Here is a 72,089-nt window from a genome sequence, read left to right as displayed (position 1 = left end):
ATGCGATTTGATGTGCTGGGGCGATGCGATGTGCTTGGGCAATGCGTTTTGATGCTATGTGGTGGGGCAAAGTGATTTGATGTGCTGATGTGATTCGATGTTTTGGGGGTGATGCAATGTGCTTTGGGCGATTCGATATGCTGGGGCGATTCGATGTGCTGGGAGATGCAATGTGCTGGGGGAGATGCGATTCGATTTGCTGGGGCGATGCGATGTACTGGGGCGATGCGATTCGATGTGATGATGCAATTCGAAGTGTTGGGGGTGATGCAATGTGCTGGGGTGATGTGATTCGATGTTCTGGGGGAGATGCGATTCGATGTGCTGGGGCGATTCAATGCGATGTGCTTGGGTGATGTGATTCAATGCGATGTGTTGGGGGCGGTGCGATTCGATGTTCTGATGCGATTTGATGTGTTGGGGTGATGCAATGTGCTTTGGGCGATGCAATGTGCTGGGGGCGATTTGATGTGCTGGGGAGATGTGATTCGATGTTCTGGGGAGATGTGATTCGATGTGTTTTGGGCATTTCGATGCGCTGGGGGTGATGCAATGTGCTGGGGGAGATGCAATGTGATGGGGGAGATGCGATTCGATTTGCTGGGGTGATGAGATGTGCTGGGGTGATGCGATTCGATGTACTGATACAATTCGAAGTGTTGGGGGTGATGCAATGTGCTGGGGGTGATGCGATTCGATGTTCTGGGGGAGATGCGATGCGATGTGCTTGGGTGTTGCGATTTGATGTTCTGGGAGAGATGCGATTCAATGTGCTGGGGCGATTCAATGCGATGTGCTTGGGTGATGCGATTTGATGCGATCTGTTGGGGGCGACGCGATTCGATGTTCTGATGCGATTTGATGTGTCGGGGGTGATGCAATGTGCTTTGGGCGATGCGATGAGAAGTGTTGGGGGAGATTCGATTCGATGTGCTGGGGGCGTTGTGATGCAATGTGCTGGGGCGATGCGATTTTACGGGGAGGGGGGGCGATGCGATGTGCTGGGGGAATATTTTTAATCCGATTATCTATGTAACATAGAGAAAGTTGTTTGTGCAAATAGTTGTAAATAAGCAGTTTTTTTAAATACTCCCACCATCCCATCTAAGGCCCCATTCACACATGCGGACATTATGTGCGTATTTCATCCATCCGTTTGCGGATGAAGTACGGACATACATGCATTCCTATGGGATAGCGGGTGTCGGCGGATGAACATCCGCAAACACCCAATATCGTCCGCCTCCGCAATTGTTCGATTCTGCAGACGGAGGAAAATCCTATTTTTCTATCCGTCTGCAGAGCGGATCGGATGAACACGGACAGACGATCCCCCATAGAGGAGAGCGGAGAGCTGACAGGGCGGTCCATGCACAGTGTACTGGGACCGCCCTGCTATCCTCCGGCTCAGCGGGGACAACAGAGCGATCCCCGCTGAGCAAGCGGATCATCACGGGGCGGATCATTACTGATCCATCCTGTGTGAAAGGGGCCTAACACCAAAACACAAGCACAATTTTTCAAAATTAATATGCACAGTTTGAACTTCATAAAGTTGTCTTCAATACGTCTAGATGCATAAATGAATTGTGTTGCTGTGATTATTATTTTTTTAATAATTTTTTTTTCTCTTTAAATGAAAAGCTGTACAGAAAAAAGTATCAGCTGAGTGTAGATATGTGTGTGTATATATGTACAGAACACAATATATATATAGTGTGTGTGTGTGTTTCTTGAATAATATTCCTTGTACATGCAGTATATTTACTGGTTCCTGGAGGGAGGAGGGGTTTGCATAGATATGGGTGGCAACTTCCTCTAACACTGCCGTTGCCATGGAAACCTGACCTGAACCTTATTACACTGCTTGTGCAGCATCGAGATCTGCAAGGCTGAAATCCAGGAAGAAATACAGTCTGGCTTCAGATGCCCACACTTAAGATGGCTACAGTCTGCTGCTAGTTTATAAACTTTCAAAATGCTGTAATAACCTAAGAAAACGGACCTTAGTTTACAGACCAACTTTACTGAATACATTAGGCTTGTGTATTATAGGGGCATTTTTATTTAAAAAGTGTAATTTTGGCCTGAGCACCACTTTAACCACTTGCTTACTGGGCACTTAAACCCCCCTCCTGCCCAGACCAATTTTCAGCTTTCAGCGCTGATGCACTTTGAATGACAATTGCGCGGTCATACAACACAGTACCCAAATGAAATTGTTATCATTTTTTTCCCACAAATAGAGATTTCTTTTGGTGGTATTTAATTACAGCTGAGAGTTTTATTTTTTGCTAAACAAACAAAAAAAGATGCAAAAAAAAAATCCTGTTTAATAGTTTGTTATAAAATTTTGCAAACAGGTCATTTTTCTCCTTCATTGAAGTGCACTGATGAGGCGGCACTGGTGGGCACTGATAGGCTGCACTGGTGGGCACTGATAGGCTGCACTGGTGGGCACTGATAGGCTGCACTGGTGGGCAATGATAGGCATAGTTAAGGCGACACTAAGGCCGCGTACACACGCGCGGACTGTTCGCCCAACTTTGTCCGTCCAACAGTTTCGGCAAACAGTCCGCTCAAACTTAGCATGGACGGACATGGCCACACACGACGGACGAACAGTTTGCTGAAACCGTGCGCGATGACGTGAACGGCACGTACGACGGGACGAAAAATACGACGTCCTATACACTGCAATGCAACCTTCCGACGTGGAAATCCTTTCTGAGCATGCGCGAGACTTAGTTGGCCGAACAAGCCTACACACGAGCGAACAGTCCGCTGAAACCTTGTTTCAGCGGACAGTTTTTCGGAATTTCCGTAAGACCTTGTTCGTCCAACTGTCCGCTGAAACTGTCCGCTGAAGCCCCACACACGAGCGGACTGTCCGCCCAAACACTGTTCAGCGGACAAGGTTGGGCGAACAGTCCGCGCGTGTGTACGCGGCCTAATAGGTACAGATAAAGTGGCACCGATAGGCACAGATAAAGTGGCACCGATAGGCACAGATAAGGCAGTACTGATGGGCACAGATAAGGTGGCACTGATGGGCAAAGATGGGCACAGATAAGATGGCACGGATGGGTGGCACTAATAGGTACCACTGATAGATGGGACTGATGGGCACTGATAGGTGGCTATGATAGGTGGCACTGCTTGGCACTGATGGGCGGCACTGATGGACACTGGTAGATGACACTGATGGGCATGGATATGTGGCACTGGGATACAGCACCGTTGTTGAGGCAGATTGTGGGCACTGATGGGTGGCACTGTGGGCACTGATGTGTGGCACTGTGGGCATTGCTGGGTGGCACTATGGGCACTGCTGGGTGGCACTATGGGCACTGCTGGGTGGCACTGATGGAGGGCCCCTTTTTTTATTACAGAGGTGGCACTGGCAGGGGGCAGGTGGGTACTGGTAAGCTGGCCGTGATCGGGACATCAGTGATCGGCTCTTTTTTTTTCTCCTCGCGCTGTTAGCGCGAGGAGGAAAAATAGCCGATTACCGGCTCCGTTGTATCACATGATCAGCTGTCATTGGCTGACAGCTGATCACGTGGTAAGGGGTCGGGATCTACCCCTTGCTCGGATCCGTGATCAGGCGAGTCTTGTAGACTCACCGATCACAGAGCGCGCCGCGTGCGCCCCTCAGGCTGCTCATGCACGGGACGACGTCAATATACGTCGTCCCAGCAAAGGAGGTCCTCGCTGTAGCCGTCATTTGGCTATAGCGCGGGTCTCTACTGGTTAAACTGAGCCGCAGATCTAAACCATTCTGCAGAAACTCCAAAACTACTGAGGTGGACGGAGTGGTGGGTCCCACTGCTTACTTTCTGCAAATGTTTTAAATGTATTCCATATTTTAGAATAGATAAAGTTCGTGGAAGGTTTCCTAGCCTTTAGGAGAGTAGAAATCACCCCCACTGAGAATCCTAATGACTGGATATTCTGCCGCTCAAGATCCAAAGATGTAGATTCAGTTTGTGAGGAGCTGGGTGCACCAATTTCCCCTGTGAGAGAAGCTGCGGGAACACTGGGATCTTGAACGGCGGGGCATACGCTGAGGTTCACTGCCCAAGGGAACCACGGCCTCTTCGGCCAGTACGGCAGAATAGCTATCACTCTGACTGGCTCCATCGATAATCTGATTAAAAACTTTGCGATCATTTTTCTGGTGGCTTCTGCAGACTCATGATCCAACTGAAGTCTGATGGGTGCACTGCCCACTCGTTGCTGTCTGGAAAACAACGTGATAGGTGATCCGCCTGCTGATTCAAACGGCCCGGAAGGTAAACTGCCTTTAAATCCAACAAATTTCTTTCCGCCCATAACATAATGGGCTCTACTTCCTTTAATAATGTGATGCTGTGCGTTCACCCCTGCCGTTATATATATGAAACTGCTGCTCTGTTGTCTAGCCGCACTAGCACTTGTTTCTGCCGTAGATGTTCTTTTAGACTCAGCAGAGCTAAATACACTGCTTGCAGCTCTAAGATGTTGGAGACTACCCCCTCCACAGGGACGTCCCATTTCCCTTGCACTGCCAGGTGATCTCAGTGTGCTCCCCACCCTTTCGAACTTGCGTCGGTGGTAAGAATGGTCCAGGAAGGGCATTGCAGGAGCCGAGGCTTTGAAATTAGGTCTTCCTTTGACCCCCAGAGGAGACTTCTCTTCATAGAAGCTGAAATTGATATTCTCTGACATAGGGACTTCTTCCTCCACTGCGTCTAAAAGCCCCATTGAAAAGTCCTCAGATGCCAATGAGCCCAAGGTAACATTGGAAGGCAAGCCGCCATGGTCCCGATTAAACTCAATCAATTCGAGGCTGATAGGTGGGAGAGAGATCTGACGTGGACCATCTTCTGAACAATCGCCTTCACCTTCTGGGGAGGGAGGCGCACTGTACCAGCCTTGGTGTTGAATAGAGCACCCAGGTAAATCATCACCTGAGTTGGGGTTAGGAGGCTCTTCTCTGTATTTACTAACCATCCAAACTCTCTCAGAGTCCTCAGAAGAATCTCCTTGTGGTCCCGTAGCTGGGCTTGATCGGACGCTAGCAGTAGAATGTCATCCAAAAAGTGAAAGACTCGAAGGTGCCAGGGCTGAAATTAGAACTTTTGAGAATATCCTTGGTGATGTGCATAGGCCAAAAGGCAGGCATTGAAACTGGAGATGTGTTGAGCCTATTGCCACTCTCAAAAATCTTTGGAACTCTGGTAACACGGGAACATGGAAATAAGCATCTTGCGAGTCTACCGATACCATCCAGTCTCCTGGTTGGACCATCTGGATGATCGTCTGCAAAGATTCCATCTTGAACGAGTCGAGCTGTATGAAACGATTTAACCTCTTCAGATCCACCACTGGTCTCCACTCTCCACTCTTCTTGGGGATGAGGAAGAGAGGAGAATAGAATCCCATGAATCTCTCGGAGGGAGGGACCAGTAAAACTGCCTGTTGTACTACAAGAAGGTGAAGATATTTCTGCAGAGCTTCCGCTTTCTGCTGTGAAGTTGGACTTTTTGTTAGAACTAACAAGTCTTGTGGGGGCACATCTTGGAAGGTCCAAAAATTGGTAAAATGGACTGTAGAGACCACACCCACGGATCTTCGCAACGACTGCCCGATACCTCCGCAAACCTCTTCAACCTGGCTGCAGTGGCCTTTTGTCAAAAGGACTTTGTCCCCTCCTGCGTATTGGAGAGGCTTCTCTATTTTCATTTAGAAACGTGGCCTGAGTACTCCTCCAATTCTTTTTGGGGTCTCTGCCTTGTCTAAAGTTGGAGAAATTCCTATTACTGGAAGCTTGGAATTTTGTTGATACCACGCGTGAATGCCTCACCCTTCTATCCTGGGGAAGTAGCCCCAACTTCCCTCCTGTCACTCTCGAGATTGCCTTTTCCAGTCTTTCTCCAAAGAGTGCCTTCCCATCAAAAGGGATTTTGCACCAGTTTTGTTTTGATGCTGCGTCGGCTGCCCATGGCTTTTATAATGTCGTCCTTTGGTACATCTTCTCAGATGACTACTTCAATGTTTTCTGTCCAAACTTTAATGGCATTAGACACCAAGGCTAAAGCCACAGCCAGTCTACATGCTCCTCCAGCCAACTGATAGGCTTTTTTCAAATCCATCTATACGCCTGTCCAGAGGATCTTTAAAAGGAGGCCGAATCCTCCATAGGTAGGGTGATGTTCTTGGTTAAACGCACCACTGCTGCATCAACTACTGAAGGTGTATCCAGGAAGGCTGTATCTGACTTGGCCAGCGGGTACAACTTCTGGAGTCTATTTAGGGAGAAGCGTTTATCCGTCCTCTTCCATTCCCCTTCTATTAAATCCTTTAATTCTTCTAGAAAGGGAAAAAAATGAATTTCATTTTCAGAAATGGAAAAAAGGTTTTTGTCTTTTTAGGAGGCTCTTCCACCTCTTCCCAGCAGATAGTTTGTTTAACCGCCAAGACAAAAGGTTGTACTAATGAAAAATTAAACCCCGAGGGTTCTGATTCATCTGAGGAATCCTCCGACTCGGCACTGTCCCCAGCAGATAAGGGAGGCAAGGTTGAAGAGGTGCCTGCTGGGTCCGCGGATGATTGACCCTGGTTAGTCATTTCTGATGTTTGACCCCTAAGCGTGGAGGGAGTTGTATGAATTAGCTCTGCTAATGAGTCTTTAACCACTTAACAACCGGCCCATAGTCGAATGACGGCTACAAGGCGGTTGTTTAACTCTGGGAGGCCGTCATATGACGTCCTCCCAGAATTCCGCTCTCACGCACCCCCTGGGGCGCGCACTCGAGAGCATCCTTGACTGCCGGGTCCACAGGACCCGGCGCATCACGGATCACGGTAAACGGACGCTCATCGCGGCCGTTTACCACGTGATCGCTCCGTCAAATGACGGAGCGATCACTTGTAAACAAACCGGCGTCATAACATAACATAACGGCGTTCCTCCCTCCCCCTCTCTGTACCGATTGGTACAGCGGAGGGGGAAGAGATCAGTGTCAGCAGCGCTGTGGGCTGCATCTGCAGTGCCCACATCGCTGCTCACTGAAAATTAACTCCATCATACCCTGCCATTACTCTGCAATACTCTGCTGCAATACTCTGCTGCAATACTCTGCTGCAATACCCTGCAACAGCACTCTGCAATACCCTGCAACAACACTCTGCAATGCTCTGCAACACCCGCCAATACCCTGCAACACCCGCCAATACCCTGCAACACCCGCCAATACCCTGCAACATTCTGCAATGCTCTGCAACACCCTGCAACACTCTGCAATGCTCTGCAACACCCACCAATACCCTGCAACACTCTGCAATGCTCTGCAACATCCGCCAATACCCTGCAACACTCTGCAATGCTCTGCAACACCCGCCAATACCCTGCAACACTCTGCAATACCCTGCAACACTCTGCAATACCCTACAACACTCTGCAATACCCTGCAACACTCTGAAATGCTCTGCAACACCCACCAATTCCCTGCAACACTCTGCAATGCTCTGCAACAACCGCCAATACCTTGCAATGCTCTGCAACGCAATACTCTGCAACGCCATACTCTGAGATATCCAGTCATACTCTGAGATACCCAGTCATACTTGGAGATACCCAGTCATACTTGGAGATACCCAGCCATACTCGGAGATACCCAGCCATAGTCGGTGATACCAATAGACATCCCCCCCTCCCGCCGCCCTCTGGTGCTTCTACCGACTCGCCAATACGATCAAAGCCAGAATCTTTTTTTTTTTTTTTTTTTTTTCAGGCTTCCCAGCTTAGAGGTGAGATGCAGGGTCTTATTGACCCCATATCTCACTGTAAAGAGGACCTGTTATGCCATATTCCTATTACAAGTGATGTTTACATTCCTTGTAATAGGAATAAAAGTGATCAAAAAATTTGGGGAAAAAAAGTCAAACTAAAATAAATAAAGTAAAATGAACAATACATTTTTTTTTAAAGCGCCCCATGTGCTCACATGCAGAAGCTAACGCATACGTAAGTCCCGCCCACATATGAAAACGGTGTTCAAACCACACATGTGAGGTATCGCTGCGAACGTTAGAGCGAGAGCAATAATTCTAGCCCTAGACCTCCTCTGTAACTCAAAACATATAACCAGTAAAAAAAATCTAAATCATCGCCTATGGGGATTTTTAAGTAGAGATGTTTGGCGCCATTCCACGAGAGTGACATGTTAGGTATCTATTTACTCAGCGTAACTTCATCTTTCACATTATGCAAAAATTGGGCTAACTTTACTGTGTTTTTTTTTTTATAAGCACAAAACTGTTTTAAAAAAAAAAAAAAGCATTTGAAAAATTGCTGCGCAAATACCGTGCGAGATAAAAAGTTGCAACGACCACCATTGTATTCTCCAGGGTGTTTGCTAAAAAACATATATAATGTTTTGGGATTCTTTGTAATTTTCTAGCAAATAAATGATGATTTTTACATGTAGGAGAGAAATGTCAGAATTGTCCTGGGTGCTCCAGAACGCCTGATGGAGCTCCCTGCATGTTGGGCCTCTGTATGTGGCCACACTGTGTAAAAGTCTCACACATGTGGTATCGCCGTACTCGGGAGTAGGGATGAGCCGAACACCCCCCGGTTCGGTTCGCACCAGAACTTGCGAACGACCCCCGCGTTCGGTACGAACGTTAGAACCCCATTGAAGTCTATGGGACTCGAACGTTCGAATTGGAAAGTGCTAATTTTAACGGCTAATATGCAAGATAGTGTGCTAAAAAGGGTTTGGCGACCTGCCTCCTGCCTCAGGGGACATGGGTCACTGCAAAAAAAAGTTTTAAAAACTACCGTTTTGGCGGGAGCAGTGATTTTAATGACGATTAAAGTGAAAAAAAAAAGTGAAATATTCCTTTAAATATGGTGCCTGGGGGGTGTCTATAGTATGCCTGTGAAGTGCCACGTGTTTCCCGTGTTTAGAACAGTCCCTGCACAAAATGACATTAAACGGAAATAACACCATTTAAAACTGCTTGCGGTTTTAATGTTATATCTGGTTCCTGCAATATGGTTGAAAATCATTCAGAAAAATGGCATGGGTAGCCCTCCCTGCCCATTACCAGCCTATTTGGGTCTTGTACACATATTAAGGGGAACCCCGTACCCATATTAAAAAAAGGAAATGCGTGTGGCCCCCAGGCCCTATATACTCAGAACAGCAGTATACAGGCGGTGCAAACAAGACAGGGACTGTGTAGGTTTGTTGTGTTAAGTTGAATCTGTTTGTCATTTTCAACCGGTACATTTTTAAAGTGTAGCTCCAGTCAAAAAAAATATCTTTAAGCTTTTTGGAAAACATAGGGAAGGGTTATCACCCCTGTATAATTTTGTTTTGTCGTCCATCTTTTTTCATCTCACTTGCTGCTGTCTCCTTGCGTTTGCAAGTAGGAGATGTTTGTAAGTTGGATGTTTGAAAGTAGGGGCCTGCCCTATATTATAGCGGTATGTACTGGGTACAGAGCACGCAGACAGCACGCACTATCTCCTAACACTACTGACTGCAAGCTCTATTATTAACCACTTGTTAGCCCAATGTTTGCATAAAGTGAAAGATGAAGTTATGCGTAAATAGATATCAAACATGTCACTCTTCAAAATTGCACATGCCCGTGGAATGGCGCCAAACGTCGCTACTTAAAAAATCCCCATAGGCGACGCTTTAAATATTTTTTTACTGGTTACATGTTTTGAGTTGCAGAGGAGGTCTAGGACTAGAATTATTGCTCTCGCTCTAACATTCTCGGCGATATGTGTGGCACATGTGTGGCACATGCGAGCACATGGGGACATGGGCGCTTTAATTTTTATTTAATTTTTTTATTGTTCATTTTACTTTATTTTAGTTTGACATTTTTTTTCCCAAAAATATATTTTTGATCACTTTTATTCCTATTACAAGAAATGTAAACATCCCTTGTAATAGGAATATGGGATGACAGGTCCTCTTTACAGTGAAATCTGGGGGGTCAATATGACCCCACATCTCACCTCTAGGCTGGGAAGCCTGAAATAAAAAATTAAAAAAAAGATTCTGGCTTTGATCGTACTGGCGAGTTGGTAGAAGCACCAGAGGGCGGTGAGGGGTGGGGGGCGTCTATGGCTGGGTACTTCAGGGTATCACCGAGTATGGCTGGGTATCTCTGAGTATGGCTGGGTATGGCAATTTATGGCAGGGTATTACAGAGTATTGGCGGGGTATTGGCGGGGTACTACAGAGTAATAGCAGGGTACTACAGAGTATTGGGGGTACTGCAGAGTAATGGCGGGTACTGCAGAGTATTGGGGGGTACTGCAGAGTAATGGGGGTTACTGCAGAGTAATGGGGGGTACTGAAGAGTAATGGCAGGGTACTGCAGAGTAATGGCAGGGTACTGCACTGCAGAGTAATGGCGGGGTACTGCAGAGTAATGGCGGGGTACTGCACTGCAGAGTAATGGCGGGGTACTGCAGAGTAATGGCGGGGTACTGCAGAGTAATGGCGGGGTACTGCACTGCAGAGTAATGGCGGGGTACTGCAGAGTAATGGCGGGGTACTGCACTGCAGAGTAATGGCGGGGTACTGCAGAGTAATGGCAGGGTACTGCACTGCAGAGTAATGGCGGGGTACTGCACTGCAGAGTAATGGCGGGGTACTGCAGAGTAATGGTGGGGTACTGCAGAGTAATGGCAGGGTACTGCAGAGTATGCACTGGTATTGCAGAGTATTGGCAGGGAATTGAGGGGTTAAATTCGGTGAGCAGCGATGTGGGCACTGCAGATGCAGCCCACATCGCTGCTGACACCGATCTCTTTCCCCTCCGCTGTACCGATCGGTACAGAAAGGGGAGGGAGGAACAGGCGTCATAACATGACGCCGGTTTGTTTCCAAGTGATCACTCCGTCATTTGACGGAGCAATCACGTGGTAAACGGCCGCTATGAGCGGCCGTTTACCGTGATGCGCCGGGTCCTATGGACCCGGCGGTCACGGATGCTCTCGAGTGCGCACACCTCGGGGCACGCGAGAGCAGAATTCTGGGAGGCCGTTAATTAACGGCCTCTCTGAGTTAAACAACCGCCCTGAAGCCGTTAATCGGCAATGGGCAGTTGTTAAGTGGTTAAAGCTAGATCACTAGCTATATAGGTGAGGTGAATATAGTGGTGTATACTGCAGTCAGGGCACAGACAACAACCACTACACAGCAGCAAGATAGGAAATCAGCCAAAAACGATTGGTGTGTACTGTGTTGAAGGTACACAGAACACCCACTGCTTCAGATGCAAAGTAACACACTACAGGAGGCCGCCTTAAAGGCGGCCTTATATAGTGTGGGGCGTGCACTACACAGTCTGAGCTATGATTGGCCACAGGCAGGATGCCTGTGGCCAATCATGGCTCTCCTCGCTGCCGGCGCTGCGATTGGCCAAGCATGCGGGGTCACAGTGCATGCTTGGCCAATCATCGGACAGCAATGCACTGCGCCAACGCAGTGCATTGTGGTCCGCGCGCGCGTCACTCGAATTTTGACGCGAACGGCCAAAACGTTCGGAATTCGCCGAACGCACGAACGGCCAATGTTCGAGTTGAACGTACGTTCGACTCGAACACGAAGCTCATCCCTACTCGGGAGTAATAGCAGAATGTGTTTTGGGGTGTAATGTGTGGTATGCATATGCTGTGTGTGAGAAATAAACTGATAATATGACAATTTTGTGAGAAAAAATAAAAAATAAAAAAAATCTTGATTTTGCAAAGAATTGTGGGAAAAAATGGCAACTTAAAAAAAACTCATCATGCCTCTTACTAAATACCTTGGAATGTCTTCTTTCCAAAAAGGGGTCATTTGGGGGGTATTTGTACTTTTCTGGCATGTTAGGGTCTCAAGAATTCAAATAGGCCATCAGTACTTCAGGTGTGATCAATTTTCAGATATTGGCACCATAGCTTGTGGACTCTATAACTTTCACAAAGACCAAATAATATCCACCAATTTGTACTTATTTTTACCAAAGATATGCAGTAGTATAAATTTTGGCCAAAATTTATGAAGAAAAAATTACTAATCTGCTAAATTTTATAACAGAAACAAATAAAAATTCATTTTTTTACAGAATTTTCTGTATTTTTTCTTTTATAGCGCAAAAAAAAAAAACGAGCGGTGATTAAATACCACCAAAAGAAAGCTCTATTTGTGTGGAAAAAAAGGATAAAAAATTCATATAGGTCCAGTGTTGCATGACTGAGTAATTGTCATTCAAAATGTGAGAGCCCCGAAAGCTGAAAATTGGTCTGGTTATTAAGGGTGTTTAAGTGCCCAGTGGTCAAGTGGTTAACCACTCTTTTGATCAACTCTGTAACTTGTTCCACCTCTGCCTTTTAGCGATCCGTGCAGGCTTGAAAACAGTCTTTACAGATCAGTTTATCTGTCATCGGGGGTGCACATCACGCCCTACATTCCCTCTTTACCTGCCTGGGAGGGCTAGCTGACCGATGCCTTTTGGATCTTGCTCTTTCCTTAGAATGATGAGAGCTAGTTGAGCGGCTGTGCGCCGAACTTGGGCGTGTGCGTCCGTTGTGATGACCAGATGTCTGATTAGACGTTCTCTTGTGTATAGGGCTGAAACGAAAGTAATAGTGCAAGGCACTCTTTTAGTCTGGGATAAACACAAAAAAAACGAAAAAAAATAAAAAACATGAGGTACGAACCCTTACCTAAGAAAGGAAGGGTCTTGGTCTAGCAGCGGCTGACTCATAATCGCAGGGCAGGCAAGGGCAGAAAGCGACTGGACAGAATACTAAAGAAAGCACAATAGAATCCCATGAAACCCCCTGGCCATACACCCCCCCTGATTATATATATATCATAGTTGCCAACTGTCCCGAATTTCCCGGGACATTCCCGGGATTAGTACATTTGTCCCGAATTAATTTTGTCCCGGGAAATGTCCCGGGAAATTCGGTTTGTCCCAAGAAATTGAACTTCCCATTTTTTTGCCGCCGGCCGCTAGAGGTCTATGGGAGGACAATGTCTCCGTCGGCTGCCATTTTTAAGAAGACCAGAAGTTGGTCTACACCTGTGGCGCCGCCCACCCCCGCTGCCAGTGTGTGTGTGTATCAGTGTAAAGTGCAGTGGGCGGTGCCACAGTTAAATGTCTCCGCACGGCAACGGCGGCATGTCGGGGGCCAGTCTGTCACTGTGGATGTCAGAGCGGCGGCCAGTCGGATGTCGGGGGCCAGTCATGGTATGTGGATGTCGGGGGCCAGTCTGTGGATGTCGAGGGCCAGTCTGTTAATGTGGGGGCCAGTCTGTGGATGTTAGGGGCCAGTCTGTGGATGTGGGGGCCAGTCTGTGGATGTCGGGGGCCAGTCTGTGGATGTTGGGGGCCAGTGGTATGTTGGGGGCCAGTGGTATGTCAGGGGCCAGTCTGGAGATGTGGGGGCCAGCCTGTGGAGTATGTGGGGGCAGGTCTGTGCAGGATGTGAGGGGCGGTCTGTGGATGTGGGGGGGGGGCGGTCTGTGGATGTCGGGGACTGCATGTGGGAGAGGCCAGAACCCAGACGGAAAACTGCCCAGGGCAGAGGTAAGATACGTCCAAACACTATCCGTTAGGTATGAGGAAAAAAATGAGATGTTGTCATTTTTATAAGCTATTAACTATCCTGAGGGGAGGACTCCGGGGCGGAGCTATCACAGGTATGCTGCCATGGTGGCACCAGGAAAGTTTTATTTGTGGGGAAAAAATAAAAAAATAAAGGAAAAGGACAATATTTGGGCACGACGTCGCTCTTACTGTATGCAAATTTGCATTCGTGGCTTGAAGGTGTTACTTTTTTTTTAGAACGGTTGGCTTTTTAGTGATAACAACCAAGGCGGCTAAAATCCGTTCGAGAGGGGACGTCCAACCCCCCCTCCAGCCGCTCTTCCTGTCCCACTGGTAGACCTGAGCCACCAGTCGGCACGTCCGCCCGCCAAGCTGAGACCTGAACAAAGCCAGATCATTCCATTCAGAAGGAAGAAAGAAATGACTGCAGATCCACAACTTCCGATTGCCTTTTATATTGTTTCACAAAGATAACACCAAAGACACCAAACTATGGTCATGTGGACGCATTTCACACATACATCTTGTGCTCATTCCGGTCATCTGCAACGAGATATTGGTAACATTAAAAAACACAAGGAGGATGATATGGGGCTTTAGGCCTCAATTATTGCATTAACAACCTTTAAAACACAATGCACTCAATTGTAATATTGACAAGCTAGGCATTTTAAAACAATAAAATGCTTTCCAGAAAAGCCTGGCGCCGCAGGGGTTAACAAAACCCCGTAGGCAGAGGGCTGGCATGACTGTGTGAACAGTGCATGTCAGCCCTGCATGATAGGGGCGGGGGATTGGCCGAGGGGAGTAGGGTGGGAGTTACTCAGTGCAGAGAAGTTGATCCCGTCCCCTCCACGAGGCAGCATTCAAGAAAAAAGTTTGTATGGGACAGCAGCATGGCAGCCATAGAGGAGCTGATTGCAAAGGTTAGAGAGGAGGCAGCCACTCGGGGGGAGGCATGGGTGCAGGAGACACTGGGGGTTTTTCTGGGGCAGCCGGGGGGGACATCCACGGATGGAGGGGGGGTGGGGGGCGCCCACGGAGGTCACGGCCCCATCCAGGTTTTCACCTGAACCCCCCAGGAGAGGGAGGGCTGATGCCAGCAGTCCGGGGAGGGCTCCATCGGGCCCCCGGCGAAGAGAGCCACCAGGACTGGAGGGGGGAGACTGAGGAGCCCATCCCCAAGGAGGCTGGGACAGAGGAGCAGGCCGGAAGGGGGATCTACTGGAGCCTCTGGGCCCCATAGGAGAGCAGTAGGAGTGGATGCAGCCCCCCCACCCAGCGTGGAACACGCAGGGTTAGGACCTCAGCGGGGGAGATCTCAGGCTACGGGGGTGGGTCCACCCCCCCCAGGGCTAGCATCGCCAGGTCGGGTGAGGAGGGACGGAGACTGGCGTCGGCGATTGGTGGTCGTTCGGACGGGGCTGAGGTGGTCCGCACCGGCCCTACAAAGGCAAAGCAAAAATCCACTGGCGGGTACGCAGCACGGCGGCAGGCCAGGTCGGCTGTTTTACCCTCGACAGCCAGGGCCGTGTCCCCTGGTGGGCTGTCTGGAGAGGATGCGCTGATGTCCGGTCACAGGTTGGAGGGTAAGGTGTCCGGATCGGAGGAGGAGGTTCCGAGAAGTCCAATCCCTGCTAGGGTGTCCGAGAGATCGTCTGGTGGGATCGCTCCTGTGCAGCCCGGTGAGTACCCTTTAAGTTTACCTATTGGTGGGGGGATTGTTTCGGCGGGTGCCGGTGGTGCTGTGAGTGCGGGTACACAGGAGGTGGTGGAGCAGGGGGGTTTGAGGACAGGTGGGGCTGTCAGGGCAGAGAGTGGGCTGTTGGGTTTTCTGGCTGGGATCAAGGAGCTGGTGGGCAGGTTTGAGCACCAGGAGAGGGCTGCTGCTGGCCCGGCGGCGGCGTGGGTCCCTTCTGGCGGGGTGTCCGGGGGTGTCGCAAAAGGCACGGAAGTGGTGGTCCCGGCAGTGTCTGGGCCCGTGGGGCAGGAGCCGCCAGTGCCCATTAAGGCATCGAGCGGGAGCGAGTCCTCTACTAGACAAGACATTGTGCGTTTGGCGGACTCTTCGAAATGCTAGGTGTATGTCTGCTTTGAAGGGCCGTTGGGAAGGGTGAGTATGTGGAGATATTTTCACTACTACCACTAGAGAAGTTCAACCTGGACAGGGTCAAGCCGGATGATACTAAAAAAGATGACGAGTTGAAGCGGCGGTACAGACTGATACAGAGGACCTTTGCGAATTGGCTGCAGGCATTCGCCATCATGGCGAGTGTGATTGGTGAAAAGAACGCTGAGCATTGCTCGGCTCTTTTCTGTTACATGGACTCGGTTGGGGAAGCTTACCGAGTGTACGGGGGAACCGCGTGGCTGAGATACGATGAACAGTTTTGCCAGCGGAGAGCGGTGCGGCCGTCGCTGAGATGGGACCACAAGGACATTAGTCTGTGGATGCGCCCGATGACGTCGGCGAGGGCACTGGGCCAGTTTTTTCAGGGGGGGGGCAGTGGATCTTCCGCTCCCCGACAATCGGCCAGTAGAAAGAAGGGAACGTGTTGGCAGTTCAACGAGGGATCCTGTAAGTTCGGCGGATCCTGTCGGTACAAGCACGAGTGTTCCGGCTGCGGGGGAACGCACCCGTTGTCACGCTGTTTTAAACAGGGCAGGAACAGATCTGGAGATGCTGTGCAAAAGAGGGAGGACGCCAGTGATGGTGGAAAGGATGTGACCGTTTCTCAGTAGGTATCCGGATAGGAAGGCAGCACGCCTCTTGGAGGAGGGTTTCACAGAGGGGTTTCGGATACCGGGTAGGTTAGAGGTACCGCGGAACCTGAAGTCGGCCTTGCTGCATCCTGACGTGCTTTCTATGAAGCTGCGTAAGGAGGTAGAGTTGGGATGGATGGGAGGCCCTTTTCTGGTAGCACCTTTCCCTGATCTTGTGGTTTCTCCTTTGGGGGTGGTTCCAAAGAAGGAACCGCAGAAATTTTGGCTAATTCACCACTTGTCTTTTCCGAAAGGGGGGTCGGTCAATGATGCCATTGATCCTGAGGAGTGTACAGTTAGCTACACGTCCTTTGATGCGGCGGTGAGATGGGTCCACCGATATGGGCAGGGGGCGCTGATGGCGAAAACAGACATTGAGTCGGCTTTTCGGTTGCTCCCCGTCCATCCCGAAAGTTTTCGGTTGTTGGGGTGTCATTGGGACAACATGTTTTATGTTGACCGTTGCCTCCCCATGGGGTGCTCCATTTCATGCGTGGTGTTTGAAACATTTAGCTCATTTGTGGAATGGGTGGTGCGGGATGTCGCAGGGCTGAACTCTGTTATCCATTATTTGGATGACTTTCTCTGCGTGGGTCCGCCGGATTCCAGAGTGTGCGGGGTGTTGCTGGCGACGCTGGAACACGTAGCGGAACGGTTCGGCATCCCGTTGGCACCCGACAAGACGGAAGGTCGTCGACGCCAACAACATATTATAAAAAGCCTACGGCACCTTGTACTCCCAAGCGGTCTCCCACCCAGGTACTAACCAGACCCAACCCTGCTTAGCATCCGAGATCATACAAGATCGTGTGCATTCAGGGTGATGTGGCCATAGGCAATCTTGCTGGCCAATCTCAACCCTCTTGACAAATGCCAAGATGGTCACCTCGGCAAACAAGCAGAAAAATGAAACAGGTCGTCGACGCCAACAACATATTAAAAAATGCCTACGGCACCTGGTATTCCCAGGAGGTCTCCAATCCAGCTACTAACATGGCCTGACCCTGCTTAGAATCCGAGATCAGATGATATCTAGCGGATTCAGGGTGATGTGGCCTCAGGCGATCTTGCTTGCCACTCTCAACCCTCTTGACAAACGCCAAGATGGTCACCTCGGCAAACAAGCAGAAAAATAAAACAGGTCTTCGACGCCGACTACACATTAAAAAAAGCCTGCGGCACCTGGTATTCCTGGTGCCACCTGGTGATGTGGCACCGGCTCTAGTAGAGCAACCATTTACTATTTACATTGCCTATGAAATCTGCTCTGTTGGGACCACAGAGCATATGCGCAAGGGGAAATCACTGGCAATGCATTCTACACTGCTCCAAGGTGGGCATACTAATGAGCAGCAAATGGGTAGTTAACAGCATTATATACAAACAATGTTACAGTGGGCTTGGGAGGGGGTCCTGTCTAAATCCTGCTCTAGCAAATGGGCAGCAAGTGATATCTATGTGCATTGTGTCTGAACCCTACTCTGTTTTTGCTTGCTACTGGCTACACTATACATGGACATTAATGAATAGTTTTCATTGAAAACTTTCATATGGTTTAAATTATGGACGTTTAAACCTATTTGTGTGGGAATGGCATGTGTCATACTGTCACGTACCTGGTGGACGAGCCTGGAGTGCAGGGAGCGGCCCCTCCTAGCCCCTGGCTCAAGAACCCCTGGAGATGGAGACAGAGATTCGAAAGTTCAGGGGGCACAAGTGCCTGGCAGGTGTTGGTAGGTCCGGACGACAACAGCAACACGGATGGCAGTCGGAAGGAGACAGCAGGAGCAGACTGATGGACTGGCAAGGTGGTGGTTGTCAGTGGAGACAGCAGACACTGGCAGGTCAAGACAGGAACAGCAGGCACAAGCAGATCCGGATGGATCAGTAGGCAGCAGAGTAGTCATGTACAGGCAGGGTCGGCAGCAGGCGAGCAACACAGTACAAGGGCAGAGGCAGAGACGTGGTCAGGCAGGCAGGTAGTCGGTGGCAGGCAGCAGTCAAACGTGGTCAAGAACAAGCCGGGTCACAGGAATCAAACTAGCAGGTAACAGGTAAACAGAATCTCAGAACACGCTGTAGACTGGACAGCGAGGGGAGAGTGGAAACCGAGTCCTTAAGAAGCCTTTAGGGCGCCAAACCGGTCGCACGACGGGTCTGCGTGCCCCCGTAGGAGGTCGTGCGCCCGTTCGTGACCCCGCGCTCGTTTGCCACGTCGCGCACCCGCGTGCGCCCGGTCGTACCGGAACGTAACCGTGTGCGTCCGTTCGCGTTGGCCCGCGCTAAAGGGGAACGACGGGTTCTCAACATGGGACCTCTGTGAGTAGATCTCCTAGGAACGATCGGGATGCCAGGACGGTCGTGACATTGCCCCCCCCAAGGGGCAGCCTCCGGATGCCCAGTTGTGCCATCCTACCCGGGTGGGATCTCTTGAAAGCAGAAATTAGTCTCTTCGCGTGAATATTGGATTCTGGTTCCCAAGAGTTCTCTTCGGGCCCGTACCCCTTCCATTTAACCAGGAATTGGACCTGGTTCCGCCTCTTCCTGCAATCAAGTATGGATTCCACCTCAAATTTGATTTCCCCATCGACCATCACAGGCTCTGGAGGATTAGTAACTCGATCAGAAAAAGAATCTGGAACTGCAGGCTTAAGTAGCGATGCGTGGAAAACAGGGTGAATCCGAAAAGATTCCGGAAGCTTTAGCTCGAATGCCACACTATTCAGTTTTCTTACGATTGGGAAGGGGCCCACAAATTTCGGTCCCAATTTCTTGGATGGGCAGGATAGTTTGAGGTTCAGGGTGGACAGCCAGGCCAGATCCCCGACCTTGAGGTCCAGTTCCCCCCTTCTCTTCTTATCGAATACCTCTTTATTGTATTCTTGCGACTTGGTCAAGGTTTCTTGCAAAAGTTTGTTATTTGTCTCGAAGAAGTTGAGATTCTCCTGCACCGCTGGAACTGGGCACTCGGGGAGGTCGCCAGACAGAAACAGTGGGTGAAAGCCAAAATTCGCAAAAAATGGAGATTGCTTGGTGGCAGAGTGCATTGAATTATTGTAGGCGAATTCGGCCAAAGGAAGAAGCGGAGCCCAGTCGTCTTGGGAGAACGACGAGAAGCAGCGTAGATACTGCTCCAACGTCTGGTTCGTCCTCTCGGTCTGGCCGTTGGTCTGGGGGTGATATGCGGAAGACAAGCGGAGGTCAATTTTCAGCGCACCGCAGAGTGCTCTCCAGAATCTTGAAGTGAATTGCACCCCCCTGTCGGAGGTGATATTAGCGGGGACGCCATGGAGCCTCACGATCTCTCTGATGAAGGTCCTGGCTGTCTCTGTGGCTGAAGGGGTGCCCCTCATGGGTAGGAAGTGGGCCATTTTGGTAAGCCTATCCACCACGACAAAAATCGTAGAGTATTCTTCTGAGGGGGGTAACTCGACGATGAAATCCATGGAGATCATCCTCCATGGTCTGTCAGGAACGGGCAGTGGCTTCAGTAAACCCCAGGCTCTTGACTTACTGTTCTTGTTTCGGATGCAGACGGTACAGGCCTCAACGTATCTCCTGCAGTCATCCTTCATTCGAGGCCACCAGAACGAGCGTCGGAGTAGCTCCAAGGTCTTGTATACCCCGAAATGGCCGGCCAATAGGTGGTCGTGACAAGCGGCCAGAACCTAAGTCCGTGCTTCCTGGGGGATGAAGATCCTGCCTTCGTACCAAAGAAGGTCGTTGCTAGAAGTCAATGGGAAGCCAGGTGGAGGAGTAGTGCCCATGGAGGCCTGCTTAACTTGAGATATTAGATCCCCTTGGAGCAGGAGGAAGCTTCCCGCGGAGAGAATGGTATCTGAAGACGGGGGGTTCTCTGGTTGGCTGAACATGCGCGACAAGGCGTCGGGCTTGACGTTCTTGGATCCTGGACGATAGGTAATATGTAGCGAGAACCTGGAGAAGAAGAGCGCCCATCTGGCCTGACGCGGTTTCAACCTTTTTGCTGATTTGAGGTATTCTAGGTTCTTATGGTCTGTATAAACCAGGATCGGGTGGGTGGCGCCCTCAAGGAGGTAGCGCCATTCCTCGAGTGCTGCCTTTATCGCCAACAGCTCACGATCACCGACATCGTAATTCTTCTCTGCGTCGGACAATTTACGGGAGAAAAAGGCGACCGGGTGTAGCAAAGACTTAGGCCCTTGTCTCTGGGAGAGCACCGCCCCTACCGCTATTTCAGAAGCGTCCACTTCCAGGATGTATGGTAGCGCGGAGTCAGGATGCTTTAGGACTGATGCCGAAACAAACTGGTCCTTCAGAGTCTTGAAAGCCTCCTGCGCTTCGGGGGTCCAACGGAACTTCTGACCCTGTTTGGTCAAACCGGTGATAGGGGAGATGATCGAGGAGAATCCTCTGATAAACTTACGATAAAAATTGGCGAACCCCACGAACCGTTGAACTCCCTTCTTATCGGATGGGGCAGGCCAGTCTTGAATAGCAGAGACCTTCTGGGGATCCATCTCCACCCCTTTTATGGAAATAACCAGACCCAGGAACTGGATGCTCTGTCTTTCGAAGATACATTTTTCAGGCTTGGCGTACAGGCCATGAAGTCGGAGACGAGCCAGGACATTCTTGACGTGTTCTCGGTGGTCGGCTAGAGTGGAGGAAAAGATTAGAATGTCATCAAGGTAAATTATTACGAATAAATCAAGGTAGTCTCTAAAAATGTCATTAACAAAGTGTTGGAATGTGGCTGGGGCATTACACAATCCAAACGGCATTACACGGTATTCGAAGTGCCCGAAGCGGGTACGGAAGGCAGTTTTCCACTCGTCACCTCTCCGGATGCGGACAAGATTATAGGCACCCCGGAGGTCCAGCTTGGAGAAGACTTTAGCAGAACCAAGTCTCTGAAAAAGTTCAGGTACCAGTGGCAGGGGGTAGCGATTCTTTATAGTAATTTTATTCAATGCCCGGTAGTCCACACACGGGCGAAGGGAATGGTCCTTCTTCTCGACAAAGAAGATTCCTGCGCCTGCCGGGGAGGTGGAAGGTCGGATGAATCCCTTCTCTAGGTTGTCATCTAAGTAGGACCTCAGGGTACCCAGCTCGGACTCAGATAGGGGGAAGATTCTTCCGAAGGGAATCTCTGCCCCGGGTAGTAATTCAATCGGGCAATCGTATGGCCTGTGGGGTGGTAGAGTTTCAGCCCCTTTTTTACTAAATACATCCAGGAAATCGTGGTAGTCCTTGGGTACAGCTTGTCGGGTCTCAGGGTCTGTTTCCAAACAGAGGAGGGCAGAAGAGTCTCTATCATCAACAGGGCAGCAATGTTGACGGCAATAGTCCGAAGTAAACTCAATCTTCCCAGTGGCCCAATTGATGTTTGGATTGTGCGCTCTCAACCAAGGCATGCCTAGGATGATGGGAAATAGTGGTGACTTAATAACATCTAGGCATAGGAATTCCTGGTGGGTCCCGGCAATGATAGCAGATAAAGGGGTGGTCTTCTGGGTCACTGGTCCGGATTCAAGGGTAGAACCATCGGCCAAAAATACTGAAAGTCCCTTCTCTCTGGGCCGAAGGGGGATCTTGTTCTTTAGAGCGAAGGTCGTATCCACAAAGCCACTACACGCCCCAGAATCAATAACTGCGTGAGTCCGGACAGTCCTTTCTGGAAGCTGTAAAAGAACAGGGACAGCCAGGTGAGTAGTGTTGTTAGGTAGCACAGGCAAAGGAACAGATGGAATGAAAAGGCACTTACGCATCTTTGCTGGGCAAGTGCGAACAAAATGTCCTGAACCTCCGCAGTAAAGGCAGAGGTTCCCAACCCGACGTCGTTGCCGCTCTTCTGGTGTCAGAGAGGGACGGAGTAGGCCCAGCTGCATGGGTTCCGGCTGATCTGGTGTAGCTGTGGCAGGGGCAGGTGGAGCCGCATGACTTGAGCTGGGTACACGTGGCAACATCCAGATGGGGCGTGTGGCTGTGGAAGAGCGCTCCTGGCGACGCTCCCTTAGACGTCTGTCGATCTGGACCGAAATGTCTATGAGGGCCTCCAGGGTTTCTGGGGTGCCTATGCGTGCCAATTCATCCTTCAGCGGTTCAGATAGGCCCAAACGGAACTGGTACCGGAGGGCTGCATCGTTCCATTCTGTGTCGGAACTCCAGCGTCGGAATTCCGACACGTAATCTTCCACAGGCCTGCGACCTTGTTGTAGGGCGTGTAGGGCAGCCTCTGCAGTCGCAGCAAGTTGAGGATCTTCGTAAAGTCTTGACATTGCCAGGAAAAAGGTGTCTAGAGTATCTAAAGATGGATCCTTTCGCTCCAAAAGGCGGTGTGCCCAGGCCTGTGGTTCGTCCGTCAATAGGGAGATGACGAACCCCACCTTGGTCGCCTCGAGAGAGAAGGTTCTTGGTTGCAAAGCGAAAAAGAGCTCGCAAGAGTTGCGGAAGGCTCTAAATTTGTTCCGGTTGCCCGAAAACCGTTCCGGGGTAGGGACCCTGGGCTCGGGTGGCATCATCACCACTGATGGTGGGGCATGGTGCCCAGAAGCAGCCGGCGGGGTCGCGGACAGGGCTTGAACCTGTTCCTCCAGTCGGCCATAACCTTCCTGCAGACTCTTCACCGCCTGGGTCAGGCCGGCAAGATGGCGGCAGAGCTCGTCCATAGGGGAGGCTCCCTGCGTAGGCTCGGACATGGCTGTCCAGTACTGTCACGTACCTGGTGGACGAGCCTGGAGTGCAGGGAGCGGCCCCTCGTAGCCCCTGGCTCAAGAACCCCTGGAGATGGACACAGAGATTCGAAAGTTCAGGGGGCACAAGTGCCTGGCAGGTGTTGGTAGGTCCGGACGACAACAGCAACACGGATGGCAGTCGGCAGGAGACAGCAGGAGCAGACTGATGGACTGGCAAGGTGGTGGTTGTCAGTGGAGACAGCAGACACTGGCAGGTCAAGACAGGAACAGCAGGCACAAGCAGATCCGGATGGATCAGTAGGCAGCAGAGTAGTCAGGTACAGGCAGGGTCGGCAGCAGGCGGGCAACACAGTACAAGGGCAGAGGCAGAGACGTGGTCAGGCAGGCAGGTAGTCGGTGGCAGGCAGCAGTCAAACGTGGTCAAGAACAAGCCGGGTCACAGGAATCAAACTAGCAGGTAACAGGTAAACAGAATCTCAGAACACGCTGTAGACTGGACAGCGAGGGGAGAGTGGAAACCGAGTCCTTAAGAAGCCTTTAGGGCGCCAAACCGGTCGCACGACGGGTCTGCGTGCCCCCGTAGGAGGTCGTGCGCCCGTTCGTGACCCCGCGCTCGTTTGCCACGTCGCGCACCGCGTGCGCCCGGTCGTACCGGAACGTAACCGTGTGCGTCCGTTCGCGTTGGCCCGCGCTAAAGGGGAACGACGGGTTCTCAACATGGGACCTCTGTGAGTAGATCTCCTAGGAACGATCGGGATGCCAGGACGGTCGTGACACATACCTTTTCCCCTATGGGGAGAAGACATCTTGACCCAGTCCCTAAAGTCTGAACCAAGAATAGGGCACGTTGATTTTGGCCTGGCCAAAGTTTGTTGGCTGTAGTATGGTGCCCTCATACTCTAACCAAGAAAAGCTAAGAACCATTCCAAGATCAAAACACCGAATTCCCAGGAAGAAAGGATGAACAGTTAGAATAGGATCTGCCATTCGCTTCATAAGCCATAACCAAACATTTGGACTGCCTGCCATGTTGCCCTGGAAGCAGTTGGAAGAGAGACTGAATCAGATCTAGCCCGGCCTTCTCAGAGGAATGAGCACTCTTCCGCCAGTCCAGCACGAACTGAGATTGACCCAGTCCCTCAGCCTTCTACTTCAGAACAACCTAGCAACCAGACTAGAGGCTTAATTATAGCTTACAATTGAAATGTAAGATGGTCTAACACTTAGTAAATTCGAATTTACATGGGCTGGTCGTCTGGCAGCTTTCAAAATGATGAACTTACCAAAATTATTATATCAACTCAGGTCCCTTCCAATATGTATCCCTAAATACTACTTTAAATCCTTACAAAGCAGTTTGGGAAAATATCTATGGAATGGCAAAAAATCCCGTTGCGCATACCATATACTAATTAAACATAGAAATATAGGGGGTGCGACCGTACCTGATCTACAGGATTATTATGACGCAACTCTTTTGACCCAATTGCAAGAATGGTTCTTGCCTACTCCTAAAACTTTATGGGGAAAAATTGAGAAAGACATCACACGACAGCCTAATATGCAATTCTGGTTACTTAGTAGGAAAATTAAGTCCACAATTACAGCTCAATACCCACCAACGGTGAAAGCGACGCTACACTCTTGGCAGAGAATCATCACATACAAATGGGATAAAACTCCAATCACGGTGTTAAACCCTCCTCTAACAATCATACCAACATTAATTCCTGGCGTACAAATACACGACTGGAATTTGGGTCGGGATATCAAACTTGGTTCCTTCTTCCAACAGGGCTCATTAAAGTCTTTTTCTCAGTTAAGTAATGAATTACAGCTTCCGAATTCTGAGCGATCTACATATATTCAAATAGAAAAGTGTCTGCTACACAATCCACAACTCAGAGCTTCAATCCCGGTTAAAATATGGTCTTTCCTCAATAACCATGCCACCTCACAGAAAGGAGTAGCTACAATATACCCAATTCTAGGGGAAAAAAACATACCCAGCAAACTACCTTCCTTCCTTAAATGGGAACAAGATTTGGGGCAAGACTTTTCAATTAAACAATGGATGGCTTCCCTACAAAGCATATATAGGGCCACTGCATGTGTTACACTATGGGAATTGGCACAAAAAATTGTTCAAAGACAATACCTGACTCCACATATCCTAGCAAAATTCAAGGGGAACTCGTCACCTAATTGCTGGAGAAATTGTACCCAATTGGGGACCCTATTTCATATTATGTGGGACTGCCCAAGCTTACATAACTACTGGCAGGCAATCTCCCATTTACTCACTTCCGTAACAGGTATTGTCCTTCAACTTTCACCAGAACTAGCCATTCTGAATATGAATTTACATACGATTCCCAAACAATATCGTAAAGTAGTAGCACATATACTTTTAGCTGCAAGACTATCTATAACTAGAAAATGGAAAACTGACTCTCTTCCTACTGTGACAGAAGTTATAGAATTAACCCAACTTCACCACTCCTACGAATTGTTATTTCCTAATGACAAATCCCTATATATTAAGGAATAGGGATGAGCCGAACACCCTCCGGTTCGGTTCGCACCAGAACTTTCGAACGGACCCCAAATTCGTACGAACGTTAGAACCCCATTGAAGTCTATGGGACTCGAACGTTCGAAATTAAAAGTGCTAATTTTAACGGCTAATATGCAAGATACTGTCCTAAAAAGGGTTTGGGGACCTGGCTCCTGCCCCAGGGGACATGGGTCAATGCAAGAAAAAATGTTTTAAAAACGGCCGTTTTGGCGGGAGCACTGATTTTAATGACGATTAAAGTGGAAAAAAAAAGTGAAATATTCCTTTAAATATGGTGCCTGGGGGGTGTCTGTAGTATGCCTGTGAAGTGCCACGTGTTTCCCGTGTTTAGAACAGTCCCTGCACAAAATGACATTTAACGGAAATAACGTCATTTAAAGCTGCTTGCGGTTTTAATGTTATATCTGGTTCCTGCAATATGGTTGAAAATCATTAAGAAAAATGGCATGGGTAGCCCTCCCTGCTCATTACCAGCCCCTTTGGGTCTTGTACGCATATTAAGGGGAACCCCGTACCCATATTTAAAAAAGTAAATGCGTGTGGCCCCCAGGCCCTATATACTCAGAACAGCAGTATACAGGCGGTGCAAACAAGACAGGGACTGTGTAGGTTTGTTGTGTTAAGTTGAATCTGTTTGTCATTTTCAACTGGTACATTTTTAAAGTGTAGCTCCAGTCAAAAAAAAACATTTTAAGCTTTTTGGAAAACATAGGGAAGGGTTATCACCCCTGTATAATTTGTTTTGTCGTCCATCTTTTTTCATCTCACTTGCTGTTGTCTCCTTCCGTTTGCAAGTAGGAGATGTTTGTAAGTTGGATGTTTGAAAGTAGGGGCCTGCCCTATATGCTCTGCAGAAATGACGGAACAAGGTGTTGGTTTTGCCACAACATTGTAAGCCCTCAAAGTGACTCTTGGTGGGCGCTGGAGCGCCCTGCTGTGAACGATTATATCAAGAATTGTAATTACATGCCATTGTTGAACAGTGGTAGAAAAATTTACCTTTGGTGTTTGTGGTGCTGGTGCCACAACACTATAAGTCCTCACAGTTACTCTGGGTGGGCACAGGAACGGGCCCTCCTGTGAAATATTATATCAAGAATTGTAATTACATGTCCCTGTTAAACAGGGGCAGAAAAATTGGGCCTTAGGCACTGGTGCTGGTGCCACGACACTGCAACCTCTCCCATATACTCTAGTTTTATTGCAGGAATTAGCCCTGCTGCAAAGCATTGCATCAAAAATTGTAATTAAACGCCCCTGTTAAACAGGGGCAGAAAAATTGGGCTGATGGCACTGGTGCTGGTGCCACGACACTGCAACCTCTCCCATATACTCTAGTTTTATTGCAGGAATTAGCCCTGCTGCAAAGCATTGCATCAAAAATTGTACTTAAATGCCCCTGTTAAACAGGGGCAGAAAAATTGGGCCTTAGGCACTGGTGCTGGTGCCACGACACTGTAACCTCTCCCATATACTCTTGTTTTATTGCAGGAATTAGCCTTGCTGCAAAGGATTGCATCAAAAATTGTACTTAAACGCCCCTGTTAAAGAGGGGCAGAAAAATTGGGCTGATGGCATCACCCAGAAACAGAACAACATATCATCGGAGGAGGAAGAGGATAGACAATCAACATAACAGGACAGTCACTCAGCATCAGCATAGGCAGCCTTGAAGGGATGTGATATTTCAAAAAAATTATTCGGTTACATCAGCTTCAGGTGCTTGGTAGCTGTGGGTGATCCAAGACTGATTCATCTTGATGAAGGTCAGTCGATCAACTGATTCGGTAGACAGCCGCACCCTGTGATCGGTAACAAAGCCACCAGCAGCACTGAAGGTGCGTTCCGAAAGAACGCTGGATGCAGGACAGGCCAGTAGCTCAATTGCATACTGTGCAAGCTCTGGCCAGTGATCCATCCTCAAGACCCAGTAAGCCAGAGGATTTTCGGTGGAAAAGGTGTCCAAGTCTGACCTTGCCCCTAGGTATTCCTGCACCATGTAAATCAGACGCTGGCGATGGTTGCTGGAACCGATCATACCTTGGGGCTGCGGACTAAAAAATTTTCTGAAAGCATCAGTCAGACGGCCACCTTCTTGTCCCTGTCGGAGGGCGGAGAGGAGGTTGGTGCCATTGTCGCAAACCACCAATCCTGGCTTAAGCTGGCGTGGCGTCAACCACCTCTCGGCCTGCCCCTGCAGAGCTGACAAAACATCTGCCCCAGTGTGGCTCCTGTCCCCCAAACAAACCAGCACAAGCACGGCATGGCATCGTTTTGCCTGCGTACTTGCGTAGCCCCTGGAACGCCTACGGAGCACCGCTGGTTCTGAGGACAGAACACTGGAAGAGGCCATGGAGGAAGAAGAAGAGGAGGGGGTGGAGGAGAGAGGTGTGTCACAACCAATAGTAGCATTTTGGAGGCGTGGTGGCGGAACAACCTCCAACACTACTGCACCTTGTCCTGCATCCTTCCCAGCTGCCAGAAGAGTGACCCAATGGGCCGTGAAAGACGGGTAACATCCCTGTCCATGCCTGCTGGACCATGAGTCAGCGGTAATATGCACCTTACCGCTGACCGCCCTGTCCAGCGAGGCAAGGACATTGCCTTCCACATGCCGGTAGAGAGCCGGAATCGCCTTCCGTGAGAAAAAGTGGCATTTGGGGACCTGCCACTGAGGAACCGCACATTGTACAAACTCACGGAAGGGGGCCAAGTCTACCAACTGAAAAGGCAGCAGTTGAAGTGCTAGCAATTTAGCCAAGCTAGCATTCAACCGCTGGGCATGTGGATGGCTGGGAGAGTGCCCGGAAGCACTTGGCTGTGACACACCTAATTCTACACCTTCATTCCTCTCAGAGCAGGTTTCAGAGAGGACTGAAGGTCTAGTGGGGTTGGAGATGCCTGCTAATGAGGAGCAAGGAGAGGGCTGCTTTGTTCTTTGGTGTGGGTCTTTGAGGTACGCTTGCCAACGAGCTGCATGGCAGGTCAACATATGTCTGGTCAAGCATGTGGTGCCCAAGCGGCTGATGTTTTGGCCACGCGAGATACGCTTGAGACATATGTTGCAAATAGCAGCGGTGCGATCTGATGCACTCGTCTCAAAAAAGGCCCACACCAAAGAACTTTTAGCATAACGCGCAGAGGCAGCGCCCTGCACAGGCGGAGCTCTGCGGTGTGATTCAGTCAGTGTGCTGCCCCTAAGCTGGCCCCCGGAGGGCATCCTGCCTCATTGGACATGTGCCTCCTCCTCCTCCTCTCTCCTACCAGGCACCCACGTGGAGTCAGTGCCCTCATCATCCCCTCCCTCTTCATCGCTGTAGCAAACCTGGCAGTATGCTGCAGCTTGTGGAACATGACTGCCAGATTGCTGTCCTTCTTAAGCATCCCCTCTCTCTGCATTCACGCTACTGCCTTCCTCTAGCTGAGTGTCATCATCAGAGGCTACAAAACACTGGGCATCCTCCTGGAGCATGTACCCAACACTGTGCTCAAAGAGTTCAGGAGACTCCTCAGGAGGACGTGGTGGGTCTAGGGAAGGAGTCACTGATGATGACATTGAGAGGAGGGAAGACAATGCGTTGGCAGCTGCTTTGCTAGTACCCTGAGACTGGGTGAGAGAGGATGAGGAGGATGAAGAGGGCTTGGTCATCCACTCTACCAAGTCGTTGGCATGTTGTGGCTCAACATGTCCAGCTGCCGAAAAGAAGGACAAGCGTGTCCCATGGCCACGTGCTGATGACAATGCACCGCGTCCATGACCAGCACTGTTGTCTCTAGACACAGAGCCTGCTTGCCCTCTTTTATCGGCTCGCGCCTGTCTGCCTCTCCTTGCTGGCCTTCCAGACATGGTAATGTCCTGAAGGGAGTTGGGTAAAAAAGCAGTTGGGTAGTGTATATTGTGCTAGAGGCACACAACACCCACTAACTCCTGCAGATGCCTTTATTATAGAACACCAGAGATAAAGGGGTATATACAGATGTATACTGTGCTGTGCTGGAGGCACACACAACTTCCAATAACTCCTGTAGATGGCAAGTGGGCTCAAATAGAGAAGAGCTATGTAGGTGGATATAGCGGTATGTACTGGGTACAGAGCACGCAGACAGCACGCACTAGCTCCTAACACTACTGACTGCAAGCTCTATTATAAAAGATAGATCACTAGCTATATAGGTGAGGTGAATATAGCGGTGTATACTGCGGTCAGGGCGCGCAGGCAACAACCACTACACAACATCAAGATCGAAAATCGTCTGAAAACGATCGGTGTGTACTGTGTTGAAGGTATACAGAACACCCACTAACTCCTGCAGATGCCTTTATTATAGAACACCAGAGATAAAGGGGTATATACAGATGTATACTGTGCTGTGCTGGAGGCACACACAACTTCCAATAACTCCTGCAGATGGCAAGTGGGCTCAAATAGAGAAGAGCTATGTAGGTGGTGTAATATTTGGGGGTTATTTTAGCTTAAAGGTAGAGCTTACCAGTGAGCTGAGTCCACGCCAGATATGCCGTTTTAAGGGCTTGTAGGCCCACTTTTATTAAAGAAAGAAAAGTCCGATAACAAAATAGTTGCCCACACAGGGGTTTCAGCTTTCCACAGCAATAATGTACGTAGAACCAAAAATACCAAGCCACCTGGCTCTCTTTAGCAGCACTGCTGCTCAGACTTCGGCTGCAGCCCTCTTGGCTCTTTAACAGAGTTCCTGTACACCCAGTACCTCAGCACTCTTTACTAGCTTCTTTTTTTCAGCCCACAAGCTTGGACCCTCTGTCTGCTCTGACAGACCGACCTGTGCAGACATGCTCACTTCTTCTCCCTTACTCGCCTGGACTCCTGGGGAGGGTGGAGCCCAGAACCATGGTGTTGGCTTTGTTTTAAGCCCAAGACCCACCTGTGCAATCATCCAGCCAGACTGCTGGCTGGTCCCAAAACCCGGTCCCAGGATTGGAGATTCCGTACTACCACATATCCCCCCCCTTTGTTTCGACCCAGAGGGCGGAACACCCAAGTTACTTTTGGCACCTCTGTGCCAGATACCATTTACAGAAGTACCCTCCTTTCCAACCTCGCTTCTCCCAACGGGGAACTCCACCCAATGCCTCCTTTGGTGTCTCCCTCTAAGCCTTACTGTCACTCTGCTATGAGCTTTGATGCAACCTTCCCAACTTTTCTTCCGAGTGCATATCCATAAGCACTTCCTCTCCTGAAATCTTAATGGGTTCCCGTTGGTCTTTCTACCAACCCTTCTGCCTCCACGCTTCAGGTTCCCAGGTTTCCCCAAAACTTTCTCAGCAGTACTGTTCTGAGACTGTAGGGGGCCTATTTCTATAGTGTTTAGAACGGAAACCCACCTCTTATTTCTGGTACCTGACTCAGCAGTCACTAATTGATTACCAGGTTTACCTGTACCTTTGGGCACCACATTATCATGTACCATTAACACATTATTTGGTTCATCATTGACAGACATATTCAAACCAACATTAGACCTCTCAATGTTGCACATGTCACCAATGCCTTTTTTTCCAACATTTGCTAGGGCAGAGTCTGCAGAGGGCACACATACCAGAGGGCCGCCATCACCCACAGGAACCTCACAGGACGCCACCTCCCCTGGGTTCACCCACTCTGCAGGCAGCTGTCCTACCACTTGACCCGTTCTGATGCTACCTGTATTTTTATCCACCGGAACAGGCCAGCTCTCGTCTGATCCACATACAATTTTTACCATGCTCCTTGTCCATTCCCCCGTCCCGAGAACCTTATTAGGTTTGTCACCTAAACCAACCATTGGACTGGGGACCCCAGTCTCTTTAACCACCTTTGTTTGAGCCCTGGTCAGGATCTCTGCTGCTTTCAGGTCCACACATGGCCCTTCCACCTCATGTGGTTTTTCTACTGGTGCAGTATACACGCCCTTCACCAACTGACCAGCACCACACTGGACCATAGCAGCAGAAATGCTTCCCATCTGGCTGTTAGGAGGTGTAACCACAGGCAATTTAGGCTTATTTTCAACTTCTCCAAGGTCTGTCTCAAATATTTCTTCTGGATCTAATCTAGCCGCATACGTAGCGGCAACTTTTAACAAAAGTAGCAAATATAGGAATAAACCATTCCTGTCCTGTTTTGCTTTGCTCTGTACAGCCTGCCATACAGTGCTCCACCTAGTGGTACTGCGCAGTACCAGACCATCAGACTGTGGAGGAGACACACTAGTATAGATTGGCTGTACCTCCCAAAGTTCAAGCATCTCTTTTAATGCTTTGGTTAATAACCAGGCCCTTGACTCCAGACCCAAGTCCTTCCTGGGGATTTTCATGACACTGGGGATGCAGAGAGACTCACTTGCTGAGACTTCAAAAGTTGCAACGGTTAACGGAACCTCCTCCCGGCTGGAGGTAAACACAGCCTGGTGCTCCACCAGAGCGCTGCCAATTGTTGGACTCATACCCAACTTCTCAGGCTCAGCATCAGTGAACTGCTCCAGAACATTACCAGTGACGTCACGTTGACACTCCATGTCAACCTCAGTTTTGTGGGTCACGGACAATGTCTCTGCTGTGCCCTTATTTGGTTCATCCTGCTCACCAGGGTTAACCCCTGCAGCAGCCACCGCGCCCTCAGGTACAGGCTGTTCTGCAGCCCCTCCTGCTGGCCCAGCAGAAACCGTGTCCACCTTATCTTTGTGCATAAAAGCCTTATCTATCAGGGAGATAAGATTTTTGCTCCAACTATCCCAATCTGTTGTATGTGCACTCCCTTCTGCGGTACTCCTCAGCACCGATCCATCTGCCCAAGGAGACACATAAGAACAGACTGGCTTAGTTGCAGACTCATAACACCAGTCATTGTAAATCACGTCAGACTGTGGTAGCACAGGTTGCAATACACCATATTCACCACCTTTCTCAGCTTGCATTTCATAAGCCTCACACACCTTTGCATTTTTCACAGGTTGTGTTAATCCACCATTTACCTGCACATTTTTAGTACTAGCAGCTTGCACTAACACATTACCATTACACGGTACAGTTCCATTCTGTCCCACCAGAGTGACATCGCAGTTGTCCAGGGCATCCTCTGACTCCAACACATGAAGTTCCCTGGAGATTCCTGTGGACAACTGTGCTGTCTTACCACCAGTTGCTACAGGCAACGGCCCATTTTTGATAACCCCAGGTTCTTTCAGAACAAAAGTTTTCCCAACAGCATTAAACTTTTCATTAACAGTAACACTTATAGCATTTTTAGCATTTGTAGGCTGTCCTAGCCCATGGTCAACTTGAGCCTGATAGTCATTAGACACAACACTTTTAGACATCAACACAGGTTCTATTTGGATTTTAACCCTTGCATTCCCACTATATAGGGAAAAGTCATTCTCAAGTGCACATTCAGTGGCCCCACTAACTGGGGTCACTCTCACATCGTCATGGACAGTCTCGTAACCAGTCCTTTTATACATGAAATCAGCAGTTCCAGCCATCATTTCATTAAAGACAGTCTTACCCACCGCAGTAGTTGGTGTCACCATCTTCATTTGAGTACGTCGTCTTATGCACCAGTCCTCTGCTGCACTTTTACTGGCCAACTCCTCCTGGTGGCCATGGGATGAAACCACAGCAGGCATCTCCCACCGTTTAGCACCCCCTGCAGGCACAACAGGAAACTTCTTGTTGCTAGGGGTGACTGCAAACATATTTTCACCGGAATCTGGGCCTACAGACAAAACTTTCTCAGCAACATTATCTCCAGCCGTATTCCACAACCTAGGGCAAGAAAACATGCCATGCCCCAGCTGGCCACATTTCAGGCATGGTACTGGACGATTTTTTCCAAAAGCGATTCTCTCCTGGTGATTCCCAGCTGGCCGGAATGCACAGGCCTCTTTGTGGGGACGCTGAACCAAACCTCTACTGCAGCTCCTTTCAGGCATAAATTTCACTCCGGTTGCCATGGGAGACCGCACTCTCCCAGCAGAACTTTGCTGGCTCTCTCCAACATGATAAATTGGCTCCTCCTTAAGCCACTTTCCACGATCCTTATTAGACATAGCCCATGGTACAGAGACAGCCCGACTGGCTTCCTTTGCGTTGCTATGGGCAACCACTCTCATCCTCAGCCTTTGATCAGCCTCTCTCCTTGCATATAGCATGGACTTCTCTCTGCTGGATCCAGTCTCATGCTGTGACACATTCACATCTTTCACAATAGCTGTTTTAACTGCAGCAGCTTTGCCAGGGGCAACAACAGTCCTCTTCCAGTTATGGACATCCAGCGGCTTTCCCCTTGCACTGAGGGTTGGCTTCCTTTCCTCTGTAGCTTGGTTCAGTGCTGCTAAATGCCGCTTGCACCAATCCACTGCAGATTCAAATGCTGGTGGACTCTCCAGAACAGCAGTCACCTGTGCACTCATTGCACCAGTGTTGCTAGGGACAACCCCAGCCCTTTTTCTCCTTGATAAACTCTGATCAGGTATGTATGGGGCTCGTTCAGGCGGTAACATCCCCTCCAACCACAGAGCTCTGTCTCTCATTTCAGCAAACCTGGCTTCTTTTAAGAGCTTTGACCGCCCCATACTTAGAGACTCCAGAGCAACTTTAAACAGTCCAGGAAAATGAAAGTGTCTCTTTTAAAGCAAGTTGCTTTTCTCTTCATGCAAGCTTTCCTCACCTGCACATTGCACACACTGATTGTGCTGTCTCATACACACAAACACAGTTCATTGCAAGAAAAAAAAAAAAAAAATGTTTGACTTTTCATTCACAGGTACACCACCTGCAACACGCAATGCCTTTTGCCTGGCTGCACTTCCACACACAGCCAATAGTTCCTGACTCGAACTTACTGTAGGGCAAGGACCCGGATTCCACCGTCTTGTGCCCGCATTCTCCACCACTTGTAATATTTGGGGGTTATTTTAGCTTAAAGGTAGAGCTTACCAGTGAGCTGAGTCCACGCCAGATATGCCGTTTTAAGGGCTTGTAGGCCCACTTTTATTAAAGAAAGAAAAGTCCGATAACAAAATAGTTGCCCACACAGGGGTTTCAGCTTTCCACAGCAATAATGTACGTAGAACCAAAAATACCAAGCCACCTGGCTCTCTTTAGCAGCACTGCTGCTCAGACTTCGGCTGCAGCCCTCTTGGCTCTTTAACAGAGTTCCTGTACACCCAGTACCTCAGCACTCTTTACTAGCTTCTTTTTTTCAGCCCACAAGCTTGGACCCTCTGTCTGCTCTGACAGACCGACCTGTGCAGACATGCTCACTTCTTCTCCCTTACTCGCCTGGACTCCTCGGGAGGGTGGAGCCCAGAACCATGGTGTTGGCTTTGTTTTAAGCCCAAGACCCACCTGTGCAATCATCCAGCCAGACTGCTGGCTGGTCCCAAAACCCGGTCCCAGGATTGGAGATTCCGTACTACCACAGTGGATATAGCGGTATGTACTGGGTACAGAGCACGCAGACAGCACGCACTAGCTCCTAACACTACTGACTGCAAGCTCTATTATAAAAGATAGATCACTAGCTATAAAGGTGAGGTGAATATAGCGGTGTGTACTGCGGTCAGGGCACACAGACAACAACCACTACACAACAGCAAGATCGAAAATCGGCCGAAAACGATCGGTGTGTACTGTGTTGAAGGTACACAGAACACCCACTGCTTCAGAAGCCAACACACTACACAAGGCCGCCACGCTGGCGGCCTTATATAGTGTGGGGCGTGCACTACACAGCCTGAGCTATGATTGGCCACAGGTATCCTGCCTGTGGCCAATCATGGCTCTCCTCGCTGCTGGCGCTGCGATTGGCCAAGCATGCGGGGTCACAGTGCATGCTTGGCCAATCATGAGCCAGCAATGCACTGCGCCATCGCAGTGCATTGTGGGCCGTGAGTGCCACACGAATTTGGCGCGAACGGACCAAAACGTTCGGACTTCGCCGAACGGGCGAACAGGCGATGTTCGACTCGAACGTATGTTCGACTCGAACACGAAGCTCATCCCTATTAAGGAACAACAACTATGGCAGTGTTTCTCAAATCCAGTCCTCAGGCCCCCCCAACAGGTCATGTTTTCAGGATTTCCCTCAGATGAAACGGCTGTGGTAATTGCTAAGGCAGTGAAACTGATCAAATCACCTGTGAAAAATAACGGAAAACCTGAAAACATGACCTGTTGGGGGGGCCTGAGGACTGGATTTGAGAAACACTGAACTATGGGAACCTTGGAGTACATGGTACAAAAATTACACTTCCACTATTTAGATAATGCTGATTCTTTAATCATATAGAAGAAAGAACTCCTGTGCGTTTTAATATTTTTTGGATGGCTTTAAAAATAATTTCATAACAAAATGACAAATATATCACATGTCTGTTTATCTGAATTGAGCTGCGGAGTAAGAATAGATCTTTATTTTCCTTCATAAAAGATAACTACTGTGTTTGAATTTCCTTTAGGATGTTGGCCTAGGTACTCCAGGACACAGATAGATCCCTGTGAGGGGTGTCTTGGGGTCCAGAAGTGGCCTTTATCCATATCGCTATTTATAAGTCTTACAATAATTATATTACGGACTTTATTATACAAGTTCTAAGAGACTTACTCTTGTTCGAGTCCCTTTATGACTATGAATATTAGATACTTGGGAATACAACTTTATTCTTTATTGTGGACTATTTGTTTCTATGCTATATTGTGCTGAGAAAACCCTGTCACTACATTATACTGTTATGTTACTTTTATTACTATATATTATTTTTTTTGTTTTGTATCCCTTGTTGTAACCAACTCTGCTAAAAATCTCAATAAAAACATTTGAAAAGAAATGTAAGATGGTCTTCCAACAGCCGCCCTTTACTTCCAGAGAGCGGGGGCTCTCTGTAGACTTTCCCAAGAGGGATCAGACTGAAATCCCTGCTCTCTTTCTTATTCCTAACTCCATCCAGCAATATTTTTGGGTCCACAAAATTCAGTGGGTAAACCCAAGCAATGAGTTCTGATTAAAGCTCATAACTCAGGCAGTTGATTGAGCTATATACTTTTTCATTCCTAACGCAGTCAAGCAATATTTTTGGGTCCACAAAATTCAGTGATGAACCCAAGCAATGAGTTATGATTAAAGCTCATAACTCTGACACTGCTTCTATAGCATGTTAGACAATTTATTTTATCATCCTTAACCACTTAAGGACCGCTGCATGGCAATGTATGTCGGTGCAATGGCACCGACAGGCGCAAGGGCAGCACAGTGGTGTAGTGGTTAGCACTCTCACCTAGCAGTAAGAAGGGTCACTGGTTCAAATCCCAACCACAACACTACCTGCCTGGAGTTTGCATGTTCTCCCTGTGCCTGTGTGGGTTTCCTCCGGGTACTCCAGTTTCCTACCACAATCCAAAGACATGCAGGTAGGTAAATTGGCTCTAGTATATGCATGGGGACCTTGGATTGTGGGCTACTTGAGGGTAGGGACCAATGTAAGTGTGCAATGTACAGGAATAGGGACAATTGTAGACACTCACTCAGATTAAACTGGATGGACTGGTGTCTTTTTTCAACCTAACTAACTATGAAACTATGAAACCACGTAGCCTTCCAGCAGATGGGGGGTCCGATCGTACCCCCCTCCCACTGGATGTGGCGGTCCGTTCCGCTTCAGGAGCGATCCGGGATGAGGGGATGGCCCCCGCTGTGTATAGTAAACACAGGCAGGCAGGGAGGAAGTGATGTCATTCTCCTCGGGGCGGTCTTATTGACCAGACTACGAGGAGAACAGTGAAAGTAAGTGTGCACCAACACTACACTGACATGTAGGCACACAGATCCCCCCTCCCCCTCCCAGTCACAGTGTCACTGATTGCAGTGATCATTTATTTATTGATCACTGCATTTAGTGTCAGTTGTGACAGTAAAAACTGTCAGGGCAGTTAATGTTAGGTCCAGGGTAGCCCCCTACCCCCCCAATAAAGGTTTAACCCCCTGATTGCCCCTAGAGTTAACCCTTTCACCCCCTTTTGCCAGTGTCACTAAGCGATCGTTTTTCTGATCGCTGCATTAGTGTCACTGGTGCTGCTAAGTAGCTAGTTTTTTTTTAGGTTCACCGCCAGGTTTTTATAGTGCTAGGTACCCCGATATACTACCCAATAACGGTTTTAACCCCCTGATTGCCCCTAGTTAACCCTTTCACCCCCTTTTACCAGTATCACTAAGCAATAGTTTTTCTGATTGCTGCATTAGTGTCACTGGTGCCGTTAGGTAGCTAGTTATTTTTTTAGGTTCACCGCCAGGTTTTTATAGTGCTAGGTACCCCGATATACTACCCAATAATAGTTTTAGCCCCCTGATTGCCCCTAGTTAACCCTTTCACCAGCGATCACCGTATAAGTGTCACTGGTGACGCTGGTTAGCCAGTTAGTTATTTAGGTTCCCTGTCATGTTTTTATATAGCGCAAGGGACCCCCATATACTACCTAATAAAGATTTTAACCCCCTGATTGCCGCTAGTTAACCCTTTCACCAGTGATCACCGTATAAGTGTTATGGGTGACTCTGGTTAGTTAGTTTGCTTTTTATAGCATCAGGGCACCCACCATTTATTACCCAATAAAGGTTTAAGCCCCTGATCACCCGGCGGGTGATATCAATTAGGTTTTAGGGTCAGGGTCTGCGTCACCCCAGGCAGCGCTAGGTTAGTGCCAGTACCGCTAACACCCACGCGCAAAGCATAAACCTCCCGTAGTGGTATAGAATCTGAACAGATCAATATCTGACTGATCAGATTTATACTAGCGTCCCCAGCAGTTTAGGGTTCCAAAAAAACGCATTGTTAGTGGGATCAGCCCAGATACCTGCTAGCACCTGCGTTTTGCCCCTCCGCCCAGCCCACCCAAGTGCAGTATCGATCGATCACTGTCACTTACAAAACACTAAACACATAACTGCAGCGTTCGCAGAGTCAGGCCTGATCCCTGCGATTGCTAACAGTTTTTTTTGGTAGCGTTTTATATTTAAATCCGGAAGGCAGTGCTTGGATTCAGGGTCCCGTACGGGGCTAGGCTCCCAAAAAGTCCCACATATGTGGTATCCCCGTACTCAGGAGAAGCAGCAGAATATATATTTGGGGTGCAATTTCACATATAACTATGGCATGTGTATGCAATATATCATTTAGTGACAACTTTTTGTAAACTTTTTTTTTTGTGTCATTATTCAATCACTTGGGACAAAAAAAAAATATTCAATGGGCTCAACATGCCCCTCAGCAATTTCCTTGGGGTGTCTACTTTCCAAAATGGTGTCATTTGGGGGGGTTTTGTGTTATTTTGGCATTTTATAGCCTTCGAAACTGTGATAGGTAGTGAGGAGTGAAATCAAAAATTTGCACCCTTAGAAATCCTGAAGGCAGTGATTGGTTTTCGGGGTGCCGTACGCGGCTAGACTCCCAAAAAGTCCCACATATGTGGTATCCCTGTACTCAGGAGAAGCAGCAGAATATATGTTGGGGTGCAATTCCACATATAACTATGGCATGTGTGAGCAATATATCATTTAGTGACAACTTTTTGTAAACTTTTTTTTTTTTGTGTCAATATTCAATCACTTGGGACAAAAAAAAAATATTCAATGGGCTCAACATGCCCCTCAGCAATTTCCTTGGGGTGTCTACTTTCCAAAATGGGGTAATTTGGGGGGGTTTGTACTGCCCTGCCATTTTAGCACCTCAAGAAATGAGATAGGCAGTCATAAATTAAAAGCTGTGTAAATTCCAGAAAATGTACTCTAGTTTGTAGACGCTATAACTTTTGCGCAAACCAATAAATATACGCTTATTGACATTTTTTTTACTAAAGACATGTGGCTGAATAAATTTTGCTCTAAATGTATGACTAAAATTTAGTTTATTCGATTTTTCTTATAACAAAAAGTAGAAAATATATTTTTTTCTCGAAATGTTTGGTCTTTTTCCATTTATAGCGCAAAAAATTAAAATTCGCAGAGGCAATCAAATACCATCAAAAGAAAGCTCTATTTGTGGGAAGAAAAGGACGCAAAGTTCGTTTGGGTACAACATTGCATGACCGCGTAATTACCAGTTAAAGCAGTGCAGTGCGAAATTGTAAAAAGATCTCTGGTCCTTAGGCTGACATTTGGTCCGGGGCTGAAGTGGTTAATGAGTTTTATGTAGGTACCCACCATCTGCTAATGCTGCAGGAGCAGAAAATGGATTCCATCTTGCTTGAAGAGATCATGGCTTGCCATCTTGCTTGAAGAGATCATGGCTTGCCATCTTGCTTGAAGATTTAATGGCTTCCCATCTTGCTTGAAGATTTAATGGCTTCCCATCTTGCTTGAAGATTTAATGGCTTCCCATCTTGCTTGAAGTTTTTATGGCTTCCCATCTTGCTTGAAGATTTCATGGCTTCCCATCTTACTTGAAGATTTCATGGCTACAGTGAGCTTGGGAGGGGGTCCTGTCTAAAGCCTAGCTGCAAGAAATGGGCAGCAAAAAATCTATGTGCATTGCGCCTGAACACTGCTGTTGATTGAGCTACCGTATATACTCGAGTATAGGCCGACCCGAATATAAGCCGAGGCCCCCAATTTACCCCCAAAAAACTGGAAAAAATTATTGACTCGTGTATAAGCCGAGGGTGAGACATGCCTGTCCATCCCTGTGTGTCCGTCCATCCCTGTGGGTCCATCCATCCCTGTGTGTGTCCATGCATCCGTGTGTGTGTGTGTCCATGCATCCGTGTGTGTGTGTGTCCATGCATCCGTGTGTGTGTGTGTGTGTGTGTCCATGCATCCGTGTGGGTGTGTGTGTGTGTGTGTGTGTGTGTGTCCATGCATCCGTGTGTGTGTGTGTGTCCATGCATCCGTGTGTGTGTGTGTGTGTGTGTGTGTGTGTCTCCATGCATCTGTGTGTGTGTGTGTCCATCCATCCCTGTGTGTGTGTGTGTGTGTGTGTGTGTGTGCATGCATCCGTGTGTGTGTGTGTGTGTGTGTGTGTGTCCGTGCAGCCTACCTGTGTCCAGCCTGCCTGTGTCCGTCCAGCCTGTGTCCGTCCAGCCTGTGTCCGTCCAGCCTGTGTCCGTCCAGCCTGCGTCCGGTCCGGCCCGTCCCGTCCCGGCCCGTCCCGTCCCGGCCCGTCCCGAGCCGAGCCTCCGTCCTTCAGCTCTTCGTCGGCGGCCATTCTAGGATTCAAAAGCCGCGCCTCCGTCGGTGATAGGCGGAACACTCAATTTCCCACTGACTGCTGGGAAATTGAGTGTTCCGCCTATCGGATGTCCGTGATAGGCGGAACACTCAATTTCCCAGCAGTCAGTGGTCCGCCTATCATGGACGTCCGCTCATCCTCATACTACGGACGAGGATGAGAGGATGTCCGTGATAGGCGGAACACAGACTGCTGGGAAATTCAGTGTTCCGCCTATCACCGACGGAGGCGCGGCCTTTGAATCCTAGAATGGCCGCTGTCTGTCTGCTCGACACGCTGATCGGGCAGACAGACAGCGATGACTCGAGTATAAGCCGAGGGGGGCACTTTCAGCCTCAAAAAAGAGGCTGAAAATCTCGGCTTATACTCGAGTATATACGGTATATACTTTTTCATTCCTAACTCAGTCTAGCAATATTTTTGAGTCCACAAAATTGAGTGGTTAACCCAAGCAATGAGTTATGATTAAAGCTCATAACTCAGGCAGTTGATTGGAGCTATATACTTTTTCATTCCTAACTCAGTCTAGAAATATATTTGGGTCCACAAAATTCAGTGGCTAAACCCAAACAATGAGTTATGATTAAAGCTCATAACTGCTTCTATAGCATGTTAGAAAATGTATTTTATCATCATCCATGATTTTTATGTAGGTACCCACCATCTGCTAATGCTGCAGAAGCAGAAAAGGGATTCCGTCTTGCTTGGAGTGTGCCTGGCTTCCCATCTTGCTTTGAGAGATCATAGCTTCCCATCTTGCTTGAAGATTTCATCGCTTATCAAACAGTCATGAAAAAGAGAAAATTTACAATGGCATTATGCTTACGTATCCAGAGATAATGAAATCTGAGGTTTGGGTTAAAAATACACAATCGAAACCATGGCACGATATACATTTTTTTTACTGTTAACCTAAAATGCTTACTTCATGGTTAAACCTGGCTTAACCCTTTCAGGACTAAGCCTATTTTTGGCATTTGGTGTTTACAAGTTAAAATCCATATTTTTTGCTAGAAAATTACTTGGAACCCCCAAACATTATATATATATATATATATTTTTTTTAACAGAGACTCTAGAGAATAAAACGGCGATTGTTGCAATATTTTATGTCACACGGTATTTGCGCAGCGGTGTTTTAAATGCAACTTTTTGGGAAAAGGGACACTTTCATGAATAATAAAAAAAAAAACAGTAAAATTATCCCATTTTTTTTTGCATAATGTGAAAGATAATGTTACGCCGAGTAAATAGATACCAAACATGTCACACTTTATAATTGCACGCACTTGTGGATTGACGACAAAGTACAGTACCTAAAAATCTCAATAGGCGACGCTTTAAACATTTTTTACGGTTACCAGGTTAGCGTTTCAGAGGAGGTCTAGTGCTAGAATTATTGCTCTCGCTCTGACGATCATGGCGATACCTCACATGTGTGATTTGAACACCGTTTACATACGCGGGCACGGCTTCCGTATGCGTTTTCTTTGCTTCGCGAGCTCGCGGGGACGGCGGGCGCTTTAAAAAAATGTTTTTATTTTTTTATTTATTTTAAAATGACTAAATTGTTTTTAAAAATAAAATAAAAAATGTGATCACTTTTATTGCTGTCACAAGGAATGTAAACATCCCTTGTGACAGTAATAGGCGGTGACAGGTACTCTTTATGGAGGGATCGGGGGTCTAAAAGACCCCCACCCCTCCTTTACACTTCAATGTATTCAGATCGCCGAAAACGGCGATTCTGAATACCGGATATTTTTTTTTAAATCGGCGCCATTGGCAGCTGAGTAAACAGGAAGTGACGTCATGACGTCGCTTCCGTGTTTATGTTACCGGCCTCAAAATGTGAATTTCCTGCCGATCTGAGATGCGCCGTGTCTCGGTGACACGGGCGCATCGGGATTGCGCCGCTGCGCGGGCACGCGCGCGCATGATCCCGCTCCTCCTGATGGACGTTCCTGAACGTCCTATCAGGAGTAGACGGCTCCCACCCGGCCGTATATGTGCATTGGCCGGGTGGGAAGTGGTTAATCATTTAATGTAGTTGAATCAGAGCTTCGGTTCACTTGCTTGTCAGTAGACTCAGCAAGTGAACCGAAGAATCGATTCATTGAATCGGTTCATTTCAGTGAGCAGTTCGAAATGAACCGATTCACTTTAAAGATCCGGACTTCCCATCACTAGTTACACTCACACAGATCCTCTGTGTTTGGGAGCTGTCTGGGGAAGGGGCGCTAATGTTGGCCTAACCAGCAGGAGCCCGGGAGGAAGGACATCTCCCATGCTGTTGACATAAGGTTAGTAAATTTGTTAGGGAGGTGTTGTGTAATTATTGTGCTAGGGGATACACTGCTGATTCCCCCCATGTCATGTGCTCTCTTGTACCCAGTTCCCACCATGTCATGTGCTGTGCAATGCAGTGCCCACTATGTAATGTGCAGTGCCCACCATGTCATGTGCACTGCCCACCTTGTCATGTGCAGTGCCCACCATGTCATGCTGTGCCCACCATGTCATGTGCATTGCAGTGCCCCCATGTAATGTGCTGTGCCCAGTATGTAATTTGCTGTGCATTGCAGTGCTCACAATGTAATGTGCAGTGCCCACCATGCCATGTGCTGTACATTGCAGTGCCCTCCATGTAATGTGCTGTGCATTTCATTGCTCTTCATGTGATGTGCAGTGCCCACTATGTTGTGCTGTGCCTTGCAGTACCCACTATGTCATGCTGTGCCTTGCAGTGCCCACCATGTCATGTGCTGTTCCCACCATGTAATGTGCTGTGCCCGCCATGTCATGTGATGTACCATGCAGTGCCCACCATGTCATGTACTGTGCCATGCAGTGCCTGCCATGTAATATGCAGTGCCCACCATGTCATGTGATGTGCCACCCAGTGCCCACCATGTCATGTGCAATGCCCACCATGTCATGTGCTGTGCCATTCAGTGCCCACCATGTCATATGCTGCGCCTTGCACTGCCCACTATATAATTTGCCGTGTCCACCATGTGATGTGCTGTGCCATGCAGTGATCCCACCATGTAATGTGCTGTTCCATGCAGTGCCCACCACATCATGTGCAGTTCCCACCTTGTCATGTGCTGTTCTGTGCCCACCCTGCCATGTGTTGTGCTCAGAATGTAGTGTGTTGTGCCCACTGTGTAATGTGCTGTGCTGTTCAGCAGTGCCCACCATGTAATATGCCATTCCTAACATGTAATGTGCAGTTGCATTGCCCACCATGAAATGTGCTATGCCATGCAGTGCCCACCATGTAATGTGTTGTGCCCACCATGTAATGTGCTGTGCCGTGCAGTGCCCACAATGTAATGTAATGTGATGTGTCATGCAGTGCCCACCATGTTATGTACAGTGCCCACCATGTAAATTGCAGTGCAGTGCCCACTTGTAATGGGGAGTTCTCACTATGTAATGTGCTCAGCTGTGTCCGCCATGCCATGTGCTGTGACCACCATATAAGGTCCTGTGCCCACCTTGTGCATGTGCTGTGTTGTGACCACCATGCAATGTGCTGTGTTGTGCAGGGCTCACCATGTCATGTGGTGTCATGCAGTGCCCACCTTGTCATGTGCTGTGCAGTGCCCACTATGCCATGTGCAGTACCCAACATATAATATGTTGTGCCCACCATATAATGCGCTGTGCAGTGCTCACTTTTAATGTGCAGTGCCCACCATGTAATGTGCTTAGCTGTGCCCGCCATGTCATGTGCTGTGCCCACCATATTAAGTTCTATGCCCACTTTGTGCATTATCTGTGTTGTGCAGTACCAACCATGTCAAGTGCTGTGCCAACCATGTCATGTGCTGTGCCTACCTTGTAATGTGCTGTATTGGGCAGTGCCAACCATGTAACGTGCTGTGCCCACTATGTAATTTGCTGTGCTTTGCCCACCATTAAATGTGCTGTATCCATGTATCCACCATGTAATGTGTTTTGCCAACCATGTAATGTACTGTGCTATTCCCCCCCCCCCGTGTAATGTACTATGCTGTGCTGCCCCCCCACAGACCCACCCCTCACTAGGGATGAGCTTCGTGTTCGAGTCGAACATCGGCTGTTCACCCGTTAAGCAAATTCCGAACGTTATGGGCCGTTCGCGCCAAATTCGTGCACCAAGCATGCACTGTGACCCCGCATGCTTGACCAATCACAGCGCCGGCAGCGAGGAGAGCCATGATTGGCCACAGGCAGGATGCCTGTGGCCAATCATAGCTCAGGCTGTGTAGTACATGCCCCACACTATATAAGGCCGCCAGCGCGGCGGCCTTGTGTAGTATGTTAGCGTCTGTAGGAGTTAGTGGGTGTTCTGTGTACCTTAAGCACAGTATACACGGATCGTTATCGGCCGATTTTGCGTTCTTGCCTTCTGTAGTGGCTGTTGTCTGCGTGCCCTGACCGCAGTATACACCATTATATCCACCTATATAGCTAGCTATATTTCTCTTTTTTAATAGAGCTTGCTATCAGTTGTAGGAGATTCTGCGTGCTGTCTGCGTGCTCTGAACCCAGTATACACCGCTATATCCACCCATATAGCTAACTATCTTGCTCTTTTTAAATAGAGCTTGCAGTCAGTTGTAGGAGATTGTGTGTGCTGTCTGCGTGCTCTGAACCCAGCATACACCGCTATATCCACCTATGTAGCTAACTATCTTGCTCTTTTTAAATAGAGCTTGCAGTCAGTTGTAGGAGATTGTGCGTGCTGTCTGCGTGCTCTGAACCCAGCATACACCGCTATATCCACCTATGTAGCTAACTATCTTGCTCTTTTTAAATAGAGCTTGCAGTCAGTTGTAGGAGATTGTGCATGCTGTCTGCGTGCTCTGAACCCAGCATACACCGCTATATCCACCTATGTAGCTAACTATCTTGCTCTTTTTAAATAGAGCTTGCAGTCAGTTGTAGGAGATTGTGCGTGCTCTGAACCCAGCATACACCGCTATATCCACCTATGTAGCTAACTATCTTACTCTTTTTAAATAGAGCTTGCAGTCAGTTGTAGGAGATTGTGCGTGCTGTCTGCATGCTCTGAACCCAGCATACACCGCTATATCCACCTATGTAGCTAACTATCTTGCTCTTTTTAAATAGAGCTTGCAGTCAGTTGTAGGAGATTGTGCATGCTGTCTGCGTGCTCTGAACCCAGCATACACCGCTATATCCACCTATGTAGCTAACTACACAACAAGTAAAGGCGCAAAAATCACATAATAATATACTCAAAGAGGCTGTCTGTATAAAGTTATATAAGATGATAGTACATATGAGATCTTTTGGTTATCAAGTCCCAGGAAAGTGCCTTTCGTTCCTTGGATAGGAATTCAACATACAGGGCTGCCACCGCAGGGAGCTGAAACCAGGCTCCTACACTGTTACGGAGATATAAAAGAAGAAGAAGAAGGGGGCGCCTCTGGGTGTAGATTTTTTTAAAAGTAATTTATTCACAAGTCTAAAACAGAGAGATTTTGCACTCACATTTTCCATAAAATAAATGGGCATGTAGAATAAGAGGGGTCATCTGAAGAAGTGACGGACAAATCAGATGACCCCTCTTATTCTACATGCCCATTTATTTTATGGAAAATGTGAGTGCAAAATCTCTCTGTTTTAGACTTGTGAATAAATTGCTTTTAAAAAAATCTACACCCAGAGGCGCCCCCTTCTTCTTCTTTTATATCTCTGTAACAGTCTAGGAGCCTGGTTTCAGCTCCCTGCGGTGGCAGCCCTGTATGTTGAATTCCTATCCAAGAAACGAAATGCACTTTCCTGGGACTTGATTTTTGCGCCTTTACTTGTTGTGTACTATATATGTGGAACCGTTGTGCTGCATATCAAATAATATTACTACTGTTGTCTACGTATACACTTATACATATCATTTTTTTTTTTTTGTTATGTTTTGGTGGTGGTGTTGTAGTTCTTGTTAATAATGGATATCATTTCAGCCATTACACACCATAGATACACCACACTTGATCAACTATATTCTCACCTATCACCTTTGGATTTTTCCATTGTAGTTAATCTCAATGGAAGAATCCGCCACGCTCTTTGTGGAAAATTTAAACAACTAGAAAGGACCATCCACATGACCAACTCACAATGGTGGGATAGGTTCTTTCTAGAAAAATACATAGAAACTAAGATCTCCCCTAGGGGATTACAAGTTAGGAAAAACCCTCCCCTCTTCCTAAATGATGGGGAAAAAAAAGAATGGGTAGGGGTGGCAGACTTTTGCACAACAAAATGGATGGGAATACTTGTATCTCATAGGATCGAGAAATATAATCAATTGATTACACAGATCCAAAAAATTGTAGAGGAAATCCTACACCATTCAGAAAAAATTCCAGCATCCTGGTTGGATATTTTAAAGAAAAATACAAAGAACCAAGAGAATGATCTCATTTCCACCAAAATAGGTAAATTTAAACGGGATTTAGACGATTATAATACGAATCATATTTTTTTCCTGGAACCACCAAAGTAGCCATGGGCTATCAGTACCCGATGCCCCTAAATTAGGCCTCTCCACTCTCAAGCCAGTAATCCCGACCCGAAATAATAAAATCCACCCAACCACCAACAAACCCTTCAGGCAGACCCCACCTGCACTGATGAGTATTAATCCATACGATCCTATCGTGCCCTCTTTTTTTCACATCTCCTCGTCAAAAACTCTTCGTCTTGGTTTTAACCAATATGGCATTACAGAGAAGCACCACAACTATAATTCTAATAAAAACAATTCTAGCAACCTAGCTAGGATGGATGGATTAATACAATCTCTTAACCAATTTTACAATAGACCCACAGAAACCCCTAAAACAAGATCGAGCCCCAGTCAAGCTAGGAGGTTATCAGCCTCTAATTCAGGTATAAAATCCCCCAATAACAATAAAAATGATAATAACACTCCCAACTATGGGCATGTGAACGGGATTCAGTTAACTCTCACTAGCCCAAAAACGAAAAACCCCAATATCTTGGCACCCCTTGACATCCCACCCCCAACAAATCTACCTACATTTTTTTTTATGCCCTATAAATTTGACAGTTCTGGGGATGTTAATTTATGACACTCATCTAGTTTAAAGAGCAGATATCTAAAGTAATTCTGAAATCCTGTGAAGGGTTACAATTTCTTCCAAATGTAACCTTCTGCATGGTATAGGCTTCGCATTAAAACAAGGCTGGTTCACATCTGGGCAGTGCATTTTTGGTGCGGCGCAATATAGGTGCACTACCATTGAAATTGCATGCAATTTCATGAAAACGCATCAAAAAAGCAGAACCCAAAATGCACAGATGTGAATAGGGCCTAAGTTGAAAATGGTTCTTATTTGACAGCCGTCAAATGAGGACACTGAACATTGTGTTGCGTACTGCGCATGCGCATAGCGCTCCAAACACTTGCGCCGTGTGTTCCAACATACCGTATATACTCGAGTATAGGCCGACCCGAATATAAGCCGAGGCCCCCAATTTACCCCCAAAAAAACTGGCAAACTTATTGACTCGTGTATAAGCCGAGGGTGAGACATGCCTGTCCATCCCTGTGTGTGTGTCCGTCCATCCCTGTGTGTCCGTCCATCCCTGTGTGTCCGTCCATCCCTGTGTGTCCGTCCATCCCTGTGTGTCCGTCCATCCATCCCTGTGTGTGTGTGTGTCCATCCATCCATCCATCCCTGTGTGTGTGTGTCTCCATCCATCCATCCATCCATCCCTGTGTGTGTGTGTCTCCATCCATCCATCCATCCATCCCTGTGTGTGTGTGTCTCCATCCATCCCTGTGTGTGTCTCCATCCATGTGTGTGTGTGTGTGTGTGTGTGTGTGTGTGTGTGTGTGTGTGTGTGTGTGTGTGTGTGTGTGTGTGTGTGTGTGTGTGTGTGTGTGTCCAGCCTACCTTTGTCCCGAGCCTCCGTCCCGTGCCTTGCCTCCTTGCCTCCGTCCCGTGCCTTGCCTCCTTGCATCCGTCCCGTGTCGTGCCTTGCCTTGCCTTGCCCCCGTCCCGTCCCGTCCCGTGCCGTGCCGTCCCGTGCCCTCTTCGTCGGCGGCCATTGTAAAGTTCAAAAGCTGCGCCGCCGCCTTCGCCTGTGATAGGCGGAACACTGAATTTCCCAGCAGCCTGTGTTCCGCCTATCACAGACGTCGTATCATCCTCGTCCGTAGTACGAGGATGATACGATGTCCGTGATAGGCGGAACACAGGCTGCTGGGAAATTCAGTGTTCCGCCTATCACAGGCGAAGGCGGAGCCGGAGGCGCGGCTTTTGAATAGAATGGCCGCTGTCTGTCTGCTCGACACGCTGATCGAGCGGGCAGACAGCGATGACTCGAGTATAAGCCGAGGGGGGCACTTTCAGCCTCAAAAAAGAGGCTGAAAATCTCGGCTTATACTCGAGTATATACGGTAGTTTCGGCAATACGGTTCAGCGAAACCATCACATAATGTTACGGAAGTGACGTTAGACAACACAAACACTGGGCCGTGCGTTACAACACTAATACTTCCCTTGTTACCTAGTATCATTATTTACCAACCATGCTGAGCTACGTGCCGTGTTAGGTTCTGCATTGCTGGGACTTGTAGTGCCTATCCTGAGCTACATGCTTCAATGTTCAGTGTCCTCATCCTTATCCCCGTGCTTCAATGTTCAGTGTCCTCATCCTTATCCCCGTGCTTCAATGTTCAGTGTCCTCATCCTTATCCCCGTGCTTCAATGTTCAGTGTCCTCATCCTTATCCCTGTGCTTCAATGTTCAGTGTCCTCATCCTTATCCCTGTGCTTCAATGTTAAGTGTCCTCATCCTTATCCCTGTGCTTCAATGTTCAGTGTCCTCATCCTTATCCCCCTGCTTCAATGTTCAGTGTCCTCATCCCTATCCCCGGGCTTCAATGTTCAGTGTCCTCATTGTAAATTCAATTGTGACAAGCGTTCTTTCATATATATATTTTTAATAGTATTGGCTTTTTTATTTAGTCATTGTGCACTCTGAGATATATATTCATCACGTGGTATAATTTATAGATCAACATTTGATAATTGATTCATTTTTACATTGTGTGTTTATTTTTCATATTGTGCGTTTTTTTTTTTTTTTATATGATTTTATCCGATTAATCAAAAATAATCGGCCGATTAATCGATTATGGAAATAATCGTTAGTTGCAGCCCTACACTACAGTTAATTTACATGGTTTCCTACGGGACACGTTCCCATCTGAAAGGGTCAGGGACTTTTAACGCAAAATGGTGCTTTATTGGTTCAATATATTTCATTGGAGAAGCTGCAGAAAAGAATGTAATGCGTTTTTGCAGCAATTTGTGTTTTTTAATCTGCCCAAAAAAAAGCAAATAGCAGTAAAATCACGTGCGCAAAAATCAAAACACACAGAAAAAGACACTGCAGAAACAGATCAAAAGCAACCTGCATAGGGGTATATTGAGCCTTATGCTGGTCACACAGATCAATTTTTGGATGAGAATATTTTTCTTTTTTATAAATTCTTTTTTTCCATTTTTTCTTTCCATAAATTTCATATTGGTGTATATACCTACAACTTCTTTCACAGCTATATCTTACAATATTTCCGATTTATACTTTAATTCCACATAATTTTCCTTTATCCCTTATCCTTCCCTCCCAAAAAAAAAAAAATTTTCATAAAAAAGTTGCCGGTTTATCTCCAAGGTCGATTTCTGTTATTACAATAGTATCAGCTACCATCTCCCAGAACACTCTAATTTTCGGACGTTCCCAAAAAATATGTAGTAATGTTCCCTCCGCCCCATGATATCTCCAACATGTCTCCTATATCTGGGGGTAAATTTGATGTAGTACTTTTGGTGTTCTATACCACCTAGTAAGGATCTTATATCCCCCTTCTTGATATCTGCTTGCCATCGAGTCCTTTTGATTAAACAGCCACATCTTATCCTTTTGATCTTAATCGGTATAGTTTGTATTAAATATAGAAGTCTTGGCATCACATTCATCTTAATAATATTGGTTCTCCCAAACCACGTAAAAATCTTTGTCCCATTTTTGAAGATCACTTTTGAGCTGTCTTACCAGTGGGATATAGTTAAGTTCAAACAGTTCATTTAGATTTTTTGACATTTTTATTCCTAGATAACTTGTATATGAATTCGTCCATCTAAAATCAAATTGTGTGGATATCGCTTGTAGATGAGACGAGTCTGTTTCTACCCCCTTTGCTTCTGATTTTCCATAATTTATTCTAAAGATAGATATTTTCCCATATTCTCGTAGCTCCATTAATAAAGACGGGAGAGATGTAATTGGGGCAGTTACAAAAAAGATCAAATCTGTATAGGCTGCCAACTTCTGATCTTCATTTTTCTTTTACCCCTTTGATATTCACATTGGCACGTAATTTCCTTAAAAAAGGTTCTATTGTCAAAATGAATATCAGGGGTGAGAGGGGACATCCCTGGCATGTTCCATTTAAGATAGAGAGTGGCTCAGATAATCTATCATTCACTTTCACCCTAGCACTTGGTTTTGAGTATAAGTTAACCACTTACAGACAGGACCATTTTGCTGGTCAAAGACCAGACCACTTTTTGCGATTCGGCACTACGTCGCTTTAACTGACAATTGCGCGGTCATGCGACGTAGCTCCCAAACAAAATTGACGTCCTTTTTTTCCCACAAATAGAGCTTTCTTTTGGTGGTATTTGATCAACCCTGCGGTTTTTATTTTTTGCGCGATAAACAAAAATAGAGCGACAATTTTGAAAAAAACACATTTTTTTACTTTTTGTTATAATAAATATCCCCCAAAAATATATAAAAAAACATTTTTTTCCCTCAGTTTAGGCCAATACGTATTCTTCTACATATTTTTGATAAAAAAAATCGCAATAAGCGATTGATTGGTTTGCGCAAAAGTTATAGCGTTTACAAAATGGGGATAGTTCTATAGCATTTTTATAAATTTTTTTTTTTACTAGTAATGGTGGCGATCAGCGATTTTTTTTTTTTTTTTTTTTTTTTTTTTTTTTATTGTGACTGCAACATTGTGGGGGACACATCGGACATTTTTGGGACTATTGTCATTTATACAGTAATCACTGCTATATAAATGCAGTGATTCCTGTGTAAATGACACTGGCAGTGAAGGGGTTAACCAGTGGGTGGCAGTGTAGGGGTTAAGTGTTCCTAGGGTGTGTTACTAACTGTGGGGGGGGTTGGGCTTTCATTTAGTGAACACTGATCTCTGCTCCAATCACATGGAGCAGAGATCAGCGTCACTAGTTGCTAGGCAGAATGGAGAAATGCTGTTTACACTGCATTTCCTCCATTCAGCCGTCCCGTGAGACGATTGCGGGGATGCCCGCGGCAATCGAGTCCACGGGTCCCGCGACCGGACTCACAGGGGTCCCGACCAGCGCGGGAGCGCGCCGCCGGCGGTGCGCTCCCGATGGCAGGGCAGCATTGAATATTGGACGTACCTGTACGCCAATATGCCTGCCCGTGCCATTCTGTCGACTTACATTGTCGTGCGCTGGTCGGGAACCGGTTAAGGATCCATCTCAGCATCCCCTCCCCCAAGCCTATATGCTGTAGTACCACTTTTAAAAATGTCCAATCGGTCAAACGCTTTTTCTGCATCCGCAGATACTATCACCATTGACTTATGCAGTTTTTGTACCAGGCAGATTGTGTTCGCCACTCGTTGTGTATTTTCTCTTCTTCCTTTCCCTGGGATAAGCTCTACTTGATCTGGGGGTGTATTAAGTCCGGAATCAAATTTATCAATCTCATAGATAGTATCTTTGTGAACAATTTAAGGTCCACGTTAAGCAGCGAAATGGGTCGGTAGCTGGGACACAAGAGGGATCCTTTCCTTTTGGTATTACTGTTATGTGCCAGTAACATTTCTGTTGGAATTTGCTTCCCTTCATGTATTGAATTGTAGGCCACCAGAAATCTCGGAGCCAATTTCTCTGCAAACATTCTGTAAAATGACAATGTAAATCCACCTGGACCTGGTGCCTTGCCTAATTTCAATATTTTTAATGCTTTTACAAATTCCTCTAGAGTGATTGGTATGTCAATTTGTCTGGTCATTTCCTCTATTTTTGGCATTTCTGTCCTTTCAATATATTCTCTAGCTATTTCTCCTTTTTTTTAACTCCTCTGCCAGGGTAGGTTTCTTTTCCAGCTGATATAGCCTCTCATAATATTCTTTAAATACCTGAGCAATTTTCTGCAATGTATTAACCATTTCATCTGTGTTTTAATTTGTGTAATTGAATTCCTGGTCGTACTTTCTCTCAAAGCATTTGCCAGCAGTTTCCGTGGTTTATTCCCAAATTCATAATATCTCCGCTTCCCTCGAGTTAACTTTGCTTTCACTTTTTTCTATTGGAGATTTAAATTTCTGTCCTACTGCTTGTGATTTTTTTTGTACCATTTCTAGTTCCCTAATATCTTTAAACAAATTATCAATTGTTTCATTAAATCTGCATTTTCTATGTGCTCCCGGAGAAATAAATATTCCTCTCATGACACATTTGTGTGTTTCCCATATACAGAAAGGTGGCGTTTCTCCTATTTTATTGCAAAAAAAAATCAAATTCTTGTTCTAATTTTTCCTTGTATTCACTGTCCTTCAGTAATGTTTCATTTAACTTCCATTGCCATTCCCTTGATTCTGCCTCCCCTAACTCTATCACACAGCTCGTCGGGTCGTGGTCTGATGTAAATAGGCCAATTGAGGCTTCCACTAGGGATGTAATCGCATTCTGGGAGAATAGTATGTAATCAATTCTAGAATAAGATTTATATTTTGCCGAGAAAAATGTATAATCTCTGCTGTGTATGGACAGCCCTCCAGCTTTCAATCAGCTGCAATTCTTGCATCATTCTCTTTACTTTCCTTAATTTGACATATGATAGATGAGACAAGCCTTTTGATGTATCTTTTATTGGATCCAAAGCCATATTTAGGTAGCCTCCTAACACCACTATTCCCTCTTTATGATGTACAATCTGTAAGTACATTTCTAGAGAGATTACTTGATCTTCATTTGGCAAAACTGTTTTACCAATGTCACTTTTTGACAGCCCAAGGTACCCTTTACTATCAGGAGACGGCCTTCCTCATCGGTATCTGTCCCTTCTTCCTTTCATGGTATCTGTCTTTTTATTAAAATAAACGCCCCACAGGATTTCGAATTTTGTGAGGTGCTGTGATATACCGAAGGGAAATAGTGATTTTTACTCCATGGGGTCCTATCCTTTTTAAAATGAGTTTCCTGCAAAAAAAACGATTTGAGATTTAAGTCTCCAACTCCATTGTTGTGTACGTTTCTCCGGGGTATTTAATCCCTTAACATTGCATGATGTAAAATTTATTTTTTGTAATTTTTTTTGTTGCTGGTCAGATCCACAAAAAAAGAGGGGGGGGGAGAGGGGGAAGAGGAGGAAAAAAAAGCAACCCACCCCCAAAACAACCCCTTATTTTAAATAGATGAGACAATTACTAAATCCGGAGCGGTCCTAAAAAAAAACAAAAAAAACGCCTCCGACTTTTCTTCCACCTGGAGGAGAGGCGTTTAATATGGGGGTGTTAGTGAGCAAAAAATTGTCGGTGAACACAATCCGCGCACTCTACACAAACCATAATTATTTTTTTACACCACACATCTTATTCTTATTATCATAGACATATCATAATTTTTACTTAGTCCTAGCATTTTCACATCTCCATTTTTCACCTTTATTTCCTCTTTTCCCTTTCCCTTCCCAGTCTTCTCTCCCTTCTCTCCCTCCTTTCCCTCATTGTTCCCAGTTCCTACTGCTGCCCTTCTTTTTCTTTTTTTCCCTTTTATTTCAAAATAAAAAAAAATAAACCCCCCCCCCCCCATTAACGAGAGAGGGTGGGAAAGAGGAGGGAAAAAACCCACCCCCAAAACAACCCCTTTAAATGAGACAAATACTAAATCTGGAGCAGTCTTCAAAAACAAAAAACACCACACGTAGTTTCCTCTCCCTCTCTCCCCCTCCCTTCTCCCATCCCTTCCCCCCACTCTCCACCCCATGCATGTGTATACCCATACCCTTACATAAATCCAGAACCATATATATCGATGTGCACACGTTATCTGACACTTCCATTCTACCATCCTCCTCTCCTCCCAAATCACCGTACCTCCCGACCTGCTTCTCCATATGGAAGCAGTCCTATTAAACCAAATCATTTTATATGTGTCATATTTGTGCAAAAAAAAAAAACTCCCAATCCTTCCCCATATGGGAGCAGTCCTATTAAACCAATCTACATTCCATGTATGTGTCATATTTGTGCAAAAAAAAATAAGAATTATTGTATATTATCACCCTTCGTTTAAACTTCATATCCCTTGTTAGTGCACTAAAACTTTTAACTCTTTATCCGTGCTTATGCACCCATGCACATGTGTCGTAATAAAAAAAAGGAAAAGTGATCCACATTGCTTCTTTTCACCTCACAACATACACCAAAATCTTTTACCCCTCTAAGACAACGAGAGTGACAGGAAAAAAACACACAAAAAAAAAAAATTTAAAAATAAAAACCACACGAGTCCCGGAGATAATATCTAAGGTACTTGTATCCCTCTTTCATGCATAGTTCCTCTCTGGGAGAAAAAAAGGGACCCAAAAAAAGTTAATCAGGGAAGGAGGTCCTTTGTTTCTTAATGCGGGGTCAGTCTTCTTCTACTTCACTTTGGTGATCCACATCTTGGTCCCTCTGATCCCTCCTTTCTACCATTCTATCCTTCCTTTTGTTAGAAAAATCTCTTCTCCTATTATCAAGGGATCTTTCCAGTTAGGTATCCCAGTCATTTCTGATCCTAGAAATTGGAACAGATCTGGTAACTGCTTATGGTCGTATAGAGAAAAAACAAGTCCTTTTTTAATTATCAACGAAATTGGGTACCCCCATCGATATGTTGCCCCCTTGAGCAACAAGTGATCTAATAACGGAAAATTGTATACTCACCTTTCCGTAATTTCCTTTCCTGACGCATCCCATGGCAGCACACACAGTGGGTTGTGACTCCGCCTCCACAACCTGATAGGACTGGTTAGCTATAAGATTTGAAGAGGAGTCCACCGTTGCATTCTCAGTAACTATCACCTTAGAGGGGTGGGATCCTGTGTGCTGCCATGGGATGCGTCAGGAAAGGAAAATTACGGAAAGGTGAGTATACAATTTTCCGTTTTCCTGACGCATCATGGCAGCACACACAGTGGGAAATAACTCGCTACATGGGAGGGTGCCTTTTAGAAGTTTTTTATTTACTCAAGTACAGGATATAGATGAGTTTGATTGAATAATTGATCTCCCGAACTCAACCGTAGTTAATTGAGCCGGGTCTATTTTATAGTGTGACATGAATGTGGTTTTTCATGACCAAGTTGCTGCCTTGCAAATAGTCTCTGGTGATACTCTGCTGTATGCTGCCCATGAGGTCGCCATCGCTCTCGTCGAATGCGCTTTCAGGTTTTCCGGTATTGGAAGGTGTTGAACTAGATATGCTTTCTTGATGACTTTAATCAACCATGAGGATATTGTTCTTGAAGAAGCCGCTTGACCTTTTTTGGCGCCATGCGGAATGACTAGGAGGTTTTCTGACTTCCTGAATGGAGCGGTAGCCTCCCGGTAGGCGGATATTGCAGACTTCACGTCCAGAGGGTGTGGATTTCCATCTGTGTTGAGAAAAACGGGAAGATTGATCTCCGGATTAAAGTGGAAGCTAGATGCTACCTTTGGCACAAACCGTTCCGAAGGTCTGAGTACGACCCTGTCTGGGAAAAAAACTAGGTGTGGTTCTTTGATTAGTAGAGCTTGCAGCTCGGAGACCCTTTTGGCCGATGTGATTGCAACTAGAAACGATAGTTTTAGTGTCAAGTCCCATAGGGATATTGATCCCCCCGTCGAGAAAGGTTCTTTGGTTAAGGCTTCCAGGACGATCGATAGGTCCCAGGTCGGAAAAATTGGTTTTCTAGGAGGCCTTATTTTTAGGCATGCTTTCTGAAACTGAATGATGAGGGGGTTTAAAGCCCACTTGATTCCTGTCATTGCGGATATGGCAGAGACGTGAACTTTTAAAGTGCTTGACCTTAAGCCTTTCTCTAGGCCTAGTTGTAGGAATTCTAACACCTGAGACACTGATGGAGAAAGGGGATTCCAGGACTGTAGTTGGGCTATTGCAGAAAATCTTTTCCAAATCTTATTATATATGTTGTTTGTCGATTTCTTCCTTGCTTGTTGTAAGGTGGATATTACTCTTAATGAACAACCCTGATCTAGTAACCTTTCCCTTTCAGTTTCCAAGCCGTCAGGTGTAGTCGCTCTGGTGACGGGTGTAGAAATTTCCCTTGTGAGAGCAAGTCTGGGAACAGCGGAAGTGGGAGAGGCTCTTCTGTGTTCAATTGCAGGATGGTCGGAAACCATGGTCTTCTGGGCCAGAAGGGCAACACTGCTATTACCGTGGAAGACGAAGTCCTCAGTCTGGCCAGAAACCTGGCTATCAAGGGCACCGGAGGGAAAATGTAACCTAGGCGAAATTCCCAAGGATGGTGGAGACAGTCGATCCCTGTTGCTGCTGGATAGGCGGTCCTTGCTAAGAAGCGAGTACATTTGCGATTCGCTGGAGTCGCTGCCAGATCTATATCGGGAACACCCCATTTGTGTGTCAGAAGAGTAAAGGCCTTGTGACTGAGAGACCACTCGTTGTTTGAAATAAATATTCGACTTAGATCGTCCGCGAGTTGGTTGTGAATTGCGGGTATGTATACTGCCTTCAGATCCGTCAGGAAGACTTGGGCCCACTCGATTATAGGTCGTACCTCCCGCATTAGGACTTTGCTTCTTGTGCCCCCTTGCCTGTGGACATAATTCACAGCCACTGTGTTGTCCATACGCAGGAGGACACTCTTCCCTGAAAGGAGGGGACTGAAAGTTAGAAGTGCTTGCCATGCAGCCCTGAGTTCCAGAACATTCGAGACTATCCCCTGTGGACAGAAGGACCAGCGGCCCTGTGCTCCCCGATCTAGATGATACGCACCCCAGCCAAGGTAACTGGCATCTGACGTAACTATTTCTGGGAGTGGATGAACAATAGGACGACGGCGAGTTAGATTGTTGGTTTGAGTCCACCAACGTACTGACTCCTTGACTGCTCTGGTGATTGTTATTTGTTGTGACATTGACACCCCGTTCCATTGTTTTAGGAACGAATTCTGGAAAACCCTGGAGTTCCATTGAGACCACTGAACCATTAGAAAGGTTGATGACATTGAGCCCAGAATACTTAAGCATTTTCTTGCAGATAGGTGGTCTACTGATAGTAGCTTTCTCAATTTGCGGATAAGAGGATGAAGTTTCTCCTGGGGAAGCCCTACTGTGTTGGATCTGGTGTCCAATTCGGCTCCTAGGAAGACCATCTTCTGCACTGGGACCAGGCTGCTCTTCCTCCAATTCACTATCCACCCGAATTGCTGGAGTGTGGAAATCAGAATTGAACGATGTCGTAGAAGTATCTCTCGACTGTCTGCTAGAAGAAGAATATCGTCGAGATAGTGTAGTACTCTTAGACCTCTTTCTCTCAATAGTGCTATAACCGGAAGTAACACCTTTGTGAAGGTCCTGGGTGCCGTTGATATCCCAAATGGGAGGCTTTTGAATTGAAAGTGTTGCCTGCCTATCGCAAAGCGTAGGTACTTTTGAAAGGTTTGATGCACTGGAATGTGTAGATAAGCGTCGGATAAATCGACCGAGAGCATCCAATCTTTCTCCCCTATTGCTAGTAATATTGATTGGAGACTCTCCATCCTGAATGATTCGACTAGAATCATTTGGTTTAACTTCTTTAAATCCAACACGGGCCTCAGGTCGCCTGTTTTCTTTGACACCAAGAAAAGGGGGGAGTAAAACCCCTCTCCTCTCTGTTCCTGTGGAACTTCTATAATTGCTTGCTTCTGGAGCAACTCCATAATGTATCTGACTAAAAGCTTTCGCTTCAGGCGCGAAAAGGGTAGCTTGGTAGATTTGTAGTGGTTTTTTGGCGGTTTTCGCTTGAATTTCCACCTGTGACCTTGCTGAATGGTGGATATCGCCCAGGGTTCTTTTATTTTGTCTATCCAAGTTTGGGCAAATAGCCTCAGCCTCGCACCAACTATTGCGGGCTGGGCATGCGTGGCATCAAAAAGATTTTTGTTGGTCCCCCGGCACGGTTGTCTTCGATTTTTGGACTCTCACAAAAGAGGGTTGTGTGCTTCGCCAATTCCGTTTGAATTCTTTCCCGGGTCTATAAGACCTTACGTCCCAGTACCTTTCCGGAAGGTGACGTCTGAAGGGCGGATTTTTCTGTTGCTTGGATCTTCTGTCCGACGGTATTAGACCCGATTTTCCCCCCGTGACCTTTGATATTGCGGAATCTAATTTTGAGCCAAAAAGGTTAGTGCCATCATAAGGGATCTTACACCAGCTGGATTTGGAAGTCGCATCAGCAACCCAAGGTTTTAGCCAGAGAGCCCTTCTGGAAGTTACTGAGGCCAGCATTGCTCTTGCTGATGACCGAATAACGTCCACCGCCGCCTCTGCTACGAAATCACCCGCAAGGCTGAGTTCCTGCAGTGCTGAAATGATTTTGTCTTGGTCCGCCGCTTCTGCGATTAATTTTTCAACTCCAGATGTCCAGGAGGTGATGGCTCTACCGACCGCTGCTAGAGCGATTGCAGGCCTACAGGCCCCCCCTGCTGCTGAGTAGGCTTTCTTAAGGTCGAGATCGATTTTGCGATCCATCACATCTTTAAAGGTTACGGCGTCTTCTATTGGTAGGGTTACATGGCGCGCTAAGCGCATCAGTGAGGAGTCTACCACAGGAGCGGAGATAAGAGGGTTCACTGCTGGCTCTTTTAGGGGATAGAGCTTCGCTAATCTGTTGTTTAAGCCGGATTTCTTTTCTGGTTTTTGCCATTCATCTCTTATGAGCTCCTCTAGCTCTTCGATAAAGGGGAAGACCTCAGGGTCTTTTTTTAGGTTAGGGAAGTATTTCCTTAACTTAGGCGGGACATCTCTCTCTTCCTCCCAACCGATCGCTTCCTTAACCGATTTCGCAAAAGGGTTTATTAATGCAAAGTCGAAAACTGTAGGGGTCAGGGGATCCTCATCCTCTGGGGAGTCATCTGGATCCTGAGGAGAATGAGAGGTTGAGGCTGAGTTAGATGACCTGATTGGATCATAAGCTGTCACCTGTAGGATTGTTTCCTTAACTGAGTCTCTTATAATATTAGAGGCTTCTCTAGCGTCAGCTTCCTTGTCCCGAGTTGCTTCCTCCAGACAGACTTGGCAAACAAGCTTACTAGGTAATGCTTGCGCTCCACAGACCCAGCAGGTATTAACCGCAGGACGGGTATGGTGTTCCTCTCGATGTGAGGATGGCGGTTCTCTATGATGACGGGAAGACCTTGACCGACTTCGCCGAGAGTGAGAGTGTCTTGAGGGGGAACGTTCCTTTCTTTTAGAATGGGATGACCCCGAAGACCTGCCAGAGCTACCAAAATGAAAGGTATTAGTGGCAGAGCTCTCTTTTTTCTCCTCTTCGCTACTTACCAATCCATACGCCCCCTTACCTTACGGTTCTAGGATGGTCTACTAAGGCAGCGGTCTCCATGAGGAAGAATAGAGTACACCTGTGACCAGAGGTTTTCAGTATAAGAGCCAATGCAGAGTATGGGCAGAAGGTGCAGCAAATAAATTAATGGCAAAGTGCATAAAGATGAAAGAAAAGAGGCTTACCAGAGTTCAGGAGGACTTGTCTTGCAAGGCAGCAGGCTGTGTGCAGAGATCAGGATGGTAGATGGCGTGGAAGGCACAAGCAGCACTTCCAAACGAAAATGACATTTTTTAAATAGCCCGCCGTCGCTGGAGGAGTGACGTCACCGCCGCGCATGCGCACTGGCCGCCTGCGCCGCCCTGCGCCATCTTGGATGCTGGCAAATGCAGAGGGCAAGGGGAAAACGTCACTTCCTGAGCGCCGATCGTCCGGACGGAACCGCCATGATGGAAGGGTCACAGCGCCGTGGAACTACAGGGCTCAGCGTGCCCAGAGGGGAGAAAAAGAAGAGAAAAAAAAAAAAAGGAAAAACTGAGGACTGAAAACAGAAGGTAGGAGACATGCTGGGGAGCACGACAGATAGGAAAGGGGGAGACCGCTGCAATCATTACAATCTTTTTAAGGTTTTTTTTTTTTTTTTTCTTTTTAAAAGCCCGCTGCTTTGTAATTTTTTTGCCCCTGAGACCACCAGAGTGGGGCTCCCTGCGTTATGGCTCATTTAGAGACCGTACGGACAGGGACTTCCAAGTAGGAGAGGCTGAACCTAGCTGGGGTGGTGCGGTAAGGGGTTCCATGCTAACCGAACTCGAAACGTAATGTCCCATACAGGTGAGGAAAAAAAGGAGAATGCAACGGTGGACTCCTCTTCAAATCTTATAGCTAACCAGTCCTATCAGGTTGTGGAGGCGGAGTCACAACCCACTGTGTGTGCTGCCATGATGCGTCAGGAAAATGGCTTTGACAATCGACGTCTGTCGACAAAGATCTGAAAAAATTTTTATCTAGTGTTTATCAAACTCCACTGGGCTCTTTCTCCATGCAGCTCTTATAAAAGTGTACTCTGCAGAGAACGTCTCTGGGAGCTTTCGGGGCATTTCTCTGAAACGCCAGAATCCTATGCACACGATCAAGCTAAATCTGCGTATCAGGGGGATTACCCAGCAGTTCATAAAAAATACTCAATAATACTACTCTTAACTCCGTAGCTGTCACCATTTCTGTAATACCTTTTATTTGCAGATTGTTTCTTCTGCTTCTGTTTTCAGATTCCTCAAAATGTAGCTGCAGACTAGTCAATATACTTCATTGGAGAAGCTGCAGAAAAGAATGTAATGCGTTTTTGCAGCAATTTGTGTTTTTTTAATCTGCCCCCCAAAAAAATGAAAAAAATGCAAATTACAGTAAAATCACGTGCGCAAAAATCAAAACGCACAGCAAAAGGCACTGCAGAAACAAATCAAAAGCAAACTGCATAGGTGTATATCGAGCCTTATGCCGGCCACACAGATCAATTTTTGGATGGGAATATTCAGACAAAGCTTTGTACATTCGCTGAATGAAAGAATTTTGTTTGAAATTTTCACTTGTTTTTAAAATGAATGTAATATCTGAACGAAATCCACATACACTGTCTGTCTGAAATTTCCTTTGACTAAGAAGTTTTCTATTTCTTAATTTTCCCATCACTGTGGTTGAAAATCAACGTCAATTTGACCCACTTTTTTTTTACGGTTATTAATCGAAACAATAATCAGCCAACTAATCGATTATGAAAATCGTTAGTTGCAGCCCTATAACAAAGCAAACAGAATATTGGCATGCATTAAAAGGGATCAACTCCAGAGGTAAAACAATAGTTGTCCCACTCTACAAGACTCTGGTCCGGCCGTACCTGGAGTATGCTGTCCAGTTCTGGGCACTAGTCCTCAGGATGGATGTACTGGAAATGGAGCAAGTACAAAGGGCAACACAGCTAATAAAGGGTCTGGAGGATAATTTTTTTTCCCCCCCCTTACCCTAGAGAATAAAATGGCAGTCATAATACTTTGTCACACCGTATTTGTGCAGCGGTCTTGCAAGCACACTTTTTTGGAATCTTTACACTTTACTGTTTTTAATTAAAAAAAAAGTTGGCTCAATTTTATCTTTCACAATATCAAAACAATTACGCTGAGTAAATTGATACCAAACATGTCGCGCTTCAAAATTGCGCATGCTCATGGAATGGTGACGAACTTTTATCCTTAATCTCCATAGGCGACATTTAAAAAATTCTACAGGTTGCATGTTTTGAGTTGGAGGTCTAAGGCTAGAATTATTGCTCTCGCTCTACCGATTGTGGTGGTTTCATATGTGGGCGGTACTCACGTATGTGTTCGCTTCTGCACACGAGCTCGGTGGGACGGGGTGTGTCTAAAATGTTATATATTTTCTTTACACTGTTTCTAATAAAAGGAAAGAAAAAAAAAATCTATGGACGAAAGTGACGTTTTGACATTGCTTCCGCCCTGCAATGATATGAAGATGGGTGGGGGGGCCCATCTTCCCCCTAGTCTCCATACCCAAGAAGAGACCATCTGCCAGCTCCAATAAGTGGTGGGGAGGGGGGTCCACCACAGACCACTCTTAACAGAAAGCGGACTGCTGGCTGAAGAGGGTACTGGGGTTATGGCAGCTAGCTTCACTTTGTTTTCATGGAAGGTACTCGCAAGGGATGTAAAGCTTCCAAAAGCACCCTCGAAAGATGGTTAAAACAAGCCATTAGAGTCCTCTTTTGGGTCTGGAACCTCCAGAAGGGATTTTGCCTCATTCGACTCGAGCAGTAGTGGCATCATGGGCAGAAAGGGCTGGGGCATCTCCTGAGAATTTGCAAGGCTGCCACATGGTCCAGTTTTTCAACTTTTATAAGGCACTACCGCTTGGATCTGCTTTCAGCCTCGGACCAATCCTTTGGTAGGAAGGTTTTACAGGCAGTAGTCCCACCCTGAAGTAAGTTTCTCGGTTATCCTCTCCAAGGTGCTGTCCTGAAAGGCGAAGGGAGAAAACCTTTGTTAGACTTACTGGTGACGGTATTTCTATTAGCCTTTCAGGACAGCAGCCCACTTCCCTCCCTAGGTTATGTATAATGTATAATTGTAGGGCTTGGTAACTGCTTATATTTTCCAGCATATCTGAGGATTTCTCAGTAACAACTGACGGCATGGGGGAAGCAGCTGCTTTTAAAAGGGGCGTTGTCGCGTTTCCTGTGAAGAGGTGGAGCTACACTCCAAGGTGCTGTCCTGAAAGGCTTATAGAAATGCAGTCACCAGTAAGTCTAAGAGTAGACCAGTGCATGTATCTTTGTGGCATTTGGAACACACCCATGCCATGTTTTAATGCAGCAGAAAATTTACATCATATTTGCACTTGGTGTCATCCAGCTGTATTACATGCTGTTCGTGTACAATCTGTAACTATGGGATTTGTTTTCTGTGCAAAAAACCTGGTTGAGCCTGCTGTGTTGTCTCCCCTTCCTGTCCATGTCTTCACTGCAATTGGGGATTCTGCAGAGTAGTGTTGACACCTAGTGCACATGCTCACTTTATGGTGTTTACCGTCAGCATTTCCTTCCTATCGGATCAACCCATGTGACTATATAGTCCATTGATATGCAATTAGTGGACCTCCAGCTGTTGCTAAACTACAAGTCCCATCATGCCTCTGCCTCTAGCTGTCATGCTTGTGACTCTAAGGGTCTTGCTATGCCTCATTGGGAATTGTAGTTCTGCAACAGCTGGAGGTCCGCTAATTGCATATCCCTGATCAAGTCGCACACGGGGCTTTTTTTTTCTCAGAAAATGGGTGCTGGAACTCGCCCTTCCCAGCCAATGCCCCAAACTAACCACAACCCCATCCACACCACACCCACAACTCCACCCCCTGGCACACTTTCCTTTAGAGGTGAAAATTACATGGCTGCCAAATAGTGGGTGTGATAGAGGCTCAGAACTGCGTATTGCAGAAGGCACACGGTTCAGAAGAGTGAAACACGCAGGGTACACGTCTCAGGAGTATTTATTGTGCAGGAGTGCATATCATACAGGGTGCAGTAGCCATAAACATGTACAGTATGTACCATACAGCATAGACTATGATCAGGAGTATAATGTACACTGTAGATACATAATCTGAGGCCAATGATTCACACTCCTAACCACTACCTGTAAACTGTGCTATACATTATATAATGACCTATGTTCTCTTTATACTAGGCTGTTACATACTTCTGACCACTGCACTCTGCTGAACTCTGTAGATGTATTTTGCATGCTCCTGACTGCTATAATCCCCACATAGAGTGGTTGGATTATTCAACATATAGCCCTGTGTACAGAGTGCAGTGGTCAGGAATATGTAATAGAGTGTAATTTGCAGTCCAGCATACAGTGTGCAGGGGTCAGGCGTGCGTAGTGTAAAACCCATTGTACAGAATTCATTAGTATTGTCCAGGGGCGTTTAATGTAACATGACTAAGAGGTATGTAATGTATAGCACAGCATACAGTTATGACTAGGTAATGTACAAGGTATTTTACCAAATCCTCACTGTTGCACCCTGCATACCCTACCATACAGGACATACTCTTGGTTACTGAACTCTGTATACCTTGCTGCCTCCCAGCAAAGTTCCCTTATCCTCTCCAAGCAAAAATCCTCCACCCCTCAAAGTAATCAATTGCTCGCCTCTGTGCAAATCCTCAGCTCTGTGCCCAACAGCCACAACCCACCTATACACCACCCCATCCACAGTTCAGCTCTGTACTTTCCACAGTTCACCTTAGCCTAAGGTGACCAGATTTTTTAAATGAAATCAGGGGACATTTTTTTTTTTTTTTATTGGCAAAACGGTAAACTCTTTTATAAGCATATTTTCCACAAATTACATATGAAGTATGTGGTATGTGTTTATGGAATGATTGTATGATGCATATACATCTCTCACATTTCATGCATGAGATAAATATGATGCGTTTTAGAATTGTTTGGGGTATGACTACTAAATGTTATAAGATAGAGAAAAAAAACTTAGAGGGAGGGATGGGGTGGCAAAATTTAAATTGAATCCAGACACTTTTATTTGGGGGTGCTGTGGTGGCACGTGAGGTAAGTGAGGGTGCTAATATGGCACGCTACTGCACACTTGTGGGTGTGCCCAGCAAGTGGGCATGGTCAGCAAGTGGAGGTTTCTTCCTGATGGCATACAATGGTGATCAGTATGTCCTGGCCTCTGTAATACACAACCCTACACTTCCTTTATACAATTCTACAAATTGACTTATAAGTGCAATGGTAAAACGTATAAATATCCAGTGCAAATCACCCAATGTACTGAAAAAATGGTGGTGTCACCCCCTCTACAAAAATATTTTGAGAAATTGCAGAGCTTCAATATGCAAATAATGGTGAAACCCCCTAAATACAATAATACCAGTGATGCAAATCAATTATATTAACCACTTAAACCCCGGACCAATTGTCAGCCTAAGGACAAGGTCTTTTTACAATTTCACACTGCACTGTTTTAACTGGTAATTGCGCGGTCATGCAATGTTGTACCCAAACGAAATTTGTGTCCTTTTCCTCCCACAAATAGCTTTCCTTTGATGGTATTTGATTGCCTCTGCGATTTATTTTTTGTGATATAAATAAAAAAAACTAAAATTTTGAAGAAAAAGATTTTCTACTTTTTGTTATAAGAAAAATCCAATAAACTAAATTTTAGTCATACATTTAGGCCAAAATGTATTCAGCCACATGTCTTTAGTAAAACAAAAATGTCAAGGGTATATTTGTTTGCGCAAAAGTTATAGCGTCTACAAACGAGTACATTTTCTGGAATTCGCAGCTTTTAATTTTTGACTGCCTATCATTTCTTGAGGTGTTAAAATGGCAGGGCAGTACACCCCCCCCCCAAAAAAAATGACCCCATTTTGGAAAGTAGACACCCCAAGGAAATCTGAGAGGCATGTTGATGCCATTGAATATTTTTTTTTTTTTGTCCCAAGTGATGGAATAATGACAGTTTACAAAAAGTTGTCACTAAATGATATATCGCTCACACATGCCATGGTTAGATGTGTAATTGCACTCCAAAATACATTTCTACACTTCTGAGTACGGGGAGACAAATTTAAATTTCTCATTGAAGCATATTGAACCAATAAAGCACCACTTTGCATTAAAAGTCTCTGACCCTTTCCGATGTGAACGTGTCCCATAGGAAACCATGTAAACGAACTGTAGTTAATTTCTGCAAAAAGCACCAAAAAACACAGATATGAGCCAGGTTTAAGACGTTTAGTAACATAATAGGATCAAAAAAACTAAAATTAGCCCTTTTTATAGTAGAATAAGCAGATAATCGCTACTGTAAGCGGTTCCTTTTTTTTTTTTTACTGTAGAACAGTTACAGTAGTGGTGATTTGTTCTTTTTGTACTATAAAGAGCTCATTTAATTTTTTTTACCCCATTATGTTACTGGCCGATTAATCGATTATGAAAATGGTAATCGATTAGTTCAGCCCTAGTATGCCCACCATTAGAATGCCTCCCTTCATCCACCCACGTCTAATGATGTGCATACATGCACCATTTATATATGCTGAAGCATGGGGGCATTCTCCTGCAAAAAACTTATGCCGCCGTCGGAATTTTTGACCCGTATGTACGCGGAATTAGGAGCAAAATCGCTCCTCTGCACCTGCTGCCCCCATGCTTTGGCATATATGCTTTTTTTTTTTTTTTTTAAACTGTGGTGGTGAAATCGCCTCCTACAGCGTTAGTCACGGCTTTTCGTATCGTGGGAGCAAACGCTTTTGCTGTCAAGATAAATCCGCGCTGCAACGGAATGGCACACCTGAAAACAAAAAAGGTTAACAATAAAACACAAAGTATAAAAAAAATACCTGAAAAGCAAGCATGATAAAATATAATATATTGCATAATAGAATACAGTAAAGAGCAACAATAGAGAGAACAATAAAACGACAACTTTTTGTTTATTTTTTATGGGGTTTTTTTACACTTTTTTTTGTAACAGTTTGGGTCTCTCAAAATGCAATGGCATCTTGGGAGACCCTGTGTAAGTGTCCTAGCCTGTGAAATGCTGTACCCTACGCTAAAAGTTCACTAGTATGTGGTAGCGTTCAAAATACACCAATGCAAAGACTAGGTTTGCCAGCAGTGTGGACAACAGGTGTCATGCCTATATCCGCACTTGGTACAGACATGACATCATCTTTGGGGGGGCTTGTTGGGTAGGGGTACTCGGGATGACATATGGAAAATGCCTCTCATGCAGCCGGCTTACTGCATTTGGTTGGGAATGGTGAGGTGCAGAACCGTCTGGATACAGAAGGTCTGTAACAATCTTTCTGGTATAAAAAGGATAAAATCCCGCCTGAAGCTCTGTATAGCACATGAGCGTTCAGCAAAGCCAATTGAAATAAGTAAACACACTTTTTTGTACCAGTTATTAATATATTCACTTCACTCTGGGTGTTACAGCTCTTTCAAAAGTCCACTGGGTGGCAGACCTATCTATGAAGTATGAAACTAGAGAGGGCGCACGCCAGCCCTAGTGTGTTAACGTTTATTAAAAGTAAACAATATTAAAACGCAGGTGTTGCATTCACAGATTGCCGATGTTGTGGCATCAAGATCAGACATCTATGGCTGTGTCCTCTCCCGGTTTGCAGGCACTATCACACTGTCCCACTCCGTTCACACACATGCACGGACCAGCCGGCTGTGTGTGACGTCACCAGGGGGAGGAGCTCTGCGTACGCGCTGACTGCTACAACGCATAACAAACTGTTACCACGACATGTTTCGGAGGCGTGGCCTCCTTCAGGTGATGCCCTCTAGTCTACCAGTGACTTAAGTATTCACGGTCCCTACCGCCCCCTCCTTGCTAGCAGCCAATGGCAAAAGCATCAGATCGGAAGCATGTCGTGGGACAAATCTAACAGAGGGATCAGTTTAGTAACAGTGAAAAATTCATTTACCATATAAAGTTTTACACTGGCAACTCGAATAATCATAATAAATATCACAATGCAGCAAATGTTGCTATAACAATCTGAAATTAAGATAATAAAATGTGTGCATTTATATACACTGTGAGTGGAATGGAAATGCACACTACAGGATCTCATCAGATAAAAAAATGTATGTGTGTATAAAATTAATTCAAAAGCTATATTGGCGTATGTACCCTTCCTATATCCGTATATACATGAACATTAGGGCTGCAACTAACGATTATTTTCATAATCGATTAGTTGGCCGATTATTGTTTCGATTAATCGAATAATTGGTTAATAACCTTAAAAAAATGGTAATTTTGCTGCGGTTTGCTTTTTTACATTTTTTTTGCCCAATTTGTGGGCAGATTAAAAACACAAATTGCCGCAAAAATGCATTATTACATGCTTTTCGGCAGCTTCTCCATTGAAGTATATTGAGCCAAAAAAATAAAAAAGCACCGTTTTGCGTTAAAAAAAGTCCTTATCTTTTCTAAATATGCAGCAGCTGAAAAAAATCGTGAATGTGTCCCACAGAAAACCATGTAAATGAACTGTAGTGCGTTTCTGCAAAAAGCACCAAAAACAGAGGTGTGACCCAGGCCTGAGATGTTTATTAAAATAATGGGGTTAAAAAAACTTAAATTAGTACAAAAAGAGCAAATAGTCGCTACTGTAAGGGGTTCATTTTTTACTATGGGACAGTGAAAGTAATATTTACAGTAGCTCATTTTGTACTATAAAAAGCTAATTTTAGATTTTTTTTTAACCCCATTATGTTAGTGGCTGATTAATCGATTATGAAAATAGTAATCGATTAATTTCATAAATCGATTAGTTGTCGATTAATCAATTAGTTTCAGCCCTAATGAACATACATCTAAAAATTAAAAAATACTAAAGTTTCATACTGTAATAGCTTCGGTACCTATTTCACCCATGTAGTAGATGCCTAAGGCTCGGTTCACACAGGCGACCTGTACACGATCAGCGGCGACTTGCAAAACGACTTCTGTATAGAAGTCAATGCAAGTCGCCTGAAGTAGTACAGGAACCTTTTTTTCTAAGTCGGAGCGACTTGAGTCGCTCTTATTAAAGGTTCCATTTTACAGAACGCAGCGTGACTTGTCAGGCGGCTAAGTCGCCTGGACAAGTCGCCCCTGTGTGAACCGAGCCTTAATGTTTCTGGACCTTGAGCTCAGTAGTGATAAAAACTGTGATATCACGTCCAAAACACATAAACTGCTGGCAACTCCTATTTACATCATAAGGCTCGGTTCACACAGGGGCGACTTGGCGTGACTTGGCGTGACTTGGCGTGACTTGGCCCCGACATACAACACTACTTTAAGTCGCCCCAGGCCAGGCGACTTGCCGTGGCCAATCAGAGAATGAGCTCTCAGGGGGGAACTCCTTTTGAGAGCTGATAATTCTGTGAGTCGCCTCTGTATAGACAGATCTGACTTGGAGGTGACCTCCATTGAAATCAATGGGTACCAGTCGCCTACAAGTCGGATTGAAGTAGTACAGGAACCTTTTCTGAAGTCTGAGCGACTTCAGTAGTGTGCATTAAGACGGCTCTCATTCACTTACATTGATTTCTACATGTTGTGTGACCTGAGGTGACTTGGGGCGACTTGAAGTCGGATCTGAGTCGCCCCTGTGTGAACCGGCACTAAGAGTTGCCACCATCCTAGATGGAAAGAAGACGGCTATATTATCCTAAAAAAATCTTAGAAAAGGGATAAGAAGAAAGCCATATTAAAAAGGCAAAGGACAGCTACAGGAATGGTATCGCTGATGAGAACAAGAATAAGACCATATGGGCAAAGGATCAGCAAGATATCCCTTTTCATTATGACCTTCAATGACCAACATTGGGCCATTAAAAGAGCTGTTCAAAAGCATTGGCCAATCCTGGGGCAGGACAAAACACTGGGAAAAATCCTCTCCAAGAAACCTCAGGTTGTGTTAGACGTGCAAAAATGAAGAGTATCATTGCCCCTAGCCGTCTAAAAAAAACCACACAAAACCATCATCAAAACGTGTGAAATATTCCTCAATTAACATCGTAGGTAGTTTCAGATGTAAGAGTAAAAAATTTAAAGCATGTAGTAGTACTCAGTTTGTGGTCTATGGTTTGAGGTGCCCATGTGGGTTCCTCTATGTAGGCAGGACGGTACGTGAAATGAGGACCCGTTTTGGTGAGCATAGGAGGATTATAGAAAAGATTGAGAAGCACAGTGTACCATGTCATTTCAAGCACAAACATGAAGGTAGCACTAAGGGCCTTGAACTTTTTGGCGTAGAATCTATACCAATGTCTATTCCAGAAGGTGAACGCTTCGACCGACTGTGTAAACGAGAATCTTTTCGGATTTTTACATTAAACAGTATGGCGCCGGAAGTTAGAAATAGGTACCCTTATATGATGTATGTACAGCCTGGTAGCCATGGAATGTGTTGTAATATACATATATGGAAAATGTATACACACATAATGTACAAAAACCTAATTTTTTTAATCCCTTTTTTATCATTTTTGAATGTGTATGTCAATGTGCATATACAGTGCCTTGCGAAAGTATTCGGCCCCCTTGAACTTTTCAACCTTTTACCACATTTCAGGCTTCAAACATAAAGATATAACATTTTTATTTTTTGTGAAGAATCACCAACAAGTGGGACACAATTGTGAAGTGGAACGAAATCTATTGGATTTTTGAAACTTTTTTTAACTAATAAAAAATGAAAAGTGGGGCGTGCAAAATTATTCGGCCCCCTTGCATTAATACTTTGTAGAGCCACCTTTTGCTGTGATTACAGCTGCAAGTCGCTTGGGGTATGTGTTAGGAATTTCCCTTGTGATCAGTAAAAAAACTCCAGGTGTTCTGAGAAGCAGGAAAATTTATTTCTGATGTGGCCCACAACAGAGAGACATGCTTACAGGACGAAAGCTGAAGAAAAATGTCTCCCAAAAGACTGTGTCCCGCCTTCACATACCCCATAAGAATAACATCTCTATGCTTCTATTGGCTGAGGGAACATAAATAACGTTGTCATGGTATGAACTAGTACCTTTATTAGCTATTCATGTTCCGTACATTCTTAGGCTATCATATTTAGTTAAATCTAATGATTCTACAACTTACTATGGAGTTAATTAAGACAAAACAATACAATGAGTTAATACAATAATGTGCTCAGAAGTAAGCTTTTTAACAAATCAGTCTCAGGACTATTGTTTTTCTAATAGTCACACAATAAACATTTAAAACTTTTCTAACATTCCCTCCTCTTTGTGTGACTATTTTATCTCAACACATTTCGATGAAAGTCCCTGTGTTATACACTTTCGGACTGTATGTCATTAAGTTGAGCTTCAATGTCCACATAGGTCTCCTCAGAGGTAGAGAGGGTTTGATACATTGTTCTTGAGACTGCAGTTTCAATGAGTTTTTGTGAAAGTCCTCG

The 72,089-nt window shown here is 46.2% G+C and overlaps 1 long non-coding RNA gene and 1 pseudogene across 1 annotated transcript; both read right to left on the bottom strand.

Moving 5' to 3' along the window:
• Positions 1-12,421: 12,421 nt before the first annotated feature.
• On the bottom strand, positions 12,422-41,652 carry LOC143958290 (uncharacterized). The gene is made up of 3 exons (XR_013270124.1): positions 41,537-41,652; positions 12,731-12,813; positions 12,422-12,635 (listed from the first exon to the last, which is right to left on the bottom strand). It is a non-coding gene; the product is annotated as an uncharacterized LOC143958290 (long non-coding RNA).
• Positions 17,102-17,220, bottom strand: LOC143958362 (5S ribosomal RNA; annotated as a pseudogene).
• Positions 41,653-72,089: the final 30,437 nt, after the last annotated feature.

Source organism: Lithobates pipiens, unplaced genomic scaffold (assembly GCF_037356315.1).
Source record: "Lithobates pipiens isolate NorthernLeopardFrog02 unplaced genomic scaffold, aLitPip1_a1.2 Scaffold_61, whole genome shotgun sequence".
Classification (NCBI taxonomy): Eukaryota; Metazoa; Chordata; class Amphibia; order Anura; family Ranidae; genus Lithobates; species Lithobates pipiens.
This window is presented reverse-complemented; position numbering and strand designations above follow the sequence as displayed.